Below are 72,089 nucleotides of genomic sequence, written 5' to 3' on the forward strand. Positions count from 1 at the left end.
AATTATTGAAAAGGATAAATTTAAAATTGATATTTATTCTTGTATGAGATAGGCCATTATTTTATTTATGATGTTACTGCTCCCTGGTTAAGGCTGTCCTATTCATTTGTTTGTAGTTTTTGTTAATGAAGAAATTATGATTGTATTTATCTTTTAAATAAATAAAAAATCAAATAGCTATATAGAGGGAAATAATTAAATTACATAATCCCATGCCTATATAACTTGAATCTATTCAATTTTTAAATTTAGGACATACATAAATGAATGACAATTTTCTGAAAAAGAAGCCTATTATCTTTTTATCACAACAGCGTAAATCATAGATATTTAACACTATTTTTTTCGCATTTTATTTTTCAGATTATATCAATAATAGACAATATTTATTTTTTAATGATTTATATATATATAAATAAACAAATTATTATATAAATATTTTATATAGTTTAGGCTTTAGTATATTTTCCCCAAAGATGTAATAAAAATACAGATGCTATAAATAACAAGCTCATGACTAATACTGGAACTGGTCCCCTACATAAATGATTAATTTAAAACAAAAAACTTTAACATACACTTTAATTCCTGGTGAATCATCTGTATAAAACCTCCACATAGCTCCAGTATTTGCAGCTGTTCGTCCCCTTGAAACATTAGATGATGTTACCGTCTTTCTGAGAAAGTAAATATTTAGATATATATACAAGTAATAATTTTAACCTTTGTCTTGTGCCACTAGTACCTGCACTCATTCTCGGGATTCCAGTTTTAGGGCCAGATTTTCCGCCTGAGCCTACAGTAGTAGAACTTGATGATATAGTCTTATAAATATATTATATTATTATATAAATAAGTAATGTACCATGATATATCTGATTTGATGCTAAACGTGTAAGAAAATTATTTTTTAATCTTAGCAACACTAAAATCAGCGAGGAAAGTTTAATTAAAATCATGCAATTTTTAAAAAATAATTACCAAGAAAGCTTAAAGAACTGATATCTCTGGCTATATAAAAATTATATAATGATATATACAAAAAAAACAACAAATTTAATCTTTTATTTATAATTCTACAAAATATATAATAAAGAAATTTATTTTGGAAATTTAGGAATTTTAATAGACATTTTGTCGTAAATTTTTTTTTATTGATGCCATTCTTAAGATCATCAACTCCCTTTGATAATGACATAGGTTTAATAAAATATGTTAAACAATGCTAGTTAATCATTATAGAGAAAGCTACTAGTGAAAATAATACTGAAGCAGATTGGGGATATATAATAAACATTTGTGACAATGTCAATAAAATACCAGATGGGTAACATAATTTTTAGCCCCATTTATTGTATTTGAAATGATTTTAATTTGTCTACAGGCATAAGATATGTATTAATTCTTTAAAAAAGCGACTTAGAAGTCAGATACCAAATGTAGTCTTGCAAACATTAACAGTAATCATTATATCTGTTATGTATATTTATTTGCCAAAGGTGTTGGATTCATGTGTAATCAATTGTGGACAAGCATTTAAATTAGAAATTGCTACTAAAGATTTTTCTAATGAACTTAAATACCTTATTACTAAAGTAATTTATAGATATAATTAATAAAAATTCTAATTTGCATAAAGGGTCATGGTAAAGTTTCACTAAAAGCTAAAGAACTTATTAAAAAGTGGGCTCATGATTTTAAAGATGATCCTGCTTTATTGTATTCTATTTTTATTTCCTATCATATCCAATATTTATTTTAGTTTAATACCATCATTATATAATCAATTATTAAGAGATGGCATAAGTTTTGGCTCCCCTAAAACAGTAATACATTGTTTGAATTAAATAGTTGCTTAATAATTTAAATAATTATTATACAAAATGTAAAAAAAAAGTGTATATTGTGATCAATTTATAAAACTAGGCAAAAAAAGTTTTAAAGACAAATAACCCTGATTTTGTTGAAAGTAAAGAAGAAGAAGAAGATATTGCAAAGGGTACAAAGTTCATAATCTTACTACTAATATTAAAAAATTATTTATTTCTATTACTTTACATAGGTTAAGAACTATTAAATTTGTTAACAAAACACATAATATTTGGCTTATTAAGATTTACTTTCTTTAGATTTATTTATACATATATTGAATACTTTTGTAATTATTTATTGAATTTTATAATGTATACTTATTATTGTTTAAAGCTATCCATTTGTCCTTGAAAGATTCTAAAATGTCAACTGTTCCTGTTCTCATTGTAAAGCCAGATGATATCTCATCTTTATTATATCCTTCCACGAATCCTACAATATCTCCTGGAAATTTAAATTATGGTACCATAAAAAAATTGCCTATACCATTAGCTCGAGCCCTTTATGATTTTGAAGCAGTTGAAGACAATGAAATAAGTTTCAAATGTGGAGATAAAGTATTTGTTTTGGATAGTAGGTTTACACAAAAACACTTATTTGAACATTTGATAAAAAAATTTCTATAAAATTAAATGAATGTTATTATTTTAAATATTTTGTTTGAGTTTCATACCAAATATCTATCTTTAGTGATGATGAAACAATCCTAATTTTTTTGTTAGCTAAGTACCTCTCCTTTGCATGAAAAAAATTTATATTTAGTAAATTTTTTTGTAAATACAATCAAATTGAGAAATTTTTATATTTGATATTAAATATAATCGTTAACAAATTATATTTATAGTTTCCAAATAAAAATACACAGTTTTTTAAATATGATTTTACACCATTTTTGCAGTTTTTAAATAAATGCCCAGTTTTATAATTATTTTTAATAAATGCTCAGTTTTATAATTATTTTAACAGTTTTAAATTAAATTATCAGTTTTACTAATTTTATTAGGCCCCAAATGCACTACAATCGGTCAAATTTAACAGAATCTTATTGGCTGCTTATGAACTATGCAGTTTAGGCTAAGGTTTGATACTAAGCTATTGGACCATTTTAGAAGTTAGTTTAGGGCTATGCAACAAAGATAAGAGTTAGTGTTTATATAAGATTATGATAAATAATTATTTTATTAAAGCCAGACCCATTAATTTCTGTAAAATCTAACAGATACATGACAGTTTTTATAATTTTTTACCAAACTCCGCAGTTATGGCTAAAGCCTGATACCAGGCTCTTAGACTCAATGGTTAAATTACGTGCAATAAAGTTAAGTGTTTGTATTTTTATTAAATCAATAATAATTTTTTGAAACTGTGAAAACATGAATTAGATTTTAAAACTGTGGAATTAATTATTTAATTCTGTCAATTTCGATTACTGCAATTATAATACATTATATTAGTTATATTAATGAAACAACTAAACAAAAAAAAATTAATGATATCCAATATATACCAATTTTGTTGAATAAATTATACATTATCGCATTTTATAACTCCCATATTTTGTTAAGGTTATGTTCAAAAGATTTAAACATTCCATTTGAAAATTTTATCGAAAAACATGAATCTTTTTTATAAAAAAATAATAATATTAACAAATATTTGTAAAATTTTCAAAATTTTATCATTTGGTATGCAACTTTTAAAAGTTTTATAAACTTGAAATATTTTAAACAGGTTTTGAATGCAACCAACTTTTTTTTATAAGAAAAATAATTTTCACAAATTAATTTTTCAAGATTTCATTAAAATTGAATTTATGCCTATTTTTTTATTCTTCTGTTTATAAAATAGTCTTAATCATTTTTTCCGTTTCTTTATTTTCTCTAATAATTATTAATCAAATAAGAAATAATTATCAATTTAGTATAAATTTATTTGGACCTTCTGAAACTACAAATAGTATAATTTTAAATTTTTTTAGCTGAGTTTATAACCTTCTTTATAAAAAGTTACTAGATCTGGTTGCTTAATTTTTTTTCCTATAAAAGATTCTGACCTTGTTCCTAGAAATTTTAAGAAAATGCTCTGGTTTTCCTTATAAGACTTGGCTAATGAAAAAACTACAATTTTTTTCGGTAATAAATTATACAAATCATATTAATTAATAGAATTAAAGAAATTTTATTTATTATTTTAAGAAATTTTTATAATTTTTATTCAAATGATACATCTAGTTTAGTTTTTTTTCCCTTCTTTTTATGTTTGAAAAAAAACTTTTTCAAAAAATTGTTTTTTACATCCTTAGACTTGGCCCAGTTTTATTTTAAAAAAGTTCATTATTTATTCAAAAATTGATTACATTTTTTTAAAAAAAAATAATATACTTATTAAATAAGTTTCTTTTGTGTTAGAATCCATTCCTTGAAATTTTATGACAAATGTCCCCGATTTTTGGTTTAAAGGGGATAGGGTGGGGATTATTCCAAAATTCAGATATTTTTTAATGCATTTGGGTTTAATATTTTATACTTGCATATATAATATCAAAACTATATTATTTTATAATCTTGAAAGATTATTCCCGGTTCATTATTTTTATTTTATCATTAATAATTTAGTTTTTCCTTCACTCCTTGTGGAGTTCAAAGTTAGCATCATATTTTTTTTCTTTCCATTTATATCTGTCTACACGGTATATGATAGAGGTGTACAGTTCGAGCCCGAATTTGCTCTCTATAGATCCGATCGATTTTGAAATCCGCCGGATAAAATGTTAATTTAATTATGTATTTCATTAAATAATTTTATCTAAACTATAGTTGTAATATGTAATTTTCTTTATTTCTATTTTCTATAAATATTTTCTATGTCATATTAAAAAATTACATATTGATGTTCACTATTTTTCTCTTCCTATATATATATATATATATAGAAAAGACCTGTAGAGGTACCATTTGTAAGGCCCGGCCCGGATTTATTTAAATTACATTTATTTTTAATTTTTATAACTAATAGTGGCCATTTAAAATATTCGGTTTTATAATATACATAAAATTAAAATACTGGCCGGGCTTAGGGCCGGACCTGTAGATCTCTGATACTTAGTAAAAACATATTTGGTGAGTTTCATCGTTTCAAATTAGGCCCTTCTCGAAACTGAAAATAATTTTGGTATTTTTTTAACGATAATTTTAAGGATTATAAAATGATATATATACAATGGGCTTAATATTTATGTAGTAATTTGGGATTATGAGATTTATTTAAACAAAGATGGTGCCCTTATTTGACTTTGAAGGCCCGTAACCCCAATTTTTGATAACTATACCTTTAAAATTTTGATTTTTATAAAATATACAATCTGTTTAACATTCATAACAAGCATTTTAAAGCTGGCCGCCCGAAACACTGGGTGATTTGCTATCGAATTACTACCCAACTATAAAATTGATTTAAATTGAACATATTTATTATTAGTTTAAATTTTTTTAGAGCATTTGATTAAATCAAATAACTTTTAATCAATTAGCCGTTTTTAATTAATCAAATTGTCCGCTTGTTTACCTTGGTACAACCCTATTGAGTGCTAATGTATTTTGCGAAATTGGTGCTGATTTTATAAAAGGGGCGATACGCCCTTAAGATTTTTTTTAAGAAATCTCTATCAAATTTTGCAAATTAAAAAAAAATATATGATGAAAAATCACAATTTTAAAAAAAAAAAATCAAACAGTTCAAAAAATTTAATATAAATCTGATTTATATACTTTAAAAAAATACCTTATTTTCAAACTATTCTTTTTTTTTCTTTTTTTGGGAAATTAGTGATTCTAATTGGTGGAGAGGCAAAACTGGTGATACCCAAAAAGAGGGCTTGTTCCCTGCCACGTTCGTCAAATTCATAAAAAATGAGGAAGACGATATGAAAGAATTCCCAATTGCATCAGATGAGCTCAGAAATAGTGTGGTCAATGGCAAAGACTCGATTAGATCCGCGAACATTATAGATGAAGTACATTCTTACTACTTTTTTTGAAACTGGAGGGATCGAATACTGGACCAATTCTTAAATAGTATTTGATTCAATTTTGTAATATAATTATAAAGTTCGGTCTTTTGGTTTATTGTCCTGAACCGCCTTTGACTCACCGTTGTATAAAAGAAACTGTATACTAGATCGATTTTCGAAAAAAAATACCTGATATTTTAAATCTTTTTCGGCCTGATCCGGGTTTTTAATATCAATATTAGGTATGGTCACTAATTTTCACTATTTCTGATAGACTATCACCTCCCAATATACTTTTTAAATAATATAGAACGTTTTAGACGAATGCTTGACTCTATTGCACCTCGCCGATCCAACTGGAAAAATTGAAGATCCTACGGAGATGTTTGCCACAGAGAACAAATCTTTGGCCATGAGTTCGCTTATCGACCAGGAATTAGAAAAGGTTAATTTTTCTAATGAAAGTTTAAAGTTAAATTGAGTGGAAATGAATTATTTACTATAACCCTTAATTGTTCTCATACTATCAATTATAAATTACTCTCTCACACAATAATCTAGGTTGATGATTGTCACGCCAAATTGTTTGAACTGAATCGCAAGCTTAACGAAGCCTTCAAATTTTATAATTACCTTTTGACACCCGTCTCAGCCGTTAATGCGGCTAATATGCTTCATAATCAATCTCAACAACCTACTGTCTCAAATCAAAATAATCCTCCAGTAATATCATATTTGTCTTTTTTAAAAAAAAAAATAATAATATCATTATTTTTATTACAAATTAAAAATATTTAGCTATAGCAACCTCCTTCTCGGTTTCCTTTACGTGTTTTAAATTATACTCACATTTATAAAAAAATTATATAATCAGGAAACCTTTCAATCGCCTCCTATTATGAACAATCTCCAAAATAATGTCAATTCACCGTACATAGCACAGAATCAAGAAATCGCAAATACAATTCCCTCGTATATGTATCAAAACGCTGCCCAAAATTTCCATAATATCGATATTCCTCCCAACTATCAATTAGCCGATTATAACAACCAATCGGTTAGCATGAACATGCCTAATCCAACTTTCCAACCTTCAGCTAATATCGTTAATTCCATCCAACCACCACACCAATAAAATATCATCAATTTATATTTTATTGCAGCAATAACTAGCGCTTTACTTTACTACAAATTATTCACTTGCCAATTTTAAAAAAAAAATTCTTATATTCAATTTAATATATAAATAAGTCGATAATTTATATAATATTTTATAATATGATCATTATTATTTATTTATAATAATAATAATATATTCGTAACTATTTTTTATTAAAAATTTATAGAATTTTTTTAAATATCATTAAACATATTTAATACTAAATATCGTTTACAAATAGCATTATTTACATATACTTTATTGCACTATATGTATAGTCATTAAGGCAAAAATACGACATTGACTGAAAATTAAAATTGTAACATCGCTAAGCTATGCTTTTTTATAGATGTAATAGATGTCTTAAAGTGCTGCCAACTTTTTTGCCAAACGTTTTTTGGGAGCTCTCCTTCTCCGTCTCTTTGGCTTTCACTGAGCTATTATTAATCAAAGAGTTCTGTTTAAATTGTAATTTATTCTAAAATTTTATTTTAATTATTTTTACCGCGACTTTTTCTTTGTACAGGTATTCTAATCTTTCGGTTAGCTCCGCGAAATTTGGTCTCTCATCTGGTTCAGCCAGCCAACACCATTGCATGATTGAATATCTTTTTTAATTTAAAAAAAGAAGAAGTGTTTTTCTTATTTAAATATTTTATGCTAAGTGCATAGCCAGGAATTTGCTTTGGAGGGGGGGGGGGCGATTTTTAAATATATATATCTAAAATGAACATTAAAATTTATTAGGGATTAGTGACAAAAAGTTTTGGAAATTTCTTGCCTATATGATCTGTAAAATTATCAAATGTATATTTATGTGTTTAAAATATTTAATTTTATATAACCTGCATAACTCCGATTTTTAAAATATAAAAACTGAGTTTCGCTGTGAAATGAAATGTAACTGCTAAATATGATACTATTACATATATATATTATTAATCACCCTTAATATATATGTGATGAAAAAAGAAAAATTTTATGAGCAGAAAAGTCCAATGAATTTTCTTTACCCGTTTTTATTTCAATTTAGATATTAATTTTTTTATCATAGTTTTTAATTTTTATACTGAACATAATCGAATTTTTGATCATTATGCAAACAAGTAAAATATATTGGCGCCCGTTTTTATCAAAAATTTAAAAAATACAGCAATTTTATTCAAAATTTAAGCGCAGTCCAATTTCTTTTTTTTACTTTTAGATCCCAACAATATTTTTGAGACGAGCCTAAAATGATCTCAAATATAAATTAAATATTTAAAATAATCAAATGATCTAGATTAATACACAAATCAAGGTGTAACCAAGGGGGGGATCCCCTCTATTACAAATTTGCTGAGTCGTTAAAAGGTACTTTTTAATTGGATCTAGATACAGATACATCATTTTAAAATGTATATGTAAGCAGGTACAAATTTTACCATATAGGGTGGTTCGCTTTTGTTCTCGAACAAAAACTCTTATTATGATAGAACAAATTAATAATAATAAAAATGTCAATGCCTCTATTTTTATCATTCTATCAAACAAATTCTCCTTTAAGCTAGCATTTATTTTTACAAAAATCCATTAAACTTATAATTTATTCATTAAAAGTCAGGGGAGTATCTATAAAATTATTTTAAAAATTCAAATAAATTTATTTGCTTAAAATAATTTTATGCATTAATGGTATTATTTTTTAATTAATGGACGTCATGACTAAGCAAGGATTTATGTATTTTTTTATAGTAGGAAGAGGAACAAAATGAGTGTTTGCAAAACGTTTTTTAACGTACACGATAAAAATATCCTTCACAATCTTGAACTGATATCTATATATATTTAAATGGGGGAAAATGTAATATATATATATATTTAACTTTATGTAATATTTTATATATAAGTTTTAATATTATATATAATAGTTTTAATATTATTTTATACATTTATTTTTTTTATTATTTTAGTTTTATATTTTTTAATATATATTTATTTAAATTATATGCAGCGGGAGAAGTCGTCGATGTATTGCACTGAAGGCATATAGATGTGTGCTACATACAGGAGACTAGATGGAAAGGAAATGGGACCAGAATGATTGGCTAGACTAGCGAAAAATATAAATTCTTTTGGCAAGGAAGTAATGATGGTAAGGCGTTTCGGAGAAATTGGTAGACAAAGTAGTCGAAGTGAGAAGGCTAGATAACCAGATAATGATTATCAAGATAATTTTTGGTAGAAAGCTATATAATATTATCTCAGCATATGTTCCTCAGGTTGAAAGAAGTGAAGAAGAGAAAGATATATTTTAGGACAGTCTATTGGGGGTGACATCGAGACTGGCAAATGAAAAGGGGATTATCCTGGCTGGTGATCTGAATGAACATGTGGGAGCGAGTAATGAGGGTTATGAAGAAGTACATGGAAGGTTCAGTTATGGCATGAGAAATTTGGTAGGAGCGAGGATTTTAGATTTTAGTGATGCTATGGATATGATTGTCTGTTATACAATGTTTAAGAAAGAATCCGAGAAGATGGTGACTTATAAGTCGGGTAGTACCAAAAGTGCAGTGGATTACTTGTTATTGAGATGTGAGCGATGTAGAGTAAAGATGTGAAAGTGATACCGGGAGAGGAATGTATAAATCAGCATCGACTAGTTGTAGGAGATCTCACTCTTAAAGGTGCCAGGATCACTAAAAGAAAGTTTGTGCCAAGGCTAAAGGTTTGGAAATTGAAGGAGGAGAGTGCTAATTCAATATGACATTGGCGATTAGGGAGGCGGAGGTGGCACAAGCATCTGGGGTAAATGACAAGTGGGAAGCCAAGAAGAAAGCCTGGGTGATGACAACTGAGGATGTATGTGGGACAAAAGGGCCGCCTATACATAAGGAAACTTAGTGGTGGAACCCGGAGGTAGTGAAAGCCGTGGATGAGAAACGGAGGTGTTTCAAAGTATGGTATAATAGCAAAGAAACGATATTTACAAGATGGCTAAAAGAAATTCTAAGTAATTAATATCGAAGGCTCAAGAAGAAAAAAGTTACGAGTTTGCTAAAGAAATGGAATGCGCTGATGGAATTGGAAATATGGTTCGAATGGCAAAGCAGATCTCAAAAAAGAGGCAGGGTGTGATAGGTGTAAAGTGTTTGAAAAATATGGAAGGAAAAATGGTGATTGATAGTAGTGGTATTAAGAACACCTGGAAGATTTACATGAAATGACTTTTGAATGAAGAAAATGAATGGAATAAAAATGTTAGTTGTGCAAAGATAGAAGGTCTAAAATGTAAATTTGGCATGGAGGAGATAAAGAGAGCAGTGAAAAAGATGAAAAAAAGGAAAGGCATCGGGTTTTACGATGGTGGTATCAGAGATGTTTAAAGGTTCAAATGATTTAGGAATTGAATGGTTAATGAATTTAGCCAATAAAATTGTCACAGAAGGAACTATTCCCGAGGACTGGAGAAGAAGTATAATTATCCCAGTATAAAAGGGGAAAGGTGATCCTTTCGATTGCGGGTCTTACAGAGCTATTAAACTCTTGGAACATGCAATGAAAGTATTTGAGAGGTTAGAGAAGCGGATAAGGGAACAAATTTAAATTGATGAAATACAGTTTGGTTTTACATCGGGAAAAGGCACGACAGATGCAATTTTTGTGGTGAGACAAATTCAGGAGAAGTATCTTGCGAAGGAAAAGAAACTCTATTATGCGTTTGTTGATTTGGAGAAAGCATTTGATAGGGTGCCACGTGAGATTACTAGATGGGCCTTGAGAAAATCAGGTGTGGAGGAATGGTTGGTTATCGCAGTGATTGCAATGTATGTTGGAGCACAAACAGCAGTACGGACGGATTATGGTGATAGTGACAGCTTTGAGGTGAAGGTAGAACTTCATCAAGGATCCGTGCTGAGTCCATTATTATTTATCTTAGTAATGGATGTGGTGGCTAAGAAATGCATAAAGGGCTTCCCTGGGAGCTATTATATGCAGATGACCTTGTATTAATGGCAAACAGTGAGGAAGAATTGAGGGATAAAATTAGTAAATGGAAGATGACTATGGAAGCAAAGGGACTGAAAATGAATGCATCAAAGACAAAGGTGATGATTGGTGGGGAAAATATAAAGAAGGAGGAATCCGGTAAGTGGCCTTGTGGTATATGTAGGAAAGGAGTTGCTAGAAATTCTATCCAATGCACCAGATGCCAGAAATGGGTACAGAATAGATGTAGCGGGAAAAAGGAAGTTTGATGTTAGGAAGAATGACCTTTATTTGTAGAACATGCATGAAAGGGATACATAATAATGATAACCTAGAAAATAGTGGTCTGGATATTTGGGTTAACCCTAGAAAAAGTAGATAAGTTTTGTTATTTAGGTGATATGCTAAACGCAGATGGTAGTGTCTGCCGTTGTTGCAAGGATCAGAAAGCCTGGAAGAAGTTCAGAGAGATGTCGTATATTCTTACAAATAGAAAGTCTCTCTGAAGTTAAAGGGGAAAGTTTACTAAGCTGTGTGAGGAGTTGTTTAGTTTATGGCGGCGAAACATGGGCAATGAAAGCGACTCACATAGCCAAATTAGAAAGAACAGAGATGAGGATGATTAGATGGATGTGTGGGGTGGTGTAGAATTGATTGGAATGGTAATGCGACGAAATAGACTAAGATGGTTTGGGCATGTGGAACGTATGACAAAAGATGACTGGGTAAAGAGATGCACAATGGTGGAAGTAGAAGGATCAAGACCTAGAGGAAGACCCAAGATGACGTGGACAAATGTGATAGAGGCGGATATGAGAAGCATGAATCTTACAAATATTGATGCTCAGGGCCGTCAAAAATGGAAAAGAAAAATCAGAGGGAAAACTGGCATACAGGTAAACCTGGAAGCCATAAAACGGAGAAGAAGAAGATACTTAAACAACTCTGCAAATTTGCCAGTTTTCGTAAATATGATTTTAAGCTAATAAAAATAAATGAGAAAATGCTAATAAATTTTTTGAATAAAGACTATATTGCATTTTAGAAAAAAAAGCATTTTTATAAAAAATAAAGTAAAAACCCCCTAATTATTTTTATTAAAATCTAATATAGCCAAAAGTCCTAATTTTTTCTATGATTTCATCAGTATTTGGTGTCAAGTTCTCATATATATATGTGTAGAAGACTACCCCATTCAATTTATTAACTTAAATATCCCTTTCTATATGCATTTTTTATTTTTCTTGTTTGTAAAGTGCTAATTTTAATATATTGAGAAATAACTTTTAAATTTGTTAAGATTTAAAAAATTTCGCCGATTCTAAAAAACCGATAAAATTAATATTGCCAAAACCTACAAGATTTTCCCAAAAGTTGGCGGAAGGTTTGGCCCTCTTTTATCGAAATCTCGCGGCTTTAATTGGCTAAATCGAGATTTTAAACAACACAAAAAAGGAGATAATAAAAAGATTTATTTTATAATCCTCTACCAATCCTACACGTGTCTTTATGCCAGTTGAGATATGTGAATTATTTAGGTCTACATTGAACTGAACAATCACGTAATTAATAAAATTCCTGATCAACATTTGACTTATATCTTTAGGCTCCAAAATACTTTCTTCAAATTTTATGGTATTAGCTAAATCATTATAAGAGATTACATGAAATAGTATTCTCATTATTTTCTATCTTTGCATAATTAAATTATTTGTGATGCATTGAAAAAAATTATTATGTTCAATAGGACGGTTTCTTCTGAAGATAAATTTTTTAGACCATTTTCACATTTCAGTAAAAACATATCTTAATCTCAACCGGCTATTAACGGCGAAGGTTTTAAAAATATTTAAATAATTTACACTTCCCCTCACTTAGAGGGCTACTCGCCTGCTTGCTAGGATCTTGAATAAATTTATTTTTTGAAAGTTTAAAACTAAAACTAATAATATATTTTTTTAATTAATTATATAAATTCCGAATTCTGTAACAAAAAAAATTAATTGAAATATAGCATGGATGAATGATTATTAGATGTAATATATTAATAATATTATTTAATTTATTAATAAAATTTCCACGATTAATTATTCATTGTTTTAAAAGTATTAATATACTCACAAGTCGGCATCACAAAGTTGGGGCTTGGCCATCCTATGACCCTCTAAAACTTTATTTTTAGCCTCCACATTAGACATACCGGGATAGGGGCTATCTCCCAAAGTTACTATTTCGTAAAGAGTAATGCCAAAAGCCCAAACATCCGATTTTTCGGTGTATCTATTGAGGGTTATACATTCTACTGCCAGCCATTTAATGGGGAGATTTTTGATGCCCTGAAATAAAATCGCATTATAACTATCAAATAAATAATAAATTATATAGTACGTATTTTTTCCTAACGTAGAGACCATCTCCACGTGCTAAGCCAAAATCGCAGACTTTTGGGACAAGATTGTCCCCCAATAAGACGTTCCTAGCTGCCAAATCTCTGTGAATAATCTATAGATAAACATATCGATATTTTTAAAAGATATTATAATTCTTTCTTGATCATTCAGTTGCATAATAATATAATTTTAGGTAAAACATATAATTTCAAGATTTATTTCGTTTTTTATGCCCATTAGTGTTAAGTTAACAGTGACAGGGTTGGTTCGCAAAACCCTTGCCTGTTCATTCTTGTATGATTTCTTTAAACGAATTGGATAATTTACTATTCATAATTATATCAAATCGTATAAGAATATATAATTTACTATTTTCATAAAATTTTAAAAATAATAATTAAAATTTTCTGGATTTAATTATAAATCACCAAAATTGTAGTTTATTTCAATTATATTTTTAATATATGAAAAGCTTTAATTTTAATTTTGATTTTTGAAAGATCTAATTTACTTGGGGTTTGTTTAGCTTTATATTTTCCATCTGTACTCATGTAGGGTTATAATATCATTAGCACTTTGATGTATTTTTTACAAAATTTTAAAATATTTGGTTCATAAAAATAAAATTACTATTATGTAATAGTATATTACTTCGTGTTTGGCTAAATGGGCCATGCCATTAGCAATACCCATGGCAAAACCGTACATCTTTAATATTGAGCAGTCGGAGTCGAAGTTCTTAGCTTTAATTAAATAGGACTTTAAATCGCCATTCGTACAAAATTCGATGCAAATGTACAATTGACCTGATAGAATTTCACATTTTTTTAAGGTTATAATTTAGTAAATATCAGTGTTATAATTAAATAATTTAGATGATTGCGAAAATAATCATTTCTGGAAAGTCCTTTTATAACTGTCATACTAAATTAAATTGGGGTAAACCTTCATGGATTGTTGCCCCGACCGTATTAACGATGTTTTCGTGAGTCTCCAGCTTTGACATAATATTAAGTTCCTTCACGCTCTCTATAAAGCCGGATTGTTCGGCTAATGGATCTCCCCCAACTATTATAATGTATAGGAAGTAAGTTATAAAATAGAATGATAAATTTTAAGATAAATAATTATTACCGCCTGCAGCTTTAAGGACTTTAACGGCCAATTCAAAATCGATGTCTCCCCATTTGTAATGACCCTTTTTGACAAGGCCAAAGTGACCTTGTCCTAATATTTTATCCTCTAAGTGTAGTTTGTCCCAATCAAGCTTGAGACTCGGCCATGGGATTTCCCAAGTCTCTGCTTTTAATTGTCCCCTAGATATTATTTTAAAAAAATTTAAGATAAAAAAACAGAATATATGAGTTTCCAGGAAAATGAGAAAATATGGTTAGGCTATGATTGATATATTTTTCGTGGACACGAGATATGCATAGTACCATTGATTAAAGTTAAAAAATTTTCTCAAATATAATCCTTCATCCCCTCTCTTATGGATGGAAAATCTTATGCTTATAATCAGAAAACCGTTTGATATGTATTTCATGGACACGAAACATGCCTAGTTTTATTAATTAAAGATTAAAAAATTTCCATATTACACATGATCGTTCTTATGGATGAAAAATCCTATGTTTAAAATAAAAAAAATTGTTAAAATAAAAAAAAGGGGGAATAATAGCAGGTCAATAGAAGAGGCGTTTGAATCAAAATACCAGGAGTATATATGATGAAAGCTGACCACCATATTAGGTGATGCTAGTGGCCTATACCAGTAAGGACGATGCATTTATATGTATAAAAATAAACCTTTGGGAAGTGCATATAATGCTATCGATAATATATGGCGATTTGCAAAAGGTCTCTGTACCAAAGGAGCCCTCTTCAGTGTCCAGCTGTTCAATCGAATTGATCAATTTATCATTTAGTCCTAGCCCGTTTATCATATAGAGGTATTTCCCTGATTTTTTACAATGGTGTAAATTTGTTCAAATTATTAATATATATTATTTTTAAATTTTACTTTGCGAGTAAGGGTAGATAGGTTCAAAATGGAACTTCTTTATTTAAAAACAGTACAAATGATTAAAGGGCAGTTATTTAGAACTTTTATAAGGTGATGAATATCAACTCATTTCTGACAACAAAGTTTTGACAATCTGAAATGAGATAAACCATAGACATAATTTAGTACATAGACTGGTCATTAAAGCAATATTAAAGAAAAAAGAAAGGTGATTTCATTAGAAGCTGAAGAGAAAAGAAAGGTGATTTCATTAGAAGCCTTTTTAGTTTGCCAATATGCATGTTTTTTGTAATCAAGAAAAGTTATTTATTATGGTATAATAATCATATATAATAGATTATAACTCCATATTATTGCAAACTAAGATGGTTTCAAGTGTGAATTTTTTTTATCTTTAGATCTTGTATCATGGATTTTTTTAAATATTGTAGAATTTTTTTTAATTATTTTATTTATTGTATCTATCAAAACAAATTGATACTCACTATTTAAATAAATATTCATGCATTATTTTTAAAAAACATATAATGTAAAAAAAAGAAAAAAAGCTTACCAATCGCCATAACCCCGAATTTATAACGAGGGATTGTTAATTTATTGCATTTAGCCCAGATATCGTATTCAACGTCGTAGCGATAAATGTCATCAGATGGGATAAAATTCCATGGAGGAATACCAGTAGCTCCGCCAATCAAATACATAAAGCCATTAACTTCTATCAAATTGGCATGACATAATGGTTTCTTTAAGGGCTTAGCCTTTTTCCAACTAAATTTTCCAGAGAAAATTTTTTTTAAAACATGAGATACTAAGCATTTATATATACAGATATTAAAAATCTACAAAGCCCGGTCCACCCATAATCCCGGCTCGCGGGTCGGCCCGAGAAAATTTCTGAAAACGGGCAGGTTCGAAGTTAAACAAATTAATAAATAGTATATTATAAACAAAAAAAAAGGAACAAGTTATTTATAATATGATCCAATAACAAATATACACCATACAGATATCAAAACACAAGATTTATAAAACGGTTGTTACAGAAATAGATAGCAATAGAGGTTTATAAAAACTCAAATGACATTGGGGGGGGGGGGGGGGTTAGATAACATATCATAAATGTGATGGCCAGAAAATTCATACAAAAAAATTGGGCTGTGACGGACTTTTTTAATGAGCCTAGCTGGGCTTATTCTTTAAAAAAATTTTAACGGGTGAGCAACTTCTGCAAAAAATTCTTAACGAACAATATATAAAATAGATGCATAAAAAAATTTTTAAAAATCTTTATCTGTTAGGAAATAGACAAAAGGTAGCATAAGCGAGATTGATTTGAGATAAGTTGATGGAATAAGATTTTAAAGAGTTGGCAAACCAAATAAGACGAGAGAACCGATTCAAGAAAAGAAATGATAGATTTTATAAACAATAATTAATTATACTCACATTTTTACAAAAGGATCAAAAACCTCCACCGAGTTTAAAATTTGTAGCGTGCCTTTGGCGGAATTGATGCCGCCAGCCACATAAATTTGTCTTTGATACTCACCTGCCGCACAGCCGTATTTTTCTTCGTTCAAATTATTTATCGGTCTCCAACTATCTGTCACAATAGTGTAAGCCCATACCTCATCAGTAATTCTAAAAAAAATAATAATATATATACCATTTGTCCAATATTATTTCAAAAAAAAAATTATTTAAATTGTTTTTTAAAAAAAATTATTTAAATTGTTTTTTAAAAAAAATCATTTAAATTGTTTTTTAAAAAAAATCACTTATGATCTAATTTTTTTCCTCCTATAACATAAACTTCACCATACATAGAACACACTGTGTGATCATATTTTGCTTCTGGCATAGGTCTAATCAGAGACCATCCACTGGTGTAAAACATTTTCCAACAAATATTAGTTGGTATTGAATCCTTCTCTTCTATCGAACTGATTCTGTTGGATCCTAATAACGTAGGTATTGTTATTAATTTAAATTTTTCCTTCAATTAGTGTTCTAGCGTAATAAATTCTAATCAATTTCTTCTTACTCAAAAATAATAGTATTTATTGCAATCACATTACCATATTTTTTTAGACTTTTATTTAAGAGTCAATATTTCTTTTCTATAAATGATTTTATGCCTTAATAAATGTTTATGAAAAAACGCTTAAGTTTTAGTTACCCATTAGGTATAATGTGGATAATTGGGTTTCTCTTATGAGTCCCTTGGGCAAAATGTCAATTAACGGTGCATCAAAGTGCATTTCCGCTCTAGGAGGGAAATCGGCCAATGTTTGATCAGGATCTTGTTCAATCCTAAAATATTTTATTTATAAAAAAAAATTTTTTTAAATATACTTGACAGTCGATTTTCTTCTGGAAGTAGGCGATTCCGATTTTTTGATATCTGCTACAAATATTTTTAAAAATTTAAAATTAATAATGAATTTAACCGATTTTTAAATTAAAATTATGACCAATAATAATATTACGTCCAAACTTTTCTGCCAATCAATTATCAAAAATCCCAAGGCTTGCTTAATATTTTTGGCTAAAATATTGGGCAACGAGATTTTGGTATCCGTGACTGTATTTCACACAATTTTTATGTTAATTTTTAAATTACTCTTAATTTATATTAATTATGATAAGTTGTTTTTATTTAAATATAAATTTTTTAAAAAAATACACAAACGTTCTTGGCAAAATTGTCTAAAATTTACAGTATTATGAGTATGAGTATAGTTGGGTATTGGCTAAATATCGGCAAATTCGGCTTAATCTATAGACGCTCGTAGAAAATCCAATTTATAATAGTTTCTTTTAAATTTAAGCTATTATATTTTTAAGAAAAACCCCAAAGCCAAAGTAATAATTATCGGCTAAAAAGTGGGCTTAAAAATTGGCTTAATCAGTTAAAGAATAATATTAATTTCCCAACTATAGTAATAAGTTCTCTATGCATTCCTCGGTAAATTATTTAATATTGAGAGAGACCGAATTAATTTTCGTTGATTTCCCCATATCCCGTTACGTCATATCGTAGGCCGAGAATTATAGTGTTCTATATCCACATTTTTGCAAAGTATTTCCGATCTTCAGTACTCTAAGTGTTGTTAAATGACCCGATTCAAGTCTTTTTAAAAAGGGTCGGATTAAGATTTTAGCCAAAATTAAGTTCAGAGATTTTGCTTATAGATGACTGAAATGTTTTGACCTCTATTTGCCCAAATCTCGATGCTTACATAGTATTATTTTGGCTTAAATCTTAGTCGGATCGATTTAAATCGTTTAATGATCTCTTATTTAAAATGCAAGAATGATCTCTTGATATTTATTTTCTGCATACTACAATGATTTTTTTTGTATTATTATTATCAAATCACTAAAAAGGTTAAAATTTATATTAAAATGGCTAAAAAGGCTTTGATTTATATAATTTTTTTGTTAAGTAGTTTATGGTATTCTATCTTTTATTAATTTTGCTTGTTTGTTACCTTTGGAATGAGGCCTTCTTTGGATTTCGTTTTCGGGTGTTGAAACATAGCTGAGCCTAAAACGTAAACAATTTTGTAATACTTATAAATAAATTTTTTTTTTATAGAGTTGCATGCTGAACAGAGTGAAGGATTTTAAAATTAGTTACTTATATATCCTTGTCTATGACTATATTAGTTACGAATTTAATGAACTAATTAATTCGGTTGTCCTCGCTTTTTAACGAAAAATTATCTGAACAAATTGTTTTATCGGATGAAATTTTATAAAATTACAAAATATTTTACAGTATATAATAAATATACACGATTATGCATAAAATTATTACGACTTATATATTTGAATATGTATTATTAATAATTATACAATGTAAACATTATTTTTAGGTGAGAACCATGTTACTAATCTAATTTATCAAAAATAAATTTGCTGTAGTGGATTATAATGTTTTGCAATTTAGTCATGTGATTTTACTTCTTCCCATATCTATAAGGTTTAATTTTCTTTTTGATATCCTTGTTTGTGGTTCATTAAAATTGGCTTGACAATGTTGAGGTATCATTCCCAATCAATACTTAGATAGTATCATTAAAAATATTGATAGGACTTAGGCCTCATTTGTAGTAAACGCATTATGTTTAAACCCTGCATTTAACACAATCGAAATCGGAGCTGATTCTTTATATAAACTTTCCATATCCCTATTTATAAGCTTGATTTTGTAAATAACGCTGCATTAAATAACGGACCGCAATTATTTTTCTAGTTCCAGTCAAAGATTGTATTTATATATGGGGTAAAAATAATGATGTCATTGGATAGGATATCATACTTTTGCACTAACATGGGGGTAAAATGGAAAACCATATGAGGTAAAAATGGCAAATATACAAACACTATAACACAAACGATTTATTTTAGGGGTAAAAATCTTTATAAATGTAAACATTAAGCAAAAAAAAAGGTTCATGCAATAAGGATATATATATTAAAAATTCAGTAATTGAGTCGGTTATTTGAAAATACAATTCGTCTATTTAAATTATTTTTAATTTATAATTAATTATATTACATACCATTAACAATACTTTATTCAATAATATTAAACTTGCTAAACAACAAAATTGATTAATTTAAAAAATTTATATTTTAAACAAAAATTAAATTTAATAATTTGTCATTTTTTTCCTCCTGACATTATAACCCATGGTCACAAGGCTTACAGAATGACCCTAGCAAAGACATTGGGCCACCCATGGCGATAATAAATTCAGTTGCTTTAAGATAGGAAATCCAAATGAGGGCCCTAAAATCCGCTCCCACATTTGGACAGGCTTGGTTGAGCTAAAAGCTCTGGTGGCACATTTATTCTATAGATACTTACTGTTCAATAGTCACTAGTTCAATGCAAAGTTGCTCAATAAAAAATGAATGAATGGTAATATGTATACCAATATTCATCCTTAAACTAAATCTGAGATATTTAACTATAGCAGGTTAAGATTATAGAAATTTGTTCCCCCCCCAATGAATAGTGACAGATTTTATATCGCTCAAATATCTCATTAACCTATATATAATGGTAATAGGTTTAATAGGTAAGGAGACCAGTGCTAGTCGTTGCAAGAGACCTAGCGGATTTTTATTTTTTAAACCAGTATAATGTTTAGAAGTTTAGATTTAATTATGTAATAGTATTTTATAATATGTATATTTGGCGAATTATTTTATATCCGTCAAGCCATTTAAATTTTTTATGCTATAAAAAAATGTTTCTATGGCTTATAATAAATTGACCACCCTCTTTTAGTATTTAGGTAAATTCATAATCAGTTTAAATTGATTTTTTTAAACGTTTGTGATAATAATGCCATAGGAACTATTAAAATAATGGATACATAGATTACAGGGATTAAAATACACATTTGTCAAATTTTAAGATTCATGGTTCTCAGGGGCAAAAGGTTATAGACGTTTCTCCTTCTCACGCCGCTTATCACCATTTTCCCTATATATATCTAGGATTAAATATTTATTATTTCATTTTTATTATTATTTTTTTTTTAAATGGCAACACTATACCACTTCATCAATCCATTCGAAGATAAAAATTACAAAATTTGCTTTTTTTATCTATTAAATACAAAAGAAAAGTAACTAATACCTATCCGTTTCCGTTGTTTCGCTCTCCTTCTTAGATTTAAATGAAGTTAATGCGTTGTAAACGGTGGAGATTCCGCTAGAACGTCTTCTGACCTTTATTTCGCCTGGGGTCTTTATCGTTGTTAAAGATTTCTTCTGAAAAGATTTAAAAAATATATATCTGTGAAATAAATAACACTATAGAAAAATTATAATTGTGTATCATATGATAATATTATATTCATAAGAATGAAGATGAAGATGAAGATGAAGATGAAGATGAAGATGAAGATGAAGATGAAGATGAAGATGAAGATGAAGATGAAGATGAAGATGAAGATGAAGATGAAGATGAAGATGAAGATGAAGATGAAGATGAAGATGAAGATGAAGATGAAGATGAAGATGAAGATGAAGATGAAGATGAAGATGAAGATGAAGATGAAGATGAAGATGAAGATGAAGATGAAGATGAAGATGAAGATGAAGATGAAGATGAAGATGAAGATGTAGATGAAGATGAAGATGAAGGTAGCCTTCAGCTGATGAGCATTCTCATGATACAACTTATTTTTTATATTAATTTAAACATATTTTGAACTGAACACCACATTTTGGTTTGTTTAAATTGATGGCATATATGTTTAGTATTTTTTCTCTTTTTTTGTTTTTTTTGTTTTTTTTGTTTTTTCCGTTTTTTCGTTTATTTTTCTCTTACTTTAGCCAGGACATACCTTTATGCCTTAAGCTAGGAAACCAGAAAAATAATTAAAATAAATCTAAAGAAAGATTTCAATTCTAATAATTTTAGTTCACATAAAATTTAAAAAAAATTAAAGACGAACACAAAAATTATTTTTGATTAATGCAAAAATAAAAAAAGTTACAATCAAAAACAATAAATAATATCAAAATTTATAATTTATAATTTTCCTAGCCATAAATAATCATGCTCTACGCTTGTAAAGGATACTAATTCGAATCCCATTAAGGTATCGTAATTATGATTCTTGTAAATTTTTCAGTGATAAGGGGAGATCAATAAGTGATTTTTTATATTTCGTTTAATTTACAAAAATGCTTTTCCGACCCTGTAACCCTGAGGCCTTAAAAAATGATCTAGTAGAAGAGGGAGGGGGATTTTAAAAGATGAATTTACTGAGCCTAAGATCCTATTTTGAAATTCATATACACTCAAATTAAAGATAAATTCAAATTATATTCTTAACTTGTAACAAAACATTTTTTTATTATTGGAACGTATATATTGTGGGCATTGGCATTGGTAATCTTTATGATTCCGAATTCCTAGATTTTCAAAAAAAATATATATTTAATTTAGCATTATGGATTACATCTTTACGCCGCGTTTAAAACGCTAAACAATTCTTTACCTTCATCATTTACAACAGCTGTTTTCTATTTCAATAGTCTGGTATTATAGATTTATCTCATCGCCGGGTAATTAACAAGACCAAATATAAATACGGTTTTTATTTTCTTAAATTTAAACGCGATGTTTATAGAGCTACTTCAATTGTACCTTAAAAAGAGGATCGAGGATGAACTCTTAAACGTTCCAAAAAAAATTAACGTCTCAGGCAGCTAGCATGACACTAGTGAAACATTATCATTTTAAATTATGTTTGTTGTTTTTTTTTTCTAAAACAAATATTTACGTGATGGAGATGCTTAAGGCGAGACGCGATTTTGTCGTCGGGCTTTTCCGCTTTCGTCTCTTTGGGAAATTTGACTGTTGAATGCCGTTTCTTAGATACATCCTTGCAACTACATCTCTTCTTATTTACCTTGCAATCTGGACAAATATCCCTCTTCTCGAACACGTTCTTTTTGATATTACTAACTCTCCTACCAATCAACGATAATCGTTCCTTTAATACATTTTCAATATTTAATAAATAACCATTTTTTTTAAAAAAAATTATGCATAACATATAATATTATATAACATAATATAATATTATATAACATAATATAATACTATATATTATGTAACTTATGAAATGAAATGAAACCAAATCATTTCCTTAAATTAGACAAGTTGTCTCACCCAACAAATTATTTGGGATCAAAAATTAATATGTTAAAATAATAAATGAAAGGGTTATATAATTATAATGCAAGCCAGACCATTTGCTAAACAACAACTAAATTTTATATTTATTTTTTAATAAGATTCACATGCTCGAGTGCGATTTACTATATATCATCCCCGAGAACCACCAATCTACATATAAAATAAAAGGCCTTTACTGGATTAAGAACCCGCGTCTATCAGATTCGTGATCAACGCCCTAACCGATTAGGCCCCAGACGATATATTAAAACGTCAGTTTTTTTATTATTTATATAAAAATAAATATGATGTCATGAGAAACAGTGCACGCTTGGCTTGCATTCATAAACCTTGTATAATACTTATTATATAGACTGACGATTCATTCATTCATTAAAATGAATTATTTTAGGCTTGAATACAAATCGCTGGTGACACGCCATTTTGGTTTTCTATAAAAAAAATTATTATATAATTAAAACTGATATCTTTTTTATAAAGTTTAAAAAAATTGTAAACGTAAAATTATTTTCGCGGGAAAATGAAATGGCATATCATCAGCTGATTCGTATTGATACTCATTGTGAACCTCTTGAAATAGTATATGTATAATAAATATGTTGATTTTTTTTTATTTTCAAAACTTTGAATCCAGGGACTTTCCTAACAATGCATCTTTCGCAATGACCCCTTAGTAATTCACCAGAGCATGTCGGACATTTATCTAAAATAATATGAATGAATGAATTACATTTATTTCCACTAATTTTATTTTTTAAAAAAAATATTTAACTTGACAAATTTTCGTAGCTGAATTTTAGTAATCGTGACCTATTAAATTTTTTTTTTTGAATAAAGGGTGAACATATTATTTTTATAGAAAGAAAAGTAACCTATTCGGAAGGGTTTGAAGGGAAGATAAATGTCGATCCAGAACCTCCAGTTTCTTATGCAAGCGATTTAATGTCTATCATATATATATATAAATTATATTATAGGTTTCTTAAAATGAATTATTTGGTATTCTGTTCGATCCTATATTTAAATAATACGAAATACAATTATTCAATTCAAAAAATCAAAACGAATAATGAATAATGAATAATGCAAAAAAAAAGGTTAATCTTCGAATAATAGCCTTCTCATTCTTCTTTTCTTACTTTCTTTCCCTTTTTTTTGGATTCGTATTTTATAGGCTCATATATATATAGTAATAGTGTCTTCTTTCATACTAATTAATATTATTTTATTTTAACAAAGATATTATGTTGAAAGAATAACATTAAAATATCAGGAGAGGGTATATTTAGATAGTTCTGATAATAATCTATTTAATTTAAAAAGATAGATTTAAAGAATCCATTAATATTTACTTCTAAACTAGGATTAGGATTATAACTTCTTTGCGTTGGCACGTTATATTGAGTTAAAGCTTGAGAGTAACCCTTTTCATACATCATTCGGTACCTTGAAATTATTTTTTAAGATAAATTCAACCTTTAAATATTTATTTTATATAAATTGTGCGATTTACCATAACCAAAATTCGATAGTTAGTTTTGAACTCGGTTTAATTAACGCGCTAAATTGTCCGTACAAGCATCTTTGGATAATGTTGGAAGGCAGGTATACCCATCTAACTAAATATTTGCATAAATTGATTATATAGCTGACTGTTTATAATAAATATATATACCTGTTGACATAATTTCATCTCCCAATTGCAAAGACGATGCATGTGGGTTAACGTGACACCAGCACACTGCACCGTAAAAAATATCCAACTCAGAATCTACCATTAAACCGTCATAACTTAGAAATTTGAGGATGGCTCTAGGAAGGGCGCTAAGGAAAGCGACACTATCGCGTATTGAATAATAGTCTTGAAAGAATAATTTATAATCATATAAATCTCAATAATTTACTTAATGATATGTGCCTCAATACCAAGTCAGTTAAATTGACCATCTCCAAATTTTCAGCCGCCAGCAGAATGTCAAAACAATTTTCTTTTTGGTAGACATAAATTCCTATTTTTTTCCAAAACGTTGCGTTTATGCAATAAGTAATCTTATAAGAAAAATAATTACCTGTCCTCAGATATTCTTCGATATGCTCGAACACGTGACTTGAACAAATGTCTGCGCTAACCACTAGAGGCCTCTCATATCGCCACAGTCTTAAAGCCCTGGCAAAATAATTACTGTTATCGAATAGAGAATTATATGGAACCCAAAACTTTCTATTTGATATGATAATCGGAACACTGCTCTCATCCGAAGGAATGGAGATATCGCTTGAAGATGACTCATCCCACATACTGAGGGCTATTTAATTAACAAGTTTTATTTTCATTTAGACCCAGATGATTTCATTCAAATATTTTTTAACAAGAATTAGAAAAAATTGACAAATTAAATAAAATACAATTTAAATTTGACTTTTTTACCAAAATGACACGTGCTATACTTGATTGCTTATACGTAGTAAAGCGAAATCATTACCATTAACTAATTATATGCGCATTAAAACTGAGTTTTCATTCGAGAATCCTGAAAGGCAGAACAATTTGAAGATGTGTGCCCGGAAAGCTTTGCAAAACACATGATTAAATGCTTTAACAAGTAGGATATAAGAAAAAGTTAATAACCAAATTTGTTAGGATAATACATTTTAATAAATGGTTTTATTATAATATCGACAAAAAATTTTTAAAATGCAATTGTATTTTTCTCAGCAAGCGAAAAATTAATTGGAGGAACGTTTCCATCAGTTAAAGTATTTCTAAGAAAAGAAAGTAATTTTGAAAATAATTTTAAAAATTTTTTTGAACCCCCTGAGATTGTAAAGGCTAGTGACGCCCCTGCTTATAAATAATGGCTGTTTAAGGTGAAGAGGCTTTTATAAGACTATTATATAAGATCTGAATTTTTTTTGACTCTGGATAGGGGTGGGTTGATTTATCCTATTATACTCTCAGCTGGATACGCGCCTATCTTGATTAAACATAAACATGATTATTGATTTAACTGGTATATTATCTTGGTGAACTGAGGAATTGTAAAAAAAATATAACTTTTAATGTGATAGAATCTGATGGAACCTATATGATTCGTATTTATTTAATTACTTAATTTTTAAAACGATTAAAACGAATTAAATTATAAGGAAAACGAAATAAATTATAAGGAAAACGAAATAAATTAAAAGGAAAACGAAATAAATTATAAGGAAAACGAAATAAATTATAAGGAAAACGAAATAAATTAATGTATAGGAGTTATGAATATCGTAAAATTGCGATGGTGGATCGGGGAGAGATTTTTCCTTTCCTCCCACTTAGTTAAGCGCCTGTCCCGTGTAGTAAATATTATAGGGGTACCGAAGTCAAAATTTAAACCCTATTAAAGATTATTTTTGAGTTTCCAAGCTCAGCCCCCGACCAGATATTTTTAATTTTAAAGACGAACTATGATTTTTTAGCTTGTCATTTTATGACCTAATCCGAAATTTCTAAAATTTTATTATTTGAATAGTTTTGGCTCTATTTTTGCAAATAGTATAGTAAATGAATGTTAAATGATCGATCTAAAAATTTTCGAACCGATTAAATAATAAACCCGGATTTTTTTAATTTTAACTATTTTACGGACCAATCCGCCGGACCGGATTTTAGAACCGTGCTTGGTTCCTGAGCAAAGCTACATATCTCTGATAAATAAAAAAATATTAATATTAAAAAATTAAATAATAATTTTCAATTTATTAGTTAAACTTAAAATACAGTAAAAAAAAATTCTTTTTAATATTTTTATTATCATTATTTATTAACCTGGCATCAATAATATTTATACTTTTGATGACCTATAAATATTACAATATATATATAAAAAGATCTCTTTAGATAACTCACCTATTTATTATTTTAACTTATTATTTTATTGTTAATATTATTATTTGTATGAGAATGCATAGATGTAACGTTGGTAATTAATATAATTTTTGATTTTGATTTTAAAAAAATTTAATTAAATTTTTAAAAAAAATGATAATAAAGGATGATTTATATCGATTCTTTTGAATTCCGGAAGGAGAATTTTCTTTTTCAAAAATCCTGATAATTGATGGAATCATGCTTTCCAATATCCATTTTCCAAGTAAGAATTCACGTGATCCCCTAATGTCCTTTTAAAGGAATCAGTTTATTCTATTCTAATATATACTTCTTCTGAATTACAATATTATGTAGTAGACATTGACGTAATGACTTCCACCCCCCCCCCCTTCCTTCTAAACTTTTCTTTATTTTTTTTAAAAAAAGTGCGGTTATCAGTCACTATTAGATTTTGAGTCCATGAAAATTTTCAGGCAAGGAGTGAAACTCCAGTTACTCTAGCTGTTTACGCCAATGTCTGGTTTAAGTGGATGACTTTTAATATTTTATTGCATCTTTATCTTTAATTTTATTGGTTTCCTTTAAAATATTATTTATATATTTAATAAAATACCTCCGCAACTATTGTAGACATTTTTTTTAATCAATAATTTATCCGTATTCTTTTATTAATTAATATTTTCTTAATGGCTCCTCTTTAAGAATCCAAATTTCATTTCATTCCAATAAAAAAAAATCACAAAATAGAAAATAATTGCAAAAAAGATATTAATTATTTATCATAAATGTCAGGTTTATTTATTTTTTAAAATTATAGCCAAATACGCTCATATGACTTTAAAACCTTGATGTATTTTGATTTTTTGTCAAACACGTTTAATGATTTATTGTATTTTTTTTTTTATAAAATTTAGAAGAATAAAAAATTGATAGTTAAAATTTTCTAATCTGATATACCATTTCTATGTAAATACATTTTATAAATGTCGTAGGGCTTTAAATGAAACAATAAAAAATTTGATTCATTTTTTCTTGATATCTATATTTTTTATTATTTTTTTTTATAAATAAACACTTTTTTTATGCACAAGGAAAATTATGCAACAAGCAGCTAATATATTCCTTTTTCACTATTTCGGCCTTCGTTATTGTGTTCGCCGCGTTTTTCTCGACAGCCCCTCTAGGACACAAAATCATGGCCAGTTTTGGTTCCAACAAGGGCATCGTTTCGAATATCAAGGAACTAAATCTTAATTATCACAAGTACACCATGGTTTTGTACGATAAAAAAGGTTCGACCGGAAAAACGGAAAAACCCCATAATCCAAACGAGATCCAAAATCAGGGAGAGAGCGGACGTGTTCTACCGGAATCTAAATGGAGATGGGGAGAAAAGAAGGAATATCGAAAGGAAACTGAGATGAAAGCCAAAGGTACTCTGAAGATCAAATTTTATATTCGGAATTTCATAGGGGGTTAGCCACGGTTATCCAAAGGAAACTGAAACTTGTAAAACAAGAGATGAGTTGCACCTCGCACCTTGACTATTCATATTGATAAAGTGGGTAGGAAAATGACAGGCTTGGCATCTAAATATACCATCATAATCCGCCATTTTGATAAGGAAAATAATGATAGTCATGTGCCTTTATTCATTTTTTTTAACCTCACTAGTCTTTTCAACAAAAAAAATAATTTTATTTTAAACTGCAATAAATATATTTTTATTTATTATAAACTGATAATTTAAAACTATCAAAAAAATATTATTCGACAATTAAGTTGCATATTATTTTTTACAATTTTTATATTATAAAAAATTACCTTGAAGATTTTGTCGATTTGTTAAAAAAATGATAGAGATAGGATAGGACTAATTTTTGTTTTTAAAGAAGTGACTAAAAAAAAGAATTTGACAGTTGGGATATTTAAAAATATATGTAAGAAATCAGGAAATTAAGAACTCTAGATTTTAGAAGAAAACGAACGGGCAGAAAATATAAAGTGTTTCAAGTATTTGACTAAAGCAATCCTGAGAATCCAAATTAGGTTTCATGCTTTATTATTTATTTATTTAACAATTCTATTTAAATATAATTTACAATTATACTTTATATTAATTAGCATATATTCAATACTATTTTAAATTATATTCAATCTAGAATTTAATCGTCAAAACGAAGTATTTATGGATACGTTGAGCCATCGTAAAGATAATGAAAGTTTAAAAAAAAATTCAATTATATTTTGTATTTAAATAAGTGTATAATGTTAGCATCAATCATTATTAAAGATTCATTTATTAAAAGTGAACATACATAGGAGTCGGCTGTAGAGTCATTTTGGTATTTGCAAATCGACTAACTGTCTTATTCATTATATTAAGGCACGTTATTGTCATTAAATCCATGTGAAAACCATCCTATACTTATAAATACACGTTTGAGAATGCCTCGTCAATCTAGTAGTATATACCCCATAGGCGTCAATATGTTTTGTCAACATGTTAAATTTTTAACTTTGAATTCTTCTTTTAGCTAAACTTAAAAATTAGAATTACCCAGTCCAACATATTTAGCTAAACTTTGATTTTTAGAAATATTTTCCACAAACTTTCTAACTCTATTATTTATATTAGTTTGTCCATAAATTTGTTTTGTATAAATTGTAAATGATTCAAAGTTTTACGGCAAGATTGATAATTTATAGGATAGGTATTCCAAGCATGTGGGAAACAGTTTGGGCATAATCAGATTTTTAAGTTTTTAAAAAACGCGTTTAAATAAATTATTTAAAGTTTTAAAAAAATAACATATTTATGCTAACATAAATTATATTATAGCAAAATTAGTTGTGAAATCTATGTTCAATTATTAAATTTATGATTGTTCCCAGAAAAGTGGAGAGAGAGAAGACCCACAACCAGTTCTTCTACAACAAGCGAAATAACCGATATTGACAAAGAACTTCGCATTTTATATGAAATCAAGACAACTCAAAGGACATCAACAATCACCTTAAACAACAGAGATAATAGAGACGCCAGTACCACTGATAAAATGTTGGATATTATTGATAATAATGATGAAAATGAAGAATTAACTGACCAAAATAATGTGGAAGAGGAAGATGAAGAGGATGAATACGATATGGAAGAGGAAGATGTCAATCAGGATGAATGTAAGGGTTATCATATAGATCTTCCCCGAGATCACGATAAATCTATAGAAGAATTTATAGAGAGAAACCTTCAAAACAAAACTAGTAATCATACCGGATACATACAGTTAGTGGATAAATATTTAAATCATCGCAAGATCATCGATCAGATACCCTTTTACGAGTCCGTCATGTCCCCGAAACTCAATGGTAGATCCTTGTCGCACAGAGTCAGAAGGAGGTTCGAAATTAAAATTCGCTTGGTTATGCTTCTAAAAAAAGGCAATAAACGAGATAATATGGCGGTGAAGACAAATGCCATAAATTTTGATATTCCATTTTTGGAAGATGGTATTTTTGAGGATAAAAAATACGATCGCATGTTACTACAAATGAAAAACAAAATTTTCGCGGTTAACGATCAGCAATTAACAACTACTCCCTTGATTAGTCGTCAGATGAATAGTAGGATCAATCCTTGGCGCTTAGCCCACAGATGGATTATAAGATCAATATTCTCCGAAAAACTTTACGAAATGAATAAAGAAACGGAGCCATTTTTTGGATACATTCACAGGAGTGTGGCCCATTATCCCTTGATAGAGATAGACATCCCAAACAAAAGAGTCCCGAAACCTAGGACTAGAAAGGCTAAACAAATCACGGTAAATAAAATGCGGGGCAGCACGATGAAAATGATATTGGAACTGGAAGGAAATCAAAAAGTTTTGTTCAAGCCCAAACGTCTCCTGATGACCGATTTTGTTAAGGACAGATTTTGGCCAGCGTTTCATGGTAGGGAGCGTTTTCAGTGTGAAATAATGTCCTATCATCTTAGCAGGTGAGTATACTCGCAATTGTATAAATTATTCTTCATTGATTTTTTATGCCATTAAAAGGTGAAGTTGTCCAAGAATATTCCCGACTAAATCCCTTTCGAAACCGGTCCTATTTTTTTTGGTCCAGATTGCTTGTTTTATAATTTATAAGAATCCAATACCTTGATATAAATTTTATACACTTTTTTTATAGAGTTTTAGATTTCCGTAAAACGCCTATAACCGTTGGTAGAAGATTCAATTTATTTGATGATTTTCTAAAGAACGATCGATATAAAATTATAAAAGACGTCACCCAAAATGGTTAAATATTTTTTTAATATTATTGTATTGAAGCTATGCCCAAAATCTTTTTCTTAAAGTATCAAAAAGTTTCACTTTCGCAAATTTTAATAAAATCATATATTAAATTTTAAAATTTATAAAATAAATTAGAATTATATTTAAGTCATGTTTTTATTTTTAAAATGGCTTACTCATTTATTTTCATTTAAAGTTTCGAAAGTTTGGGAATTTAATTTTTTTTTACATTTTGAACATAGCCTAACAAATAATTTTGTAATTTGATAGAAAAATTGGAAGATAGTTATTGTTTCCGATTATTCAAGGGTAAAAAAAAGAATAAACGATTAGAGTCAAAAAAAATTTGCACGGAGTCGGGTGGCATGATCGAAGGAGCTATGATAATGTGGTTACCACTTCCATTAGGAATAATCAAAAACCCATGGCACCCAAAATCTTGGCGGAAGGCCAATAAAAACTGTGATGGATATCAAATGTACAATTCAATTTTTTTTTTAAACTTATATTTTGAGATTTAAAAAAACAAATTAGAAAGTAACTAATTCATCGTTTCTTTCAAACCAATCGAGTATTTTATTCGTAATTTTGCCACTGAAATACAGAATTCTTTCGATTAGTATTCATTTTTGAATAGATCACCGTCGAAGATATCATTATCAAATTTGGGTGTCCGGGTCAATAAAATTTTAAGTTTCATTCTAATTTTTAAAAAAAAATGATTATAGGTACGATATATCTAACGAATATTGTTTGAAAAACGTGGATATGATCATCAAACAAAATGATGAGGGGTTGTACAAGAGAAGTCAGCTGACCATTTTGATGGATATTATTGATATGGCCATATACGACTTTTTATTGGATAATATCGACCGTAGTAGTTTCGAATATTTAAAGCATGAAGATAAGAAAAAAAATGGATTCATGCCTAGGACACATGATGCGATCCCAATTTCGTTAATCATGATAGATTCCGGAAATTGGTAAAAAAAAATGATTATCGGAATTTTAGAACATGGACTAAAAATAGAGATTCTATTTTCGTTCTTGAACTATTTTTATAAAAGCCGTTTTGAATATTCTGATTACTAGTTCTGCCAAACTCAGAATATTTTATATTTTGATTTAATCTTTCTTTTAGTTTTCCAGATCCAAATGTAGACACGTTTACAACATTGGCCCCGTTATACCAATGCTGCAAGTAAATATGTGGATAATTACATAAATAATGTTTATTTTAAAATTTAATATTATAAAAAAACCTATTCTCGTCAGACTTCGCCGATCAACATACGAAAGATTAAAACTATTGAAAAATGGCCGTTTTATAAAATCGTTTAACCTATCCTTAAGTGAAGACATGTTGCATCCATTCCTAACAGCACCTTATTGGATCGCCTTAGAAAGGAGGTACAATGCCGTGATGTCAGTCATTCAGGATTGGTGCTTCACTAAATTCGAAGAAAGTAACGTATTACTTTAATAAAAAAGGGTATTGCGCGTAGTCAATGAATATGATTATAAGTTTTAATAAACCTGGACCGAGATGGAAGCATAAAATAAATGTTATTTGAATGTTTGAAAATTTTAATATTACATATAAAAACATATAGTATGTAATTATTAAATATAAATAGACAATCACATGATCGTTTTTATTTTATTAACTATATATCAGAAGTGTTTCGATATTTAATTTATTTTACCAATATCTCATTCCAATATTATTTTTAGTTCCCTTATGAGAATAGCATGTTTATCGAATCAAATAAATTTATAACTTCATTATATAATAAAAAATTACGAATGAATTTCAGGCTGGGATAACCTTGGGCCAGCTGCTTAAATTACTCGAAAATTTTATAAAAACCCTAAATTTAAAAAATTAAGTATTTGTATCGGATCGATAGCTGGCATCTGTATTGGCTAAAAAATGGTATCTGTAAACCTATTCTACATATTATGCCTTTGGACAAAACCTGATTCTTAATTGGTAATAGCAATACTATTAGGCAAGTTAATTAATTTATATAAGAAATAAGCAGTTGATGTAATAGATCCAGGTGACAGTGATGGTCAATGATATGATGTCATTTGATAATTATAGGGTTCTAATACCACTTTAGATTGAATTTATGTTCGAATCTTATCCTTAGGGTCTCCTTCATCAATAAAGATAGTTCTTAAAATTTAAACCAAATGGCAGAGCGTTTTAAAAATCGTTTTGTAAAAATAGGGAGAGGAAACGAATGAATTGAAATTTCAGAGTAACCACATTTTCAACAGCATAGTCCCCTATCATTTTTATATTTTAGTCCATAGATAGGTGGGGGAGGGGGGGGGTCTCAACATTGTTGATTTAAGGTCAAGAGGACTCTTGGAAAAATGGGTATTTCAATAGCATAATGTAGATCAATATAATATGATAATAGTGTAAGTTTAGCATTAATTTAAAACAGTATAATTATAAATTCATTTTTATATATTTATATTATATAGTCTCGAGCATTAACGAATTTAATAAAACTCTTTTACAAAAAAAATATACCCTAAAATCTATATATACATTCATAATGCTATATGTCCAAATATAATTAAAATGAGTTGATATTTTTTTATTAAAGTGCTCTAATTTGATTGACCAATTTTTGTTTTTCTTTATTCTTTTTTCTAACAATGTCCAAGTTTCTTTCCCTCCAACAACTTTTACGTAATTTCACGGGTCTTCCACCGACGTATTTTCCTATAAAAAAAATTTAATGAAATTAAAATTTGGTTTTGTTAACATTATTATTTATTTTTTCTCTTCTTTAAAAAAAGGAAGAAATATATTAGTTTAGAGGCACCCCTTAAAAACTGTTTTATATTTCCCTCTTTTCCAGAGAACAGAATGCAGAGTTCTTAAAAAATACTTCCAAAAATATATCTAGATAAATAAACTTTTTATAAAAATGTATCTCTAGATACAAATAATACATTTTTGTATCTTGATCCTTGATAAAATATCCATAAAATACAATATTTTAAGGTTATTTTAATACTTAAATTTACGTGGCCCACAAGGGTACATAGAATATGACAGATTACGTTGTAAGATTAATGATTTTTACTAAAACAAAAAAAAAGCAATTTTTTCTTAATTTTTTAATAAAAATTTATGTATCTATATTATATTAATTTACTAATCTAAAATGCAACTAAATTTCACTCTTTTAGGCTATAATATTTTTTCGAATAAAATAAAGTGTTCTATAACGTACCCCGTTTGAACCCGATCTTAATTTGCTTTCCTACTTCTCTTACGCTTTAAAAAAAATAATATTCTACATTTATCGCGTGCCGCCATCCCTAATAATCGTCTAGCCAATTAAAACCAAAAAAAACAACTAACCGTTCATTTCCTTCATAGCTTTGGCGTAATCTAAGGCGTCTTTAAAACTGACAAAACCGAAACCCTTAGTTTTATTGTTCCTCTTATCGCGAATAACTTTGGACCTTTGAAAAGAAGGGTACTTGTTAAACGCTCTGGCTAACACTTCGTCCGTCACTTCATTCCCCAAATCTCCACAAAATATCCGATAATCATCTGTAAATAATTATCAAGATTATGGTTGAAAATATTTTATTTTGTAAAAAAATTTTTATAACAATAAATATAAGAGGATTTGGGAAGAAATTTTTTCTTGGAAAGACTATTTTTTTTCTTCATATAATTTTATAAATTTTGAAAAAAAACCAGCCTGATAAAAATTTCTATAAACAGAACGTAGATTAGAATTCTTTAAATTGTGGATAGTATAAAACCATGTATTAAAACTAAGAAGATCATATGTTTTGTAAATATTTACATTTGCAATATAAATCAAATGGTTATATTAAAATTAGTAATAGTGCCCATCTTTTATTCCATCCTTTTTCTACCACATAACAGTAATTAATACATAAAATAAGATATAAGAAAATTTATTACTATGAAATAACTCTTAAAAACATTGACATTAGAGAGATGTAGGATACCCGGATTTAGCAGCAGACTCTTTAGCGCACAGAAATTTTTGAATGAATAATTTAAATTTTTTTTAAAAAATAATAAGCTATAAGTAAAGACGTGTGATAAAGCTCATAGTCGGCACACTAACAAATTTATTTAGATAAATAAATTAAAAAAAGATCTAGTACTAACTTGGATCCCAATCCAGCAAAGATGCGTCCATCCAACAAGCACCAGCAGAGTATCTAACAACAATTTTGCTCTTTTTCGGCTGTTCGGCTCTGTAAGTTGAAGAGGTTCCAGCCAGGGATCTGACGGCTCTTTTCTTTTTGCCCTTCTTCTTTTTTTTCTTTTCTCCTGTATCCTTATTACTGTCTTCCTTTTTCTTGGTACTGCTATTCACGATATTAGTTATGTTATTATTATCCCTCTCCTTTTCATTAGAGGGGATAACTGGCTTGAATTCGCCCAATTTAGCAGAGCTCGCATTTTTAATATTACTATCAAGGTTTCCCCTAACGCTGCTAACGTTCATAGGTTTGATAACGATGTTTTCTTTAGTCGACGTCGGCAGCGAAGAGTGGTAAATGGATGTTGTTGACGTAGGAAATGGCTTGGACATTTTGGTCACGAGTGAGTAAGCTACGGGGTTAGATTTGGAGAGAGACTTAGGTAACAATAAACCGATGGAAGACTTAGGGGGAGAATGTATAAAAATGGGATTATTAGCATTATTATAATCAAAATTTTAAATGCCAACCAATACATGTAAGAGGTTGTACTATCTCACTTTTTAATCGAAACTTTTCCCAACGTATAAGGCTGCGGGAAAGGGTAATTATTTTTAATATCAGCTGGTCATAAATTAAATTAAATGTGGTCAAAATTTAGAAACTCCTCTTATGTCTAAAGGACTAAAAGGACTAATGCAAGATTGTCTTGTTTCAGTCCAATAAAAGATATAAATTTCTAACCCGATTTTCGGCCTTTGGAATATCGTATTTAACAGAAGGTGCCGCTAATATAACTTTAGATTCTTGTTCAACTACTTCAGAACTTGTAACCTTGAAGAAGAAAAATAACATATATATTATTATGAGATGTTTTATAGGACAAAAAAATTATATTCTATTCATATTATATATATATTGCTCCTAAGGAGGACAAATACTGTCCTAAATGCATCGCCCCGAATGGCCTATTTGGGACGCCTCCAGTTACAGGATAGCGTTTTCTTAAAAATGTCAAACATCTTTTTAAAAAATAAATATCCTATTACAAAATTATTGGATCGCCAGCATTTAAAAATTAAATCGAAGCCCGGCAACCCGCCATTTCTTAGTCAAAGCCAACATGAATGACTATAATCGGTGCACACATGCTTTTATACCACTTAGAGAAAATTAAATTTTGTCATCAATAAATTATAATAAAAAATTATCTGTTTATTTTAGTTATTTATATAAGAGACATTCAATCCATCAAATAAATTATCCAAAGCCATACCTACTCCTTCCTCAAAAAAAAAATACTTTTCAAGATCATAAATAAATTCTTTAAATATTAAACATAAGGTATTGGCTTTTCAACTTATATTGTAAATATTAAGAATATTTTCAATGGACTAATGATTAAGTATTATTTCTCCTAAGCTTGAAAATTTGCTTATCTATTCATTAATCCTATAACTATACATATAAAAATTTGAGGGAAAAAAATGCTGATTTGATTTTATGACCATTTCCGAATTTCTATTTCCAATTGATATTAAAATCTTTTCACAATATCTAACATTATATAACTTTAAAGGCCCACCAAGGCTATATAAAAAAATACAAATGGCGCTTCTAGCTCAATTAAAGATATTCAAAATTAAATGGAGTATATTTTGCCCAAAATGACCCATTTTCCCACATTTAGAGGCCCATGAAGCCGCTATTTAGAGTTGGAGGTAAAGATTTTATTTTTTTCTTAGTTAAAATATATACAAACTCTTGTAAAAATTTTAAAAATATCTTAGGTCAGATTGAAAATAGTGTTTTTTTTGTTGATTTGTCATAGAATTCAATCCCAATATGTATCTTTTCGCAAGTCTAATTACCAATGATGAAGTTTTAGGAGGAAAAGAAATGTATAAAGGGGGAATAAAGTAAAATTAAATGAAAAAAGATTTAGAGGTTAAGTATACATAAATGTGGTGAAACCTAAAAATCAATATAACTTATCATAATTGGCTAAAATAAATAAAAGTTTTAGGTGGAGAATAAATATATATATCTATGTAAATATATAAAAAATATTATATTTAAAAAATATTGGGTTACAAGCAGGGTTGCCATGTCTCCCCCCATCAGTGGGAGTCTCCCACAATTTTTTAGTTTACCCACATACATCTCACTCCCACAAAACTCCCACAAAAAGCTCCCACAATTTTTTAATTTCTCCCACAATTCTTTTTTTAGCATTTTAATGTTTTTAAATATTTAACGACTCCAAAATAGTGCTAACTTTACTTGTGGTAGGACAAAAATGAGCAAGACTATCACAAATGTGTTAGGACCTGAATTCAAGAGGTCAATTCTAGACGAATTGAAAGAAGGACATCCATATGCTATTTTAACAGAGGCATCAAATAAGGGAAATATTAAAACATTTCCCCTGATCCTTCGCTATTTCAACAAGAATAAGGGCATTTCTATAAAACTATTGAAATTTTTTTCATCCGATAGTGAAAAATCCAACGATATAGCTAACCACATAATGGTAAATATAGCTGATTCAGGGTTATCAATGAGTTGCATGTCAGCTTTCTGCGCTGATAATGCCTCTGTAAATTTTGGTAAAAATCAAAGTGTATTTACCGAATTGAGGCAGCACAATAATGAATTAATACCAATTGGCTGTATATGCCATATACTGCATAATTCTTGCAAGAAGGCAATGAATGTACTATCTGTAGATGTCGAAGTAATTGTGATTAGTTCATCAATTAAAAGAGTCACTGAATAAAAGAATTGGTGGAGTGGTTTGATTTGGAATGGTGAGAGTTGTTGCGATATGTACCTATCAGGTGGTTATCATTAATACCTGCCATCGAGAGAATTTTAAAATTTTACGAACCCTTAAAGAAACTTCTTAAATAAAGATTTTAAAAGCTGTCATAAAATTTTGAAAAATTTTTTCGAGGATAAAATATCAGAAGCATATTTGGGATTAGTTTCACATGTAGGAAATCTACTTCATGTAGTTAATATTCAGTTGCAATCAGAAGATTCTTTATTGATAAAGATTCACAAAATCATGCTACAGCTCTGTTCATCTCTACAGTTAAAAATAGATAATAAATTTTATGGCGCTATTGCTAAAAATATCAATTAAAATGTTCAAATATTACTATAATTAACGTATTTTTAAATGAAGCAAATATTTTTAAGACAATTTTGGAATATTTACAATCAAGATTTGATTTTAATAACTCTATTTACAAGTGTGTAAATATTATGACCTTGGAACAGAAACCATCATTTGATAGTTTTTGTAAATTAATAAATATATTAAAATTACCGATAGACATTGAAGCCTTATTTGAAGAGATTGTAATTTTTTCCATTTTTTATGATGCCAGAATACTTAAAGTTAGATGGTCTAAAAACAGAGGAGAAATGGGTGGAATTTTTTCGTAATAACGATAAATCCCCATGCTTGGAAAAAATTTGCGAGTATGTTTTCTCCTTACCTCATTCTAATGCCTCATCGGAGCGCATTTTTAGCCTGATGAGGACTGCCTGGAGAAAGGATAGAATAGAATTGCTTTAACAACATTAGAGGCCGAGTTAATGGTTAAACAAAATTATAAAATGTCATGCCAGGAATTTTATAAATATCTTAATAACGATGGTAAACGTTTAGTTCCATTATTTAAATCTCAAATAAAATATAATTAACTATAACTATTTGACTTTCTATATTTTATAAAATCTTATTTATACATTTGCATAAAATCAAATAAATTTATTTTTTACATTGTAAAATTATATTTTGAATATTTTGGCAAATCATAAAAATAAAGAAGCATTACAATCTCCTCAAACATGACATCATATTAAATCTTATTAATAATTACGATAATAGTAATAATATTCTTACTTTGGTATTTCTGCAGCATAATTTAGTGAACCTTTATTAAATTATATTCTTCTGATTGCAACTGCATATTAACAGCATATAGTAGATTTCCTATATGTAAAATTCCTAAATATACTTCTGCCATTTATTTTTGAAAATTTTTTTCAAAATATTAGGACAGCTTTTATAATCTATTTATTTTTTAAAGGTTTGTAAAATTTTAAAATTCTACGATGGCGCGTATTAGGAGGAACCTGTCAACCAACATTAAGCTGACTCAATTCTGTAAATACACTCTGGTTTTTGCAAAATTCACTGAGGAATTATCAGATCAGAAAGCTGCCATGCAATTCATTGGTAATGCCAAATCTGCCATATTTACCATTATATATGGTTAGCTATGTCTTTGGATATTTCATATCTGGAGAAAAATTTATTAATAGTTTTATTGAAATGACATTAATTTTTTACAATAGGGGAGGATCAAGGGAAATGTTATGATATTTCCTTATTAGATGCATCTCTTAGAATTGCATATGTTTGCACATCTTTCAAATCGTCAAGAATTGACCTTCTGGATTTATATCCTAAAACATTGATGATAGCCTTGCTCATTTGTGTTCTACAAAGTATACTTTTCATTTATATTAGTGGTTAAATATTATGGGGAAAGATTCTACCAACATTGTGATGTTAAGTAGTTCTCTGAATGTTGTACTGCATGATAGGTATTTACCATTTCCGCAACTGTAGTTGCATCTCTATTATTTCTTATTTTTGAAGAATATTTTTGTTTTGCAATAGATGTTGATAGACTGCTCTGTACTGATTTATGCTTTGAAGATTTTTGATGCCTCAAAATATCATATTCCCTTCCCACATTGTATTAACTAAATACTGTAGAACAACTTCCCCGCACTGATTATAATTATTTTTTACATTGTAAATTTAAAATTGTTTGTTTTTTTATAAAATCTTATTTATACATTAGCATAAAATATATTTTTTTACATTGTAAAATTACAATTTTTTTATAAAATTTTATCTTGTTTACATTCTTTTGTATTTAAAAAAGATCGTTGGTTATTATTTATAAACAAAATTAATATATTATAATAAATCAATATGTTATTTTAATAATAAAGATAGTATTTAAGAAATTTTGTGTTCTACTATAATTACCTATTTTGAAAAATAGTTGCGTATTTTATTTTGGAAAATAGTTACCTATTTTATTTTGAAAAAGAGTTGGATATTTTATTTTGATCAATAGTTGGCTATTTTATTTTGAAAAATAGTTGGCTATTTTATTTTGAAAAATAGTTGGCTATTTTATTTTGAAAAATTTGGCTATTTTATTTTAAATAGTTGGCTATTTTATTTTGAAAAATAATTACCTAATTTATTTTGGAAAATAGATTCGAGCCCTCAAAAAAATTTGTTTAGCAATTTTTATATTTCTCCCACAATTTTTATATTACTCCCACAAAATACCGAATTTCTCCCACAATTTGAAAATTTTGACCTGGCAACCCTGGTTACAAGGCTAATGTCGCGTTTGTGAATGTAGTTCCTTTTTTTGATTACGTTCATTCAATTTTAAAAAAATATTCATGTTTTTTGAAAATAAAATATATTAATTTTAAAATATTAAAAATTAATAGGAAAATTTTTTATAAAAAATATTTTTTTATTGATGTAAAACTTTGAATTTTAAACATGGTTAATATATTGTGTTAAAAAATATTTGATATTTATTTATATTAAATTAAATATTGAATGAAATTCTAAAAAAAAAAATTATTAAAATTTTGATTTTTTTTAAAGTGTCTAAATCAGGGGTTCGAACTAAACCCGAACCAGGAAAAGAAAACCCAGGTTATAGGGAAAAAAATTTGAACCCAAACCGAACCTGAACCCCGTTTATAAAATTTTCAAAACCCCAAACCGAACCTTCAAACAGGTTCAGTGTATTGTTTAAATTAATATAAGATATTTGTATAATTGTAAATACAAATATTAATAATTTACTTGACATTTTAAAATATTTCCAAATTACCAATTAAGTGAAATGTTAATAAATTTTAAACAACTTAATTTATTTACTCCATTTTTAAATTTTTTTAAATTTATTCTCAAGATTGTTAATAAATTTTAAACAATTAAATTCATTTACGCCATTTATTTTTAATTTTTAACTTATTCTCAAAGATTATTAATTAGAGGAAAATAAAAGTAAACAAGTCAAGGTAAAAATATTATATTGGATATTGTTAATTTAAAGAAATAAGTCTAAATAAAATTTTTTAAATCTATACATGATATGCTTTGTATTTTTAACTATTTGCCTATATATAAAATAAAAAATTTATTTTTTATACAAAATTTATATCTAGTTTTTTAATTATGATTTAAATACAGAATATTTATTTTTTTTTATCAATTCAAAATTTTTTAAACCCGAGCTGAACAAGGAACCAAACCCGGGTTCAAAAATATTTCCCTGAACCGAACCCAAACCAAACCCACCTATTTATTTAACCTTAAAGCAAACCCAAACCAAACCCAAGCAAAAATTTTGCTGGGTTCGCATCCCTGGTTTAAATTGAGGTTTTTGGCAAGAATAGGTATTGTAAGCATCAGCTGATAAAACATTGATATTAGTAATATTTGTATCTCATGTCACAATGAATAAGTTGGAATTTAATTAATTTAAAAACATTTTTATGCAAATATTAATAACTTTGTAAAAATGTTAAGGCTAGATATTTATTATATCAATTATAACTAACAACTTATATAATTAACATGCAAATAAAAAAAAATACTTTATCATTTTCAACTGGAGGCAATGCAGGTGGTGGAAAGTTCATATTTACTGGATTAATCATTGTATTTTGTGCAAAAGGTTGATTCAAATTACCATAGGGATTTATATAACGATTAAGATTTGGTAAATGTTGAAGTGAAGGATTCATTTGAAACTGATTTTGATGCTGATTAAAGAAGGGAATATTAGGTGGATGAAGTGGCCTAAATGGGGCATTTAATTGAGGTAATTTATTTTTAAGTTGAGGAGGAATAAATTTAGTAACATTATTTGCTTTAGTAATATATTCATTAACAATAGGTTGTTGTTTTCTTAAAAAATTATCTGCATTTGCAGTTTCATTAAATGATTGATGACCTCCAATTGGACCTGGAAATGCTGGATCTAAAAAAAATATTAATCAATATTATGTGACAAGTTTAAATACATTGAGGTTGCATAGTTCCCATAGCAAAATGCAATTCTTGTTCAAATCTAATATAAAAAGGGTAGGTTGAAAAAATTAGGCTGATATAAAATAATACCTCTGCATTTCATCTTGCAAGTTATCTGACATGCTTAAATTTTAAAAGGAGCTTTTTGGTTTTTTTTTCAGAATCAAAACCAGGATTGAAATATTGATTTAATAGAAAATAAAATAGCAGATAATGTAATATTGACAGATGTCAATTACTTTACATATTTCTATCATTTAATTCCAAAATGATACATTGAATTCTTTTCCAAGACTAATATTTAATACCTATACCTAAAAATATAAATATTTTCGAATATAACATTTTTAAGATTGGATTATTTTTTTAATCACCAACTATACTGAAAGAATAAACTACAGAATTTGATGTCATTTTATAAACTTTTTAGAACAATCAACTTACAAAGTTGGACACTACCTCAAATACTTGTATCTAAGATAAAGATCCTTTATCTTGTAGTCAGTATTTTTTTGACATTTTTAAAAAGATACTAGTATCTATATCTAAGATCCTTTATTCTGAAAAGAATTTTGTATTCTTTGAATTTTCTTGACAAAAATTACATATGCAGATTCTTTTTAATATTCATGCTTAAAATATTTTACATATTACAGATTATAACCATTTTTTTGACAACCAAAATTAGCTGGAAAATTTACAATTCTCATTGAGATTAGATACATAAAAATTAACAACATCGAAAGGAAATAAGTAAAGTATATATAAATCAGAGACCTTCAGAGGTACCATTTGTACAGCTCGACACGTATTTTTTTCAAAAATTATAGGACTGGCCCGGCCCAGGGTTTTTTTAAAAAAATTTTTAGGTCTGGCCCGGATTTTTTTAATATATATATTATTTATTTTTGATTTTTATATCTAATAATGGCGATTTCAAATGGCGGATATTTTTTTTAAAAAAATTTCAGACCCGGCCTGGCTTGGGCATATTTAAAAAATTATAATACGGCGGCCGGCCTGCAGGTCTCTGATATAAATTAAATGTTACTCGGAAGAATATAATTAACAATTTTATATTTTTTATTTTGTAGAATGATTAACACTCATGGTAGTGAAAAGGTAGTGAAAGGAAAATTATGGAAATAAGTTCCCCTAGATAAAATCCCTATCCTAAAATTTTATATTTTTAATATTTTAAAGAAAATGCATAGGATGAATGTCAAACCTGTAAACACAGGTGAATGATAAAGGGTCTCCTCTACAAATTTTGTTAAACATATTATAGTATAATACTTATATGATAATTATAAGTTATACTATAATTATATTTTTTTTCAAATTAGAAATACCATTTAGGCATTTAAACACAATATAAACATAAAATAAATAATTCAACCCAGCATATCCGCTTTATTTAATGTCATTAATAAAGTAAAACCATTACGCATAATAAAATTGAAATGGCGTAATGTGAAAATGTATAAAATTAAGGAATACTGTGTCTCGAAGGCTCAAATTTTCTGAAAAGATTAGAGAGATATCAGATGGTAATCAGCTAAAATTTTCATGCATAATCAGGTAGAATAGCCTATACGATAGTATGCCTTCCCTGTTGAAATATAAATCATATTTATATTTTAAAACAATTGATTGTCCCATTATTAAAGAGGCGTATATTTATTGTTAAGACAAACTACAAAAGCAGAGTAGTATAGAATTAGTGCCTATCTATTTGTGGTTATAAGGGATAAGAGTAAGCTTAAAAATTTTAGTAAGGGTAAGCTTAAAAATTTTAGATGCAATCAAGATGGTATTCAAAAGTTTGGAAAATAATTTTTTTTACTTATGATGATATTTATAACAAGGCTTTTTTGGTATTACAATCACATGCACATCTATATCTTAAGAACTTATGAATTAATAAGAAAAATATTTTTTATTATTAAAAGAAGCTCTAAATATAGTACCATCAGTAGTATATAATCAATTTCAAACTATAACATAGAGTTTAATATCTAATACAGAAAATGGAGATCATTTTTATTTTGGTAAAACAAATGTTGCTGAGTTCAATAATAGAAATAATGTTGAGCTGGAAGTTTTAAATTATTTAAAGACCGTCGAAATATATTATCCATTAAAGAATTTTTAGTAAAATATATTACTGCAATATCTTAATCAGCTTCAGTTGAAAGGTTATTTAAATTTGGCACAATGTTAAAGACGCCATAACAGCAAAGGCTTAATGATTAATTATTTGAAAAATTGATTATCTTAAAAAATAATGATTCAATTTAATCTATTTTTTGCAAATTAATATTTCAACTCACCTTAGAAATACTAGCCTCCCTTCCTGACTATGCTATGAATTGATCAAAACTAACAATAAATGGCCTCATTATTGTAATTAAAATATTCTATTAATTATTATAAATATTCATTCTTATTATCTGCTTATGTAATGTTCTTCATTAATAAATAATAAAAATTGAATTTTATAAATTATTGTAAAATAGTATTGATCATTTTATAAAAGCATCTTGTATTAAAGATACTCTCATTGTATCTTGTATCTTTTTAATATTTGAATAAGATACTAGTATCTATATCCAAGATCTATTTTTTTTATAAAAAATCTTTATCTGTATCTTGACTCTTTTTCCGGAGGACCTGCCCAACTCTGTTAACATAATATATATCGCAATTATTTATGTACATCTGTTGCTAGTGTGGGCTTACCTAGGATTTGATAAGGTGGGGGGGGGGGGGAGTTCATTATTAGATTGTATTTTTCACACATATTGAAGGTCTTTAGATTTATTAACTTTAGACCTTTGTCATTTATTTAAAAATATCTAAAAAAATTTAATTATTTACATAATGAGATACTTTATTTAAATAACAAATTTCACAAATTTTTCATTTACGAATTATAATTTAAAAAATATATATATATAAACTAATAATATATTAAAAATGAATTAAAAAATATGCATGTATAAAAGAGAAATGAGATAAAAAAAATAATAATAAAATTTAAAAAAAAAAGGGTACAAATTGTCACAATGAGTGGTTTGTCATTGTGAATCAAAACCTAAATATAAAAAGAAATTAATAATAATTAGGAATGTTGAAAGTAAGGCTTTTGAGACCTAAAATAAAAAAAGAAAACAAATATATATATATAAAAAAGAAATTAATAATAATTAGGAATCACGATATGAAATCAATTTCATCCTTTATTTAAAATTATAACATTATCAAATTAACAAAATTATAAAAGTAAAAATAATAAAAAAAAGAAAAATAAAAATAAAATATAAAATATAAAAAAGTTAATAATCATGAAAGATCTTTTTGTATGGTAAAAATTGGCCTTTTTATACTCTTTTCAATCTTCTTAAAACTAATATTCATAACTATTCAAATATAATATTTTTATCACGCGTTATAATAATAAATCCAAAAGAATTCTTTATGCAAATTAAATATAAAGTACAACAAAATCCAAAAGAAATCTTTATGCAAATTAAATCTAACATTTACAACACCTCCCTACTTAAATTAGACCCAACATTCTGCGAATGATCTATCTTCTTTCAATCTAGACTTATTCTTCTTAATCTTGCTGTCTTCTAAGTTCCAACGAAGGCTGACTCTTGTCTAGTATTCTTAGTTTCGAACGACCGTTTGTATCCGATTGTCGCTTGAAATTTTTGGATTCTATCTTCTGTCGCTTGTCACCCTGGGAAATGATCAGCTTTTTATCTCTGTAGGCCACTGACGAACTTGATAAACGCCTGTTTTTCACGATCCACGCTTGATGAACGATTATCGATGCCATCCAGTTTCATCGTAGCTTGTTTTCTATCATTCTCTTGTAATCCACGATTAGCTTTTTATCTCGATAAACAATTGATTGGTCTGCGATAACGATGGTTTTCACGAATTCTTGTTCCTATAATTGTCGATTTCCGTATCTTAGACTCAAGTCTCGGTAATAATTGGCTATTATTGGTCCACGATTAACGATTGCAGCATAACGTCTTGACCCACTTTTTATCACTTCGCTTGTTTTCTACTTTCTCTTGTAATCGATTGATTGTTGCCTCTAATTCTTATAATCGTATCTATCTTTTAGACTTCCGGATCTTCTAAGACAGTTTGCCCTTGCTGAGATATCGGGTAATCACATCTAATCTACTTCTACCTAAAATAATCTATTTAAATAACTTCTGAAATATTTTATCACTTTTTTATATTTATTCTCAAATATAAACTACCTAATACAAATATACTAATAAAATATATAAATATAACAACTTCATCCTAATGTCTACATTTATCTCCTCTAATCTAATTCTGCCTTTAATAATGGCGTAAATTATACTAATTTTTAAATTTATAAAACGTAGCAAAAATATCTATATAAATTATATAAATATATCAAATTCTATCACCCCGCTCCCCTTTATGAAGCCTAGACCCATATTTTCATTGAAAAATTTACTTGTACTCATCCTTTAGCTATTGATCCTCATCTTCTTTTCAGCCATGTCTATACAAAATTTATATCTAAAAATCCTATTCTAAAATATATATCAAAATCTATCTTTTAAAAAATTATCATTGTGTATTTATTTCCTCATGTACTCTTTGACACTCAAGTCTTTAAAAAAACTGCTGAAATATATAAATCTCTTTTCATACATACCTTGTTGAGAAATCAATGACATCTAATCATAAAAGTCTTCCTACTCACGTTTATGAACAACCTATTAACTCTAATCACTATGGTTTTCACCCCACGTCTTTGAAGAATTTATGAAATCTAATCATTATAATTTTTCGCACAACCGTTGTTGAAAACTGATATGTATATTTCTAAAGCATGTTTTTCTTTCTGTTATTATTAGAATAATGTATAATTGATCTCAAATCTTATCTATGATTCAAAAAAAATAAAAATCCGATCTCTAATTGAGCTCGATTGCGGCATAAATTTTCTAATGACGAAAGCCGTTTCTCTTTATTAAGATTTTTGGTTAATCTACAACCTAATATACTACCTTCACATTAATCCTTGAGGCTGTTTTATCTCTCGCAGCCCTTAAAATAAAAGTTAAACGTAAATCTTCAATAAGAATTTAATCAACTATTTCCTAACAATAAAGTTATATTCTAATCTTATTCACCGAATTTTTTAATTATTATATCTCAGCAACCTATTAGTTAAATATTAACTTTCGCAATTTATGTTTCTATTTCTTTGTCAAAGTTATTTCTAGTGATCAATTGATAATAATTCTAAAATCCAAAATATCATAGTCTCTATTAGTTTCAAAATTCAAATGGTTTTAGTTTGCCAGTAACTTCTAAATATAAAATTCCTAATTATCACCTTTAAATAACTAAACACAAACTTCTTTATATCATATCTACTATGAATGTTACCTATATAATTCTTTGTTTTTAATTTTAGATTTTATATTCTACATAAACATAATCTTAACAACATAATTTTTCCTTTTCATCTTTATTTACATATTTTTCTTATGTTCTTCTGGAATTTTTTTTTTGTATTAGAATACAGTTTGACACGATTTGCATTAGACTGAAAGTTGTAAAGGGCCGGTCTCCTCCGCTCTCCAACACCATTGTCACAATGAGTTAATAATTATGAAAGATCTTTTTGTATGGTAAAAATTGGCCTTTTTATACTCTTTTCAATCTTCTTAAAACTAATATTCATAACTATTCAAATATAATATTTTTATCACGCGTTATAATCATTAAATATAAAGTACAACAAAATCCAAAAGAAATCTTTATGCAAATTAAATCTAACATTTACAACACAAATTACCCTAGAGAAGAGTCAATGCTTAAGAAATTGGACCGGGAAATCTGCTGGCGAAGGCAAAATCCTTCATTGGGGTCCCCTGGGATCTGCCTCATTTATTTTCCTATAGTTTTGATGAAATTGAGAGCATCACTTCCGAACATGCCTAGGGTATTGGTAACGATTGGGATAAACACGGTATTAGCGAGGCAAGCATATTTGTTTTTTTTAGGATTTCGGCCTTTTCGATGGCAGAAAATGAGAAGTTGGACTTGGCAGCAAAATCGATACAGGTTTAGTCCCAAGCTAGGGGGAGACCATTAGTCCAGGGAATGAAAGATATGCCATCGGGGCGTATGGCGTTTTCATTTGAGAGGCCCACTGATTCGAGGGTGGATGGAATATTAACTGTTTTAAGAGCAGCTAGGGATTTATGACGAGGTTGTCGTCCATGAGAGAACTTGCAGTGCAAAAGATGGTAAGATTTTGATTCGATGGGATGGCCATAGTCGATGCAAATGGAGGGAACCACGGCGTTACAGCCAATGCGGAGGGCTAAGGAAATGCGTAGCTGTTCTCTAGTTAAGAGGAGGCCAAGATTGGAACTGGGGATGGCTTCAATTACTTAAAAAATTTATTAACATTTGCTTATTTATATATTTAAATTTTGTTTATAATGATACACTGTAAGGGGAGCGTGAGGGAGGGGGCAGTTTAAGGGAAATAAAGGGAGGGTGTGATTTATCTTGCCCCCCTCCAGTTATGTATATGGTTAGTTAATTTAGAGATATCTTTCATTGTTATATTTGGGACACTCATAATTCTATTGCAACTAGAAAGGGAAAATTTTGATTTCGATTTTTTGTGCATGATTTAGGAATTTATCTTGTCTCAAGCCTTTCTACCAAGGCGGGGGTATGACATAAAGCAAGATCGTCATTAAGATAATATAAGAGGATAGAAATTAGGATAAAATAGGGTATATTAGGAGGTAGGAAGGTTATGTTATTCAATTTTTTTCTATATTAGGTGGTGGGGGATATGTATATTTGTTGGGAGGGGAGGGGTTATTTTATTTAAGGGGTGGTCATTGGTAGTTTTGTAAAAGTCGAGTTATATTAATATTTTTATTCAATGTCAAGAATAATATTTTAAAATCTGATCCTTTATTTATGTTTTTTGTCAATAAATAATATGAAATCTAAATTTATCTTTAACTACTATAATTTAATATTAATATTTTCCACAATCTTCACCCAGATCCACTTTTAAAAGGTCTGTCTAACTCTTACTACTTAAATCTTTATCATAAATATATACTTCATAATACATGTTAGTAACTATATATTGTTTTTAACGATATATTCGTATTGTATTAATATACTTTTCCATTTTAGATGACGATGGTTTAAGGCAATCGTTTGATATTTATATTTTGTAAATTGGATAACATTAATTTTGATGATATACATTTTTAAATGATTGATTTACCTTGGATATAAAAAGAGATCATATATTATAAATTTATCAGTTAATTTTATCAATTTAAAAATATTTAATAAAAGAAGTTATTCTAAAATATTAATTCTCTCAAGACCGACATCTAATATTCTATTTATTGACAAGACTTTTCCCCTCTTGTCAACCTGGTGGAGGATAGAGGCAAACTAGCAATACAATATAGTTTTTTTTCCGATATATATATAAAGTTCAATATATATTTCGTCCCAATACATATTTTCCTCTATTTATAAAAATTAAATAAAAAACCTCTTGTCAACATGGTGGAGGATAGGGGAACCAGCTTATTGGAAGCTGGTGCGGAGACTGTCAACCTATGCGCGCCTAGTATGGGTCTGAAGATGAAGATACGTTGTCAAGAGATTGGATACAATCTTTGTGCGTTTGGTATGGGTCTGAAGATGTTGTGAAAATAAATATTCATTATTCTCGATATTTAAAAAAAAATAGTTTTTATTTGTTCCTCCTTAATTTTATAATCAAAATTTTTTTATAATCAAAAAATTATTTTTTTGTTTAACATTTAAATTAAATTTTTTTTATAATAATGATTAGTATTTAAAGTAATACATGACTGGAATGTGGTAATATAATAATTAAATTTAAAACCAGTATTGGTTATCATTATTATATTTTTCTAATTAATATAGTGTAATTTACACCTTTCTTATAAATGTCTAAATCAAGGGTATAACTACGAAAAAAAAGCTATATTCTATTTTTAGGTTGGTCATCCCCATTAACCATATAGTGTAATTTTTATATAATTACGAAAGAACTATTATGGATAATTACTAGTACAATTATAGTGTAAATTATATCCTTCTTATATATGTCTCAGTCAAGGGTATAATTATAAAAAAAAACTAAAATATATTTCTAGTCTGCCCCCTCCCCACTCCCCTCCTATTTTATCTGATTTGTTTGTATACTAATTATTGTTATTTAACTATTTCTCCCAAATATCTTCTCAATTTTATATAACATATGTATCATACATACCCCGTAATACAAATGTCTAAATCTTGTTATTATTGTTATAGTTAGAAAGAACTGTCATATCAAGGAAGTTGGAACCTAAAAAAATAAAATAAAAATATATACTAAAATTATAGTTTTGAATCCTTTATTAAATACTAATACCAAAAATAATTAAAAATTATATAATTAATATAAAGGGAAAACATAACCAAAAAAAAAAGAAAAAGTATAAAATACTAAAAATATATGCGAAAAATTAAGTGAAAGTAAAAAAAATTAAAAAAGTGGAAGTGCTTTAAATTATAAAAATTGTTTTTTAATTAACATCATCCGATTATAACATAAAATTTCGTCTCATTATAATGAACTTTACATCATTATCAAAAATTTGTATCAAACAAAACCAAATAACTTTAAAACTCATAATATAATACTCGTCTTATTAACAATATACATATTCATATTCAATTTTATATAAAAAAAATTATTTTTCATAAATATTCATATTTATAAGCAAATCGAAATAATGCAATCACAACAATTATCACCTACTTTCCTCAGTTTTTATGATTGTCTCTCAAAATAATTTCCATTTCCATTTTTTCCCCAGATACTTAATTATATTTTACTTTTATTTTTTTTGGAAGTGTTGCATTGCATTTTACATATATTCCTTTTAACGATATATTCGTATTGTATTAATATACTTTTTCATTTTAGATAATGAAGGTTTAAGGCGATCGTTTGATATATTATATTTTCTAAATTGGATAACGTTATTTTTGATGATATATTTTTACATGATTGATTTACCTTGGATATAAAAAGAGATGATATATTATAAATTTATCAGTTAATTTTATTAATTTAAAAATATTGAATAAAAGACGTTATTCTAAAATATTAATTCTCTCGACCGACATCTAATATTCTATTTATTGACAAGACTTTTTCCCTCTTGTCAACACTTCAAAGGTCTAAAGAGTGTAAAAAAATTGAACCCTTCTTGCTTTAGGTTTTAAATACTGTTTTCTAAAAAATATTCTCACTAGATACTAAAGAATCCCAAGCTTTGTAGGAAAATTTAAAGAGTATTTTTGCCATTAACAGTTAATAGTTTATTTATGATTCAGGTAAACAAATGAAATCAAACTTACATTCCGCAAAATACAGGCGAAAATTATCTTTATCTATGTAACCGTTAAAGTTTCTCAAAGAAGGTAACTAAGACTACTACAATGCTCATCCAGTATTTAATATTGAAACCCGTTCAAAGGTGGGAGGGTGGCAATCCAATTCATTACTAACAAAAAAGGGCCTATCTAGAATTAGAAAAGAAAATTCAAATCTAAGATTTGCGACAAAAAAAAATTGATACTAGTTTGAGAAGAGTCTAAATATACCACTGCACTAATGATAACAAACAAAAACGAAGTGAATAAAAAATTCTTCATTTTTAACTTAAAAAAAACTTTTCTATGACATTTGACTATTATTAAAATTTAACAACGTTAATATAATAATATTCAATTCCTTTAAATAAAAAAAATTTAATAGTTTTTAGGAATTTTTTTCTTCCTGAAATCCTTTCTATCCTCTTCCTTTGTTTGGATACTTAGGAACATGTTCAGAATCTAGGTATCATTCCAAATATTATAGAAAAAAGTTCTAAAATCGAACATTGATACTATGTTATATTTAGTCGAATCATCCTCATTTTTTTGAAAAATTGGCACGTCACCTTGTCTTAAACGTCTTTTCTATAATGATCAAAAAATATATGTATTTTTTGTTAAATATAATCAGATATAAATTAGATCACTATTTATAATTAGATTTTTATAAAAGGGAATTTTGTTTAGGACATTTTGCTGGCATTTAGCGCGAGGGACTTTGCAAAGTTTCAGGGAGGATTCAGTATAAAGTTATATCTATTTATTTTGTTATTAAGATGTTTAACTAATTATTTTTTAAACAACACATACAATAAAGTATTAAATAATATAAAATAAACCTTTTATTTACCTTTATAACATGTTAAAAGAATTTTAAATATTAAAAGCATTATTTAAATACAACGAATATAAAAAAAGGATTAAATGTCATATAATAAATAAGTAATATTTCAATATAATTAAATATAAATTAGTAAAAAAATATTAAGGTATTCGATTTTTAAAATTCATGATCCTCGTTAGTGCGAGGTGGATATTCGTTAATTTCACTATTTAAATTTTGGGCTTCCTCTGTGGTTACGTCATTGGAATTCTCGCATAGATTCTCTTCATTTCTTCTATTATTATTATTGATTGTAATTCGATCGAGAACAACGGATAGATCGTTGGGCAAAGATATGGGAGCATTTGTTATGTTGGCGTCATTTTCGAAAAATGATTCGGTGTTTGTGGAATCATTGTTAACGAGATCTATATTCGAAGAACGGGGAATGTCTAAGCCATCAATTTCTCTTAAAGGGCAACCCACTCCGTCGACAGCAATTTGGACCTAATATTTATATAGATTTGTTAAACCGTACATTAGAAGGGAAAATTTTAGAGATGGGTATTCATATTGGTATTAAAATATAAAACAAAATATATTAGCATTTAATTGATGTACGTAAGTTTAAAAATATGAATAGATCAAAAATCTTTAAATTTCAAATTTATAAGGCATGTGAAATTTTAACATTCACAATTTGTCCGAGGATTAACATAGGTAAATGTATAGATGTAAATAATAGTTGGGAGAAGGGGAAGTTTTATAAAATAATATTCGATATAATAATTAATTTAAGGCTTGGAAACCTTGCGTTTAGTTATTCATCTAATATATATCATTTAACAAAGTATTTATGGAAAAACGTATTCCTTATATAGATTCGGCAGTAACTTATAGGCTAAAATAATAATACATCAATTCTATTTAAAAAAATAACCTAGCCCCCTATTAGAACGCTTCCTGATCGAATGATCATTTGTTGAAGGTATTTAATGCACTTTTCCCGTAAAAATAATTAACAGGAATAACAATGATAAATTTACAACAATAAATTAAATTAGTTCATTACCAATCCCCGATCTGATTCGGTGTCGGCTGCCGCTGCTATTAACTGTGCACCCGCTATAACATTGTTTGAACCAGATGCGGAACCTGTATTAGGAAATATTTTAAGAAATATAGACTTAAAAGAGATATCAAGTTCTTTTCTAATAAACTCATTTTTACGTCTTTCTAATTCTAACTTGAACATGTGTGAATCTGTGCATCTCATCAATCTGAGTAAAAATTTTTATATGATGTGTTAAAAAAAATACAATACAGGTGTGATCGGTGCGATAAATATCTCATTTAAATGGACCATATTCGTATTTTGAGAAATAATTTTGTTAATTAATACAGCATTGCTTAACATGAGTTATATATCTGGAGATATTTTGAGTTGCTATATCATGAATATTCTATATTAATATACCAGAGGTTGATGCGTCCTGGCGCGTGGAGGGATACTTTTTGAGCGTAGTAACGCATTGAAAATCGACATGGCGAGACCGGGCTTCCTCCTTTTGCCAGGAGAGTCGTAAAAATGGGCGCTGAATGTAGTGGTATATGACTTCTTCTTTGCCACCCTTACGCTTTTTAATCTTCTCCATGCAAGTGGGAAAACCTTCATACCATAATATAGATTTATGAAGAATTAAAATAATTTTACATTTTATAGTAGTCAGTAAAAGAAATGACGACTAGCTAATTAAACTTGGAAATTAAAAGATGTTCAAATGAAAGATATTTTTTTTAATTGGATGGATTAAAAGGAGATATGGATTAGAGTTCATAAAATGTTTGAGTATTAGGTTTCAGATATACTATAATATGGTTTATAATAAAATATAAACATTTTTATTGAATCTGATAGGTCGTATGATTATAAAGATAGACGAATATAAATTTAAATAAATCAGTGGTTGTAACACAATTTCTTTGAGTTGGACCACAATCATCTAGGGGTTCTCTTTAAAAAAATTCAAACAATCATATTTCATTTTTAGGTATTTTTTTAAAAAAAATAAGAAAGGTAAGAAAAGACTTAATTTCTACGATTCGTAAACTAGTTAAAAAACGGCTATTAAGGAATAAAATTTTAAAATGTTAATTTTAATAACTAAAAAATTTCCTTTAAAATATTTTAAAAAGTTAATAATTCATCGTTTTTACAAAAATGTTGCATAAAATATTATGCAACTACTTTAAGGAAATAGGCCTTATTGATAAAAATAAATAAAATGGTGCAAAAATGGATTTATGAATAGAATAATTTACAACAATTATAAATACCATAATTTTTTTGTTTAAATTGAATAAATTATTTTAAATAATATATTTTTTTCTTCTTAAAAAATCGATATATATTTTAATTAAACGTTGCAAAATAGTTTTGGTTAAATTTGATTTTGTTTGAAATGGAAATAAAAAATGAGGCGCGAATGAATGTTTAAATGATTTGAAAAAATGGCCAAATTTTTTACGACCCGGATGTGGAAAATCTAATGATAATAAACATTTTTAATATACTTAAATTATTTCATTTTTTTAATCAAAAAAAATTTTAAAAAAGTATAATAAAAGATAGAATGCAGACAACAATTTATTTAAGCAAAATGATTGTAATATTTTTTCATGTCATAAATGAGTAAATTAAATAATACCTTCGATACCAATCTTGATGTTCTTTAAGCCCCGATCTTTCATGACCCTCTTAGCCATCTCTCGGTTTTCAACGTATTGTAAGAACCGGTGTAGTGACTTGCTATAAATGACGTGGCAATATTCCTCGCCGGTCTGAGGCGGATGTTCGGCGTCCCACACTATCTCATCCTTCTCCATCAACACAACCACGTGACATTCCCTTTCCCCATTCTTATAAAGTGTTTATAAAAGCAAAAAAGAATATATATCGGTACAATTATTTTAAAAAGTCCATCAGAACTTGATAATATTTATATGAATGTAGCAAAGAGTAAAATTAACTGTTAATAATATAAGCAATTATAAATTGTGATTGATTAGCTTTATTAGAGCTCATAAAAGTCAAATAATTGATTAATTTATAATAGCTTTTATTGAATGACTAAGAGAACCAGTGACATATGATACTCACCTAAACTAATGATTCATTTTTTAAATGGCATTTTGAAGCTTCGTAAATACAAAGCAGCTGTTCATATGCCATTTTAGTTATCGATATAAAATTTTTTTATATAAATGAGGCTCGGATTTTTTTTTAAAAAAAAGTCATTAAATTTTATGTAAATTATTTATGTGGCAACCCAAAAATGTTATATTACCAGCTGATTTGCATTTTTATGCATTTATTTAAATGTATGAATCGAATCATCTGTTTAGGTAGTATTATATTTATTATATCATTGTATAGAATATAACACCGAAAAGTAGGATAGTTATACAATTATAATCCCAATCTTATTTTACGATTAATGTTAAAACCTACCAAAACGGTAATGTTGTTAAATCAAGATGAGCCTAGATATAAATATTTTTTTTAAACATCGGACCATTTTAGTATTTTGACGGTAAAGTTCTGAGATCAATACTTCCCTTTACCTACCCGAGAAATTAAATATATGGCTGCTCCAGCAACCCAATGTTATCAGTTTGGTTTTATTTAGCAAAATGAATTTTTTTTGGTCAAGCTTGTGCTCGAACTTCATATTGCCTATAACCAGGTCATTCAAAATAAAAATTGGTAAGTTTTAACATATATCTCTTTCACAGGAACAGATAGATGAAACTGTGTTCCATATTGCATGGCCTGGCCCGCGAATTGGGCTAAAAAATATTCGGGCCGAGCGGGTCCCTAATTTTTTAAAGGCTTAAATAATACGAATTAAGAATCCCTCCTTCATAAATGAGCAGCCTTAAGCAAAATAATTTACGGGCCGGGACAATTCGGAGCAGGCCGTGCTGGTATCAAATACATGTTTGCAAAAGCCAAATTAAAAATCAATGTTTTTAAAAAATGGATTGTTAATATGAGGCCGTTACCAATTGTAAATATAGTAGTTTACACGACGTTTCATTATGCTTATAATTAGGCCTAAAACGAATTATTTGTTATTTGATATTCGATTCGATTCAATTCAATTCGATTCGTATTTTACGAATACGAATAACACAATTATTCGATTCGAAAAATTATTCGTATTATTCGAAATTATTTATATATAAATATTCGTAATTATTCGCAAATATCTATCAGTGCGATTGAGAAAATAGAAACTTATTATAACTTAACAAATATTCACACTATAATATCAACAATACTGGATCCTAGACTAAAAATGCAATTTTTTGAGCAACTACCAACTACATATAACATAGGCACGACAAATCTATTAGAAAAATTTAAAGATGTATATAATGATTACAAAATATAATATCAAATCAACATCAGTTAACCCAATACGAACATGGATAGAATTTTTAAACAAAATAACATCGCATCAGTATGTGAGTTGGAGACATATCTTAACGAAATAAGAATCAGTTCAAATAAGAGTCCCTTAGAATGGTGGAGATTGCATGGGGATCGTTTTCCTGTGTTGTCGAAAATGGCAACTGATGTATTGTCAATTCAGGGATCTTCGGCTTCATGTGAGCGGTTGTTCTCAATAGGAACAAATATGATAATGAAAAATAGAATGTCTTTAAAGAAGGAAACTATTAGAAAGACTTTTTGCTTAAAAAATTGGATATTATCAAATTCGGATTTACTATAATTTAATATTTTTGTGTATTATTTTCTTATTTTATAAAATGAGATTATTGTACATTTTTAGAAAATTTTAATAAAATTTTAATATTAGATTGAAGAAATAGTTAAATATTTTTTATAACCAATTCTAATGCTAAAAATCGGATATTTTGGTCAATTTGTTTGGTTAACGTTATATGAAATCATTGGGTTTTATTTCGTTTATTTTCAATAAATTTTTATATTGTAATGACAATTAGTTTAGAGAATCCTTAAAAGTGTCATCTTTAAACATCTGTAAAATGAATAATAGTATTCGATTCGATTCGTTTTTTTGTAGGCCTACTTATAATATAAGATTTCAACATAATTACAGTTTCTTCGTCTTATTTATACGTTATTAAATATTTTTTTCAAAAATGCTAATTTTTCGATTAATGTTTATTAAAAGTAAGTCGGCCAATAATTTAATTACTATAACCTATTATAATTAAACAAAAAATTTATAAAGTTATAAATAATGTATATTGAAAGAAGGACTTCATTATACAAAATTGAATATTAGAATATGCTAAATTTTCGTTTTTTAAAATGGCGATCTCTCATTTTAAATTTTCTTTTTGTAAAATGGCTATCTAGTGTTGTTAAACGGATCAATTTAGCCAATTTTTCAAAATGGCCTAGAGATTTTAGCCATAATATTACTCATATCTCGAGAATTCGTTAATAGATGTCCAAATCTTTCTGCCACCTATGAGAAAAATAGCCAGGCGCGCGCGATATATCGGCTAAAATCTTGAGTTAGTCTTATTTTAAAAAAAAATAGGTTCAAATCGAGCGGTTTAACAACACTAAATTCTTAAATTCATTGATGAATGAGGTAAGTTAGTAAAATAAATCAAGATTAAAATAATTAGTAATTGTATATGAATATGATTTAAAATAGATGATAATTTGATATTTAACCCTGCATTGAATTATATAAAATTACACAAAAATAAAGCATATTTTGTAAGGGTGTACCGATACCACTTTTTGGAGGCCGATCCGATCCGATATTTCAGATATTAAATTGATATCTGCCGATAACCGATCCGATATCATATCTAATTTTGTATTCTGCAAAGATACCGGTTTTAATTTTTAATATACTTTTTATTAGTACAACATCTATAATTTTACTATACCATAACATATGTCATTTAAATATATTATAATGGCCAGTTATAGTTTATATTCAATTCAATTGCTATTATTTATATAATAAGTAATAACATTAATCTATTTACATAATTAGTAATAAAAAAATATATTATGAAATTTGAAATTAATATTTAAAATTAATATATCGAAGATTTATTTTTATATCAGAGATATGTCGGCGGTGATGGGGACTGTTAATATCACTAGCATCACTAAAAACAGATACTGAAGAGATTAATGAACACTTTTTTAAACAGAATGCGAAAAAAAATAACTATATTGCAGAATGTTTATTAACTAATTATTTCTATTAAAAAAATTAAACATAAAAATTTATTTCGATTATATTTATAAAAATAAATGGTTTTTTTAGATATATTTTTTTTAAATTTTGTTAAAAGCGCCATTTTATATCGGATCGGAAAATTTTATAATATTTGCCGATAACCGATATTTTAAAATGAGCGAAATATCGGCCCGATCCGATATAAAATATCGGTACATCCCTAATATTTTGTATCCTTCGCCGCTAATTCGTGCTAAGTAAATACAGAGTAACCCTTCACTCACAGATTGCGCGAAATCGGGGAGAATATAAAAATACAGCGTATTTTGTATAATTAGCTGCGAATTCGCGCTAACTATGATTGCAGAATAAGTCGTCCAGATCTGCGGTCGAAGACAAAGGAAATAAATAACGGCTACTCCACCCCCCAACAGTTCTGAGTATTAATTTTTTTGACCATATTATATTTGAGTAAACCATAAGAATCGGCGTAAATCTATAATAGAGGACAGTTAGCAATGTCGAAATTTTTGATCGGGCTTACCGATCTGGCCCAAAAACTTTTATCGGCTTTCGGGCCTCTAGTCTACGGAACACGGAACGAAGAAAATCCGCCATGCATTGGGTGAGGAGTGATTTAATTTATTTTTGCTTTCTTCGAAACTCTCGAAGGTGAATTTTAGTTTAAAAACCATGTTTAGTCTTTGACCTTCATCGTCCCACCCACATTAGATAAAAATGAGTTTACACAAAAATTTAATAGCGTTAAAATAATATTAACTTATTTTTAGATTGGATGATATTTTTAGTTGCTATCATTTCCTCGGAGTTTTTTTCTTAAAATTAGCAGCGACCAAATTTGAAACAAACTGATGTACATTAAAACGCCTTACGGTTAACGGATTTTCTCCGGCACGCGCCCGTAGATTGATCTGAATTAGCTGAGACCTTTTAAGTAATCACCACATAAATTCGAAAGTTTTCTTTTTGATTTGGTAATCGATCAATCAATCATGTGAAAGCATTTCAAATTTCTCATTTTAATATTTTAAATGTCATGGATTATAAAATATTTTCAACCAAAACCTTCCTCGAGAAAAGTTTAGTTTAACCAACGGTAAAAAAAATAAATCTAATATAACATATAATCAAAATTTAAAATTCTTTAATAAAATTTCATTGAAAACTTTAATAATTATAATTTAATATTAGGTAAAATTTAGTGGACATAAAAAAAAATAAAGGTCACATTCTTAAGAGTTCATTTACATAGACCTTAAAAAATAATGATAAAATAGTAATTTTTATCAAATAAAATCTTAATTCTTAATAATAAGATGAAAATCCTCATTCCAATGATAAATTTTTAAAAAATCGTCTAACTATACTTCCTTAAGATTGTCTAAAATTTCGTCTTGGAAAAATTAAAAATAAAAATTAAATAAAACTAAATTATAGACCGGACATTTAAAGTCAATAAAAAAAACTTATTATAAAAAAGTGCACTTAACTTAAAATAAATATCAAACTTTGATAAACAAAAAGATGTATATTTTTAAATTTCCACAACATGTGACACTCTTAAAAACCATAAAAATAACCATATTATACTCACCTAACTGGTAACTTTTTTATAATTTAAAAAAAAAAAATTTTGATATCTAAATTATAAAACTTTAAAAATTTATACAACATCCACCATTTTTAAAACCAAAATATCTCTATAGGTGTCCTCAATTATAGGTATATACACGACAAGAAATATATGCAAATCATCTCTGCTTTACCATGCGCTCAGAGTTAGTGGCGAAGCATACAAAAATGAATGTAAAATTATTATAATGTTCATGGGGTCGGAAATTTGGTGGAAAAAAAATTCCCTGAAAGTATGGTTTCCAATTATTATCCGTCTCTGCTCATATAATTTGCATCCTTTTCAGATATAGGTTTCTCGACCATATATTTATCAACATCATTATTATTTTTGGTAGACTAAGGGGTGTATTGCGAGGTGGGCTACCGGAAAACTAAACTAACCCGCAATTTTGTATTTTTAAGACCCTTTCCAAATTCTAGCCAAATATTAAATATATTTTTCCAAAGGTGCTAAATTTGAATTCCCTTTCTCTTTATTATTATAACCCCCCCCCCTTCCATAATGCAGATTATAATATAAATTATTTAAATATTATATAAAACGCTCTTCCAAAAATAAAACTAGAATCTTATAAATAATTGAATTAAAATTTGGGATCCAGAAAGAAAAGATAATTAAATTTTATCCGCAAATTTCATTTAAAATAAATCGGCCTTCAATATTTATCGATAATCTAATTTTAAGATAATAAAAATAAACAATTTTTTAAATATAAATTAATACTATAATATCGTGTGTCGCGGGAATATTGATTAAAAAATTTCTTTTATAAAGTGAAACGTAAATCGATATTAAAACGAACCAATAATGCCAAATAAACAAATCAAAAATATTAGAGAAAAATATTTAAAGCAGGGATTTTGGAATGGAGTTAGAAGGTTTTCGCAGGATTTCGTCAGAACCCTGAAGAAATGGAAATGGAAGCAAAATATTGGTTCCATTTTCCAAGTACCGGTCTTTAAACAAAACATTATTTGGCTCAGAAATTTCGTTTTCTCTTATTTTTTTTTTCTTGAAATCTGGGGGTATATCCAAACAATTCGTTTTTTCCAAGCGGTTTAATTGAGCATTTTTGAAAAAAAAAGAAAATCAGCTTGCGTTTTTATTAATGTTTATAAATTGTGAACAATTTGCATATCATTGGAAACGCATTGTTTGCACTTTGCATAACGAAACGCAATAGCTCAATTAGGTCTCAATATTAGATATGTTTCCAGCAATTTTTTTTCTTAAGTTCCACACAAAGGATAATAATTTGTCAAATAAATTTTTCGTAATATAAATGTGCCACTATTTAGTCGTATAATTAAATGGCATCTGAGTTGCGCCTAAAAAAAATATAATATACAAAAAAATGATAAATTCTTATAAATTATTATGTTTGGAAATTTAAAAAAAAACGGGTATGGGAGTGACCTAAAACGATTTTGAATTTCAAAAAATAGGTAATATAAAAATCAACAATTAAAAACTTCAAGGCAAGTTTTCTTAAATTTACAGGGGTAAGCAGGAGCCCTATATACGAGCTAGAATTTCTGTTCCGGTAAAATGAGGGTTTTTAAAAAAAAATCGCTCTGAGAAGTGATTTAAAATTGAAAGATTACAAATCACGATGGTAAGCGAATCCTTATTCAAACCATGGGAAATTATTTTGCGCCAATTTAAGTTTATATCGCATCGATATTTCCTAAATAACTTTTTCTTAGTCGTTAATAGTGTCACTGACCGAAAATCGCGACAATAATATTAAATTATTATTTATTTTTAATTCTTTGTAATTCTACATTCCTTTCCTCGAGATGACCTTAAGCTTAACTAAAAATCAATATTAAAAAATAGACTACCAATTTTGGGAGTGATATAAAAATTTAAGGTTATCCATCTCCGAGATGCCTACATCCTTTTTTTTTAAATCTTGAGTCCGTGAGAGTTTGAGTGTTCAGGGACCAGAGTTGTGGTATAGTTAAAGGGAATAAAAAGTTAACTTGAGCCTGGGTCAGGTTTGATTCAAAACCCTGGTTTTAGGTATTGAATTCATAATTTCGATTAAAGAACTCGAAATCTATTCAATAAAACTAACAAGAAATTAAGTGATATTCGATAACAGAATTGTTAAAGTATAGTGATAAGCATTCGATACATTTGTGTATCAAAATGATATGGGCGATACTTTTGAAATTAAATACATAGTAGATTTGTCCCCAATACATTTCCATACCTTTTAAATTCTCCATTTTTTAAATAAAATATTTAAATTGATTATTCGATAAGTTAAATTGATTATTCGATAAGTTAAATTAATCAATTCGAGCTATTTTACAAATAATACCATTTCTTATGTTCCCCATAAAAAAGTTTCGATTACTCATGACGAATTAAAAAAGATGTATCATTGCTAAAATATTAAAAATAATTGGAAAAAATTTTTTCTGTATTTTTGTATTCAAAACAAATTATATAAGCCAATAAATGTAAACTTTCATTGATGTCTTTAATCATTTATTTATTCTGCCATTATAATTGTCTAAATTAAATCCTTTTTCGAGTTTTCGAATGATGCTTCTTCATATGACGAAAATGATTTCATGATTAATGTAATTTTTGATATTTAACTCTAAGGTAGTCGAAAATCTATATGATGGTGTGTGATTAAGTAAAGGCTACCATTAATGTTGTTAAATGGCTCGATTTATCCCCAGTTTAAATTAAGATTTTAGGCAAAATAATATTATGCAAGCCTCGAGATTTTATTTACAGGGGCCTAAGCCTTTCGGATTTATAAGCAATCTCTAGGCTAGGCTCGTGTAATATTTTTTGGCTTAAATATTGGGTTAACCATTTTAAAAATCGCACCGTTTAACAACATTAGCTACCATGCTCCATCATATTTTAAGATTGAATGAGATCAGATTCAGAACTACGATAAAAGAAAGGGAGAAGAAAATCGAAAGTGATAGTTAAGGAAACTATCAATCGAAACTGTATGGATAATTTTACATATCGGATTTGAATACATTTAGAAAAAAATGCATTATTATCGGTGTCAATGGCCTATTCTCAAATTTGCATCGATCTCCGTTACATTGAAATGTATCGTTAACTGTTTCGATTCTACATAGAGCTGTGTGCTGTCAACTTAGGAATTGACAGCACACCGAGACCAGGATATAAAAACGATAGAATTTAATATCTTATAAAAAAAAATTACAATTTGTTGAAAAGAAAAAAATAACAAACCTGCGCACTTATGACCAATACTGGGAGGATCAATTTTTCAAGGTACGTCTTAAATTTGGACCTTGATCCATCATTGGATATCTCGTGCAGGAAAGACCCTAGATCAGAACATCGAATGGTTTGAGGATCAAATGGAACAAGTAAATAGTCGCAAGCCTCTTTTAACTCTGCTATACCAATCCCTGGTGGACATGTTATGATCCCCTTTTTGTAATAATCCTAAATGATAAAAAAAAACTTTTTTGAATATTCATTATATATTTGTGTTTTTTTGCTTCTGTTTTTCTGCCTTTCATAGAAGAGCATATTTAGTCAAAATAATTAGGGTCGGGACGATATTAAATATCGGAACCTGTAAAAACCCCGATCCGACCTTTTTACTTTTTTTTTCGTTATTTTATGTTATGATGTATATTTATTTTAAATTATTATAATATTCTCTAAATAATTTTTTTTAAACAATGCAATGCAAATGCACAATACTCTAAATTTTATTTCATTTTTTAAAATAGATTTATAATATTAAAAGTTTTTTTATATAAATAGAAAGGAATTTTATTTATTTTATACCTTTTTAAATAATAACGCCAATTTTATTATTTACTTTAAATAAAAGAATTTTTTTAAATATGGTGTCTGAATTATGGAAATATTTTACAAAAATTTTGCAAAATGCGTTATCTGCGAAATTCTGCCTTCAGTACGGCAGGGGATATAGATAGTCCATATAGAGGTCTGCATTGGGTGGGGTTTCGGATGGGCAGGCGGATGGGCATGCAAAAAAATTTTTAAGAATGGGAAGGCGAGAGTGCGGGTTAAAAAAAAATTTAAACTATGGGCGGGTGGGTGGGCGGATTAAGAATTTTTTTAGACGCTTAAAAAATTGAAAGAATGGCCATAATTAAATTTTATAATAGTGGGCTTAAGTTAAAAAAAATTTAGAAAAAATGGTGGGCGGATAAGGAATTTTATACTAATGGGCGGGTATATTTTTTTGAAAACTATGGGCGAGTGAGTTAAATTTTTTAAAACATTGGGTGGGCGGGCTTATGGTCTAAAAACCCGCCCAATGCAGATCTCTAGTCCATATCATAGAAGCTTATTGCCAGAAAATCTAGAGGCTCTCATATATATAAAAAAATCTAATATACTAAATATTACAATTTTATAATTCATACCAACATAAAATGGGTATAATATTAATTTTTTTTAATTAGTCTTAATTGTAGAAATAAAAAAATTAAATTAAATGCATAATTCGACTTTTTGCATAAAAAATATTGATTTCTTAATTACATTTGGTTCAATGGGGGATGGTGAAAAATCAGTATGAATATCGGATCGGTATCGGATCGGTTTTGAAGCAATATCGGATCGGATTAGTGAAAAATATGTGGATCAGCACAGCCATAAAAATAATATAATGTAAGCCTGAAGATTTTGCTCATAGATATGAAAAAAGTTTGGCCCTTTATTTGCCAAATCTCAAGGCTTAAATAATATTATTTTGTCTAAAATCTAAAAACCAAATTGGGTTTATAACTAACCCTCATCTCTACCTATTATTTAGGTTTTATAATTATTTATTACCAAAATATTCACCTGTATCCTGAATAAAATGACTAAGCACCAGGGAAAAGTGTCTAAATAAATGGAACAAACTTTGTTATTTGATTGGACATAATACTAAAAGTTTTGAAATTTATTTATTAAAAATCAAAATTATAATCTTTTGGCTGTGCCCTTTACCTTAGCAACTATTTTTTAAATTTTTAATCACAAATAATACAAATTTATGGTTCCTCTTTGCTCAATTATCATTTTTTATGGAGTATTGCTAATATTTCAAAAAAATATACTAAAAGGTACTATTATAATTTGGGAAAAAATGGTTTTATAACAAAACATAATTAACCAGGAACATTATTCAAAAGATAAACATGGGAAACATTCAAATTTAAGGTATTTGTGCTAAAATCTCTTTAACATTTTTACCCCGCCACAATCACTTTACCCTGGTCTCACTATATAAAATTTGTTTTAAAAAAAAGGGAAATTCTTGCCTAATAAAAATATTATTCAAGATTCAAAAAAAATTTGAGTTCCTCTTGAATGATATTGCTAATTAATACAATATTACATACCAAAATTGCCTTGAATAGTGTGGAAGATATACCTTCTCCAACTTCAAATTCACCCCTGAGATTAGGTTTTACATATGGATTATTTTCAATAAGGTTGAAAGCTCCAAACATTCTTTAAATATATTTTAAATTATATTTTTTACAAAATATAACCTTCCTAGCATAGTGTTTCTATGCTTATAAAATATTGATGTGTCAACAATAAATCGTGTTTCATCAACTAATAAAGTTATTTTTTCAGATTTATATGTACCAGTACCAGGTTGTTTGTTTTCATTATCTAAAAAATTAATTAAATAATAAACAGATAAAAATTATAATAAATGTTTAGACCTCAAATGAATTATCAAGTTGAAATTAAACAATGGATACAAAGAGAATTAATATAAATTTAATATTTTTAATTACCATTAATTGAAAAAGGCATATCAATATTTGTTATTTTATAATTAATATTTTTATTAATATTACAATTATTCACATTAGTAGAATTATTGGGCATGGTAAAAAATTTTGAGGCAGTTGCTTGATTTTCCATAGAGTTATCATGGATATGGGAATGTTTTATATCATTATTTTCTTTATCTTTTTTTACATAAGATATAAGAAAAGAGTTGGAGCAATTATTCCAATCAAGATTTTCATTATTAAAATAGCTGTTATTGTCTTCTGAATTATTTGAAGAGGATGTAGATTTATTTATTGATTCATCATAATCATAATGTTGATTTAATGATTTGAGATTTTTAGTCATATCATGCTGATCAGATTTAGAGATATTTTTGTATTTAAAAAAATCGGAGGCCTTATGATAAAATGGTGTTGATTTAAGAGTTTTGTCTTTAAGTATTGATTTATAATGCAGATTTTTTATATATTGATTAGCTGAGGGTGTACTTGTACAAGTTTTAAATGTGGTGAGGCTTTCAGTATTATCTTCATCTTTTCTGTAAAAGCTATTGGCTTTAGGAGAATTCAAATATTGAAATGTTGATATGTTAATGTTATCATTATCATTTTCTTGAGAGGATAGATCATCATCCATTTAAATGTATTAAATGAATTTTAAATTTCATTGATTACCACGCAAATGAACATATTTTTTTTAGATATAGATACAATTTGTATTATTATTATCGCTTTAGAAATAATTTAAATATGGATCACTAATAATAATTTAAATATAGATTATAATTATAAAATGGTATTATATTTATTTAATTGAAAGTCTATATAATTTAATAATTTAAGTAAACGAAAATTGTGAATTCTTCATCTAAAAAATAGCATTGGCTTTTCTTTGGTGGCAACTAATCCTCTCACTCAACTTCTGCATATCTTTATTTTTGTTTTTGTCATTAATTTTTGCTGACTTTTATCACTTAAGATCCAAGTTTCTTATTAGCGCCAACGTTATAATTGGGAGCAAAATAGTAGAAGCCCATGCCAAGCACATGATGTTCAATCAGGGTGTTTCGGTCATTGAAGGTATAACTCTGTGCACTTTATTATGCTTAGGGCCAACCTCTTACGTAGGTAGTATCCCTCATTGAGATCGTCGATCCTAGCAGAGATCTGGTGCAACATACTATTTTTACTCCGTATAAAAATTACTCATTTATTTAGTGATATTGACATTTACGATTGACGTGCATAGATTTAATAATATATTATTTAATGATATTGACATTTTTAACTGACTTGTAAAAATTAAATATAATAAATTTAATGATATTTACATTTTTGAATGACGTGTAAAAATTAAATATAATAAATTTAGTGATATTGACATTTTTGACTGACTTGTAAAAATTAAATATAATAAATTTAGTGATATTGAGCATGAACATACACTAAAGAAATTAAACTTAAAATCAGCCACCACCCACTTTTAAAGTAATTAAATTATACTGTAGTTCTCGGGTATAGGCTCTTTTTTTGCCCCACTCCTTTTTAATAAGCCTATAGAGGTTTAAGCAATATTTTTTGGAATGTTGTGCCAACAAGTACGTGCGGCTTGCCCACAAACGTGTAGAGGGTTCCTCATATTTTTACTTTTATATCCAAATTAAATTATTCCAATTATATGAAAATGAGGAAAACCTAGCGTAGCTCTGTTGAACCTTCAACGTTAGAGGGCAGAAGCGCTACATATCACGTATCACGTAAGGTATAGAACACTATTCTAATATAATAAACTTTCAACTAGTCTTAAAACAAAATTTTAAAAATTTTCATAAATCATTTTCTCTGATAATATCAATTTATCAGTGGCGTCACTAGGGAGAAGGGCGCAGGGGCTTGAGCCCCCTTAAAAATTTGAATAGCCCCCTGAAGCAAAAGAATTTTTTTTAATGGTACCTAAATATCCCCTTGAACTAAAAATAAATTTTTTTTGATTGCCCCCTGAATGATTTCTTTTATAATTCTATTGTAAAATATAGATTTGATTTCATTATTTAATAATTAATAAGGAGACTATCTAAACTTTTATTAAATAAATACTATTTTAATTATTAGATTAGATTAATACATATAAATTATATTTTCACTATGTCAACCTGCAATCAAATTCTATGTTAAAAATAGAAATCAATATCACTCACTAATTATAATTTAGCATTAACAGTTGAAGCTAAATTGACTTTTATTATTAAAATTAAAATTAATATAATCATTTATTAATTGAAAATTAACAAATTTAATATTGTAATTAGCCGAGTTCAAAATCAATAGTCAACTTTAATATTCATTTTTAAATTTAATTACCATGTCTCTTCCTAAAAATATTTTTAAGGTCCAACTAAGTATAGGAGATTTCTTTATAAAAAGTAAGTAGAAATATAGTTTATAATCCTCTATTATATATAATATTTAAAAATATTAGGTAAAATGTCACTTTTACAGACGTATTTGACACTTATATAATATATTACAGTTAATATTTTAATAAATTTTACTAATAAATGTTTTTGATAATAAATATAAGTAACAATTTGCATTCAAATTTTTAGTGCCATCTATTTAAATAAAAATATAATTAAAAATATTAGATATTATTCATCCCACAATGGATGTAATAAATTAGATATCTATTATTCTCTTTTTTTACGTATTTTTAGGAAAGCTATATTTTTCTTCATTGACAAACAGTTTTATGTTAAATTTTTATTACGAGTATATTTTTGATCTAAGATATAATATACCAACTTGTGGTGGTGCGACAATAATATATAAAATCTAATTTGCTTTTATCATATCACTCTGGTTCTTATTCATTTCTAATATAGATCCTTGCCATTTAAATAACTCAAGACTTCAATATATTTGCATAATTTCTTTTAATTATTTTCAGTGTTTTTGTTTTATCAATTTATCTAACATAATAAATTCTGATATGAGTTAACATCGTGGGTGTCATGGCCATGACTGCAAATTAACCAGCATTTATTATTTGTGTGGCTATGTAATTTAAGATTATTACTATTGCTGCTGAGAGCATATTTTATAAAAGCAATAATGTTCAACTGTGTAGTCGTTTATATATCATTAAAATGGAAGATAATCTTTTAGAAATATAATATCTCACAATAATTTTCTCGATTAGTTATCTAGCTTCCATCATGTCATCTTAGAGGAAGCTCTAAACACCATATAGTTTTATGATTTGGATTAATTGTTTATACTCTCTTAATTTAGTTTATAAAAAATAAAAATATAATAAATTACTTGTATTGTATATACCTTAATATAAGAGCATGGTAATAATTTATTCCAAACAATTATAAGTAATTTATTTATAAAAAGTAAGTAGACATATAGTTGATTTTACTCTATTATATAGAATTAGTTATAAAATACTAGATAAAATTCCACTTTTACAGACATATTTGTCAGTTAGAGAATATATTACACTTAATAATTTAACAAATTTTACTAATCAATGCTCTTGATATTAAATATAGCAACACATCTATTTATTTTAAGTAAAAATGATAATAAAATTTAATCTTCATATTATTCATTCCACAATGTCTTTAAAAGATATTTTCTGATGTCCTTATCAATATTTTATAGTTTTCTGTAAAATATATAATTCGCTATATTGGTAAAAATTACTTGATTTTCATTTGATAATTAGATATACTGTAAATCTACGACATATAATGTTCCACTGTTTGTATTGTGCTTTAATATTTTTTTAATTTATGATTTAATTTTATCAATAGTTTTATAATTATATTTTACTTTTATTAAGATAAATAAATTAAAATTACTCACTTTATAAAAAATTATATTATATATTATATTATTTAGTAATTTTATGGATCTATTATTAATAATTATAATACATTTCACTTCTGTCTTAAGACTTATCTTTGGCTTATATTCTATTTATTTATATTGCCTTATGTGGTTCTTAAAAATCATTATCAATTGAGGCATATGTATGAATTAATTAAAAATTTATATCACTTGTAATTCTTTCGACGCAAAATTTTTTTATATCAGGGAAAATATTTAAACTGTAATAAACAGATTTTGTATTAAAAAATATTATATTTAGAAATGTCTTGTTTTGTTTTAATTATTTATATGCTAGTTTATATGCATAATAAGATAAATGTCAATTCAAATGTTTAAGAACATCTCAGTATCAAAAACTTGTAACTTGTCTTAAAACAGTTTTTTTTAATTTTCTTTTTACCTCGTGGAATATATATAATGGCAGTATTATTAAACTCAGAGATTTTAGAACATCTTTTTACTATAAAAAACTTTAAGTAGACTTAAAACAAACTTTATATTTTTATAAAATATAATAGCAGTGCCAATTTATTATTAGAATCCCTCTCCGCCAGAGGTTTTAGAGCATCTTTTTAGTATTGAAAACTTTTAACCTGGCTTAGAACAAAATCTAAATATTTTTTTTTCCTCGGGAAATAAAACATAATGGCAGTGTCAATTTATTACTAGACCAAGAGGTTTTCGTACATCTTTTTAGTATCAAAAACTTTTAACTAGACTTAAAACAAAATTTTGAAAATTTTTATAATTATTTTTTACTCGTGGAATAAAATATAATGGCAGTGCCAATTTATTACTAGACCCAGAGGTTTTAGAACATCTTTTTAGTATTTAAAAACTTTTAACTAGGCTTAGAAAAAATTTTAGAAAATTTTCATAATTAATTATTCTCGTGGGGTAAAATATAATGGCAGTTCTAAGGCCCAAAAGTTTTAGGACATCTTCCTAGTATCAAAAACTTGGCTTAAAAATTTTTTTTTTTAAATTTTCACATTTATTTTTTCCTCGTAAAGTATAATATAATGGCAATGTCCATTTTTTTACTAGTCTCAAAGGTTTTCGAACATCTTTCTAGTATTATAAACTTTTAACTATGTTTAAAACAAAGTCGTAAAAATTTTCTTTTTTTCCTCATGAAATACAATATCTGTAGTGCCAATTTATTACCAGAACCAAATATTTTAGAACATCAAAAACTTTAAACCAGATTAAAACAAACTATTTCAATTTTCTAAATATTTTGTTGACCCTGACTCAGCAAGCCAACTAGTGTTGTTAAACGGCTCAATTTGAGCCGATTTTTAAAAACGACGAATCCAATATTTCATACAGAAAAATATTATGTAAGCCTAAAAATTTAAATTGAACATTTATTGGCGAATGGCTATAATGTTGAATTAGCCATTTTTAAAAATGG

General features: G+C 27.6%; 7 protein-coding genes across 10 annotated transcripts; 2 read left to right on the top strand and 5 right to left on the bottom strand.

Moving 5' to 3' along the window:
• Positions 1-379: 379 nt before the first annotated feature.
• LOC135929918 (protein transport protein Sec61 subunit beta-like) lies at positions 380-965 on the bottom strand. The gene is made up of 4 exons (XM_065466663.1): positions 866-965; positions 724-824; positions 579-677; positions 380-537 (listed from the first exon to the last, which is right to left on the bottom strand). Exons 1-4 carry the CDS (start codon positions 866-868, stop codon positions 450-452), a joined length of 291 nt encoding a protein of 96 aa, XP_065322735.1. The 5' UTR covers positions 869-965; the 3' UTR covers positions 380-449.
• A 121-nt stretch (positions 966-1,086) lies between these two features.
• Positions 1,087-7,155, top strand: LOC135929543 (signal transducing adapter molecule 2-like). Of its 2 annotated transcripts, none has more exons than XM_065466171.1 (12): positions 1,087-1,200; positions 1,243-1,327; positions 1,385-1,460; positions 1,500-1,595; positions 1,640-1,719; positions 1,763-1,826; positions 1,927-1,999; positions 2,206-2,449; positions 5,698-5,884; positions 6,192-6,326; positions 6,443-6,604; positions 6,753-7,155. In XM_065466171.1, the coding sequence occupies exons 1-12, from the start codon at positions 1,158-1,160 to the stop codon at positions 7,014-7,016; spliced, it is 1,509 nt and encodes a 502-aa protein (XP_065322243.1). In that variant the 5' UTR covers positions 1,087-1,157; the 3' UTR covers positions 7,017-7,155. The 2 variants fall into 2 exon arrangements, with proteins under 2 accessions (XP_065322243.1, XP_065322244.1); XM_065466172.1 differs by having other exon boundaries at positions 1,089-1,200; positions 6,756-7,153.
• A 186-nt stretch (positions 7,156-7,341) lies between these two features.
• LOC135929892 (uncharacterized) lies at positions 7,342-24,885 on the bottom strand. 2 transcript variants are annotated; one of them, XM_065466629.1, is made up of 22 exons: positions 24,839-24,885; positions 24,677-24,782; positions 24,516-24,609; positions 24,036-24,109; positions 23,936-23,973; positions 23,787-23,866; positions 22,745-22,957; positions 21,088-21,221; positions 18,923-18,972; positions 17,784-17,835; positions 17,608-17,741; positions 17,207-17,387; positions 16,875-17,069; positions 15,982-16,196; positions 15,212-15,362; positions 14,537-14,718; positions 14,348-14,470; positions 14,054-14,208; positions 13,401-13,514; positions 13,134-13,348; positions 7,546-7,648; positions 7,342-7,497 (listed from the first exon to the last, which is right to left on the bottom strand). In XM_065466629.1, exons 1-22 carry the CDS (start codon positions 24,846-24,848, stop codon positions 7,384-7,386), a joined length of 2,733 nt encoding a protein of 910 aa, XP_065322701.1. In that variant the 5' UTR covers positions 24,849-24,885; the 3' UTR covers positions 7,342-7,383. The 2 variants fall into 2 exon arrangements, with proteins under 2 accessions (XP_065322701.1, XP_065322700.1); XM_065466628.1 differs by having other exon boundaries at positions 18,923-18,978.
• On the bottom strand, positions 24,853-27,734 carry LOC135930276 (uncharacterized). The gene is made up of 6 exons (XM_065467057.1): positions 27,651-27,734; positions 25,592-25,733; positions 25,233-25,469; positions 25,068-25,172; positions 24,904-25,024; positions 24,853-24,856 (listed from the first exon to the last, which is right to left on the bottom strand). Exons 3-6 carry the CDS (start codon positions 25,459-25,461, stop codon positions 24,853-24,855), a joined length of 459 nt encoding a protein of 152 aa, XP_065323129.1. The 5' UTR covers positions 25,462-25,469; positions 25,592-25,733; positions 27,651-27,734.
• Positions 27,119-33,082, top strand: LOC135929365 (uncharacterized). Its single transcript, XM_065465908.1, has 9 exons — positions 27,119-27,299; positions 28,129-28,470; positions 29,200-29,259; positions 29,933-31,037; positions 31,229-31,338; positions 31,606-31,813; positions 32,064-32,321; positions 32,480-32,539; positions 32,614-33,082. The coding sequence occupies exons 1-9, from the start codon at positions 27,275-27,277 to the stop codon at positions 32,819-32,821; spliced, it is 2,376 nt and encodes a 791-aa protein (XP_065321980.1). The 5' UTR covers positions 27,119-27,274; the 3' UTR covers positions 32,822-33,082.
• A 777-nt stretch (positions 33,083-33,859) lies between these two features.
• LOC135929567 (uncharacterized) lies at positions 33,860-42,916 on the bottom strand. Its single transcript, XM_065466211.1, has 7 exons — positions 42,809-42,916; positions 42,712-42,758; positions 42,283-42,668; positions 36,304-36,393; positions 35,522-36,023; positions 34,730-34,924; positions 33,860-34,081 (listed from the first exon to the last, which is right to left on the bottom strand). Exons 1-7 carry the CDS (start codon positions 42,838-42,840, stop codon positions 33,957-33,959), a joined length of 1,377 nt encoding a protein of 458 aa, XP_065322283.1. The 5' UTR covers positions 42,841-42,916; the 3' UTR covers positions 33,860-33,956.
• Positions 42,917-53,097: 10,181 nt separating this feature from the next.
• On the bottom strand, positions 53,098-67,433 carry LOC135930583 (BTB/POZ domain-containing protein KCTD20-like). Of its 2 annotated transcripts, none has more exons than XM_065467423.1 (8): positions 66,773-67,433; positions 66,518-66,644; positions 66,365-66,476; positions 64,221-64,439; positions 55,772-55,982; positions 54,541-54,732; positions 54,136-54,218; positions 53,098-53,570 (listed from the first exon to the last, which is right to left on the bottom strand). In XM_065467423.1, the coding sequence occupies exons 1-8, from the start codon at positions 67,407-67,409 to the stop codon at positions 53,241-53,243; spliced, it is 1,911 nt and encodes a 636-aa protein (XP_065323495.1). In that variant the 5' UTR covers positions 67,410-67,433; the 3' UTR covers positions 53,098-53,240. The 2 variants fall into 2 exon arrangements, with proteins under 2 accessions (XP_065323495.1, XP_065323496.1); XM_065467424.1 differs by having other exon boundaries at positions 53,099-53,570; positions 66,836-67,433.
• Positions 67,434-72,089: the final 4,656 nt, after the last annotated feature.

Source organism: Gordionus sp. m RMFG-2023, chromosome 5 (assembly GCF_954871325.1).
Source record: "Gordionus sp. m RMFG-2023 chromosome 5, tfGorSpeb1-WG-v2, whole genome shotgun sequence".
Classification (NCBI taxonomy): Eukaryota; Metazoa; Nematomorpha; class Gordioida; order Chordodea; family Parachordodidae; genus Gordionus; species Gordionus sp. m RMFG-2023.

What these genes read in the sequence shown, in the direction of transcription:
- LOC135929918 (XM_065466663.1), bottom strand. An exon ending in ACTAGTGGCACAAGACAAAG is followed by an intron (nt 678 to 723) that starts GTTAAAATTATT and finishes TTACTTTCTCAG; the next exon opens with AAAGACGGTAACATCATCTA. An exon ending in GATTCACCAGGAATTAAAGT is followed by an intron (nt 538 to 578) that starts GTATGTTAAAGT and finishes TCATTTATGTAG; the next exon opens with GGGACCAGTTCCAGTATTAG.
- LOC135929365 (XM_065465908.1), top strand. Translation starts at nt 27,275, where the DNA reads ATGCTTTCCAATATCCATTTTCCAA. An exon ending in ATGATAGATTCCGGAAATTG is followed by an intron (nt 32,322 to 32,479) that starts GTAAAAAAAAAT and finishes TCTTTCTTTTAG; the next exon opens with TTTTCCAGATCCAAATGTAG. An exon ending in CCGTTATACCAATGCTGCAA is followed by an intron (nt 32,540 to 32,613) that starts GTAAATATGTGG and finishes TATTCTCGTCAG; the next exon opens with ACTTCGCCGATCAACATACG.
- LOC135929892 (XM_065466628.1), bottom strand. An exon ending in GGAAAAAAATTAGATCATAA is followed by an intron (nt 17,070 to 17,206) that starts GTGATTTTTTTT and finishes TATTTTTTTTAG; the next exon opens with AATTACTGATGAGGTATGGG. An exon ending in CCCATTTAGCCAAACACGAA is followed by an intron (nt 13,515 to 14,053) that starts GTAATATACTAT and finishes GTTTATCTATAG; the next exon opens with ATTATTCACAGAGATTTGGC.
- LOC135929543 (XM_065466171.1), top strand. Translation starts at nt 1,158, where the DNA reads ATGCCATTCTTAAGATCATCAACTCCCTTTGATAATGACATAG. An exon ending in GTCAATAAAATACCAGATGG is followed by an intron (nt 1,328 to 1,384) that starts GTAACATAATTT and finishes ATTTGTCTACAG; the next exon opens with GCATAAGATATGTATTAATT. An exon ending in TAGTCTTGCAAACATTAACA is followed by an intron (nt 1,461 to 1,499) that starts GTAATCATTATA and finishes TATTTGCCAAAG; the next exon opens with GTGTTGGATTCATGTGTAAT.
- LOC135930276 (XM_065467057.1), bottom strand. Translation starts at nt 25,461, where the DNA reads ATGTGGGATGAGTCATCTTCAAGCGATATCTCCATTCCTTCGGATGAG. An exon ending in CGAAGAATATCTGAGGACAG is followed by an intron (nt 25,173 to 25,232) that starts GTAATTATTTTT and finishes GGAAAAAAATAG; the next exon opens with GAATTTATGTCTACCAAAAA. An exon ending in ATTGAGGCACATATCATTAA is followed by an intron (nt 25,025 to 25,067) that starts GTAAATTATTGA and finishes TATTCTTTCAAG; the next exon opens with ACTATTATTCAATACGCGAT.
- LOC135929567 (XM_065466211.1), bottom strand. Translation starts at nt 42,840, where the DNA reads ATGTCAGATAACTTGCAAGATGAAATGCAGAG. An exon ending in TTGCAAGATGAAATGCAGAG is followed by an intron (nt 42,759 to 42,808) that starts GTATTATTTTAT and finishes TTTTTATATTAG; the next exon opens with ATTTGAACAAGAATTGCATT. An exon ending in TTTGCTGGATTGGGATCCAA is followed by an intron (nt 34,925 to 35,521) that starts GTTAGTACTAGA and finishes AATTATTTACAG; the next exon opens with ATGATTATCGGATATTTTGT.
- LOC135930583 (XM_065467423.1), bottom strand. Translation starts at nt 67,409, where the DNA reads ATGGATGATGATCTATCCTCTCAAGAAAATGATAATGATAACATTAAC. An exon ending in AGAAACACTATGCTAGGAAG is followed by an intron (nt 66,477 to 66,517) that starts GTTATATTTTGT and finishes ATATATTTAAAG; the next exon opens with AATGTTTGGAGCTTTCAACC. An exon ending in CCAGGACGCATCAACCTCTG is followed by an intron (nt 54,219 to 54,540) that starts GTATATTAATAT and finishes TTCCTAATACAG; the next exon opens with GTTCCGCATCTGGTTCAAAC.